Below are 65,329 nucleotides of genomic sequence, written 5' to 3' on the forward strand. Positions count from 1 at the left end.
GTGATTTTCCAGATTCTGGATTCTCCTCTCAATCCCCTGTCTCTCAGAGTTCAGTGTATTTGTAGATTCTCTCAGTTTCTCTTTTGTCCTCTCAGAGGCCACATCCAGAAGGTCCACCTGGTGCCATTTGTGGTCTCCAGCCACCCAGCAGGACATACAGATACAGGCACTGTCCTCTGTGCAGTAATATTTCAGGATCTCTTTGTGTGTGGAACATTTTCTGTCTTCAAATGATGTGGTGGGTTTGGTTAAAGTGTGATCTGCTGACTTGCTGTGGTTTTTGAGGTGCTTAGTGCAAAACGAGGCCTCACATAGCAGACACGTTTTAGTAGCTGGTGTAGGAGAATCGCAGTACGTACAGAAGTCCTCTGTGTCCTCTGGGTGAGCAGATCTGAAATTGTCCACAATGTTACACAGCTTTCTGTTCTTCTCCAGCGTAGGGCGCTTGGTATATCGCTCTCTGCACTCCGGACAGATATAAACACCAGACCCCTCCTGTTTATCCAGCACAGATGCTATACAGTCCCAGCAGTAGATATGTCCACATTTCAGTGATACGGGCTCCGTATAAAGGCTCAGGCAGATGGAACAGTTCAGCTCCTCTCTCAGGCTAGAAGTCATCATTCTATAAATTAAAATTCGAATCCGACTATCTATGGAGGAGCTGCTTAGATCTCGGCTGATCTATCCTTAAGGCAGAGACAAAGAGACGGAGACCAAGGACCAACGTGAAAGGATTCTGTGAGCAGAAAGTCAGATCTATTACGTGAAATTATATCCCCCCCCTCCGTTCACGTAGTCGTTCCTCTGCCCAAGACACAATCATTCAGCTCAAGACACAACCATTCAAGCACACAGGTCTCACATTGCATCGCCTTCTGCAGCTTTGCCTGCACAGAGCAGTTTTTCCATTTCTCACACACAATGTATAATCTGCATTTTTGGCTATAAAATTACTTAACACCCCCAGAACATAATATATTTTCTGAAAGTAAAGACCCTGCAGAATAAAAAAAGATGGTAGTTGCAATTGTTTTCAGTGCTGCATGATATTTGCGCAACTGTTTATCAATTCTGTATTTTCAGGAAACAAATACGCTATAATTACTTTTAATCAGTGGCGTCTCTAGGCAGGTGCTGGGGGTACGCGCCGCACCGGGTGATGCCTATCACTCAGAGCGACACGTGACACCGGACCCGCTCCACGATAAGGTACATTTTAAAACAAGCCGACGATCCCCACAGGATGGATCGGATCTGCGGATTGAGCACAATGGATCAGAGTCCGATCCATTATGCTCCCCAATCCGCAGATCCGATCCATCCTGCGGGGATCGTCGGCTTGCTTTAAAACTTAGGCTACGTTCACACTTGCTTTGTCAGCAGGCATCAGACAGGCATTTGGGAAGCGTTTTTAACGCTTCTCAAAAACCTATGAAATTTCAGCACATGGCAGCACAGAGTGCTCTTCACACTGAAGCGTTAAAGTCACGTTGCGGCAAAACTGACACCTCATGTGGAGTCAGGAGGAGTTGAAGTTGCATTTGCGGGGCGGTTGTGACGCGGTTGCGAGGTGTTTGCGGAGCGTTAATACCATTTAACTTCATTATAGGAGTTTGTGGTGCAGTTTTAACGCTTGGCAAATGCCTCCAAACCACACATAGGGCATTTGGGGAGCGTTAAAAACGCTTCCCAAACGCCTGTCTAACGCTATAGGGATGTTTGGCAAGAGTTAGAAATAAAGTCAAGTGTGAACGAGCTCTTACCTTTTTGTAGAGCTCATGGAGAGATCAGTTAACCCCGTATAGGTTGCAAGCAGACGATCCCCGCAGGATGGATCGGATCTGCGGATTGGAGAGCATAATGGATCGGACTCCTATCCATTATGCTCAATCTGCAGATCCGATCCATTCTGCGGGGATCATCGGAGAGGGTGACACCATGGGGTTTATTTACTAAAGCTGGAGAGTCCAAAATCATACTCCCTTCTGCATAGAAACCAATCAGCTTCTAACCTCAGCTTGTTCAATGAAGCTTTGGCAATGAAACGTGGAAGCTGATTGGTTTCTATGCAGAAGGGAGTTTGATTTTGGACTCTCCAGCTTTAGTAAATAAACCCCCAAGTGTTACCGCACCGGGTGACACCAACCCTAGGGACGCCCCTGCTTTTAATGCACACAAACACAATCTAATCCCCATTTTTTTGTACAAAAGAGAAGAGAGTAAATAGATACTAAGTGTGTCTAGCCTGAAAATCGCATGCACCTGTTAAATGGTGAAAAATCATGGTACCCAAAATGATCAATAGGTGACACTAAAAGCCTTTACAGCTCATCAGCGTTAGAGTAAACTATAAATGATGGGCCTAGCATGATTGTTCTCACTCTGACATTCGTGGTAATATGTTACATGTGCACCATTTACATACAAATGCGCAGCCTATGCTGCGCTTACCTTTGCATGCGTGCGTAGGGTGGCGAAGTTGCTTTACATTTTTTTTGCTTCATTTTTTTTTTAATGAGGTCTTTTTTGTTTGGTTTTTGAACATTTATGTTTTTTTAACAAACAAGCGCACAACTTGTGCGCAACAAACTACAAACAAATCAAAGGACATTGGTCATACAGTGATAAAACAGCAAACAGTAAGCAGCACATACAAAAGAAAAAAAAAGGGGGGTGGTAATTTTGTATACACCATATGAACATATATCCTGCAACAATAAAACTATTAAACCAGCACAAGTTGACTGAAGTCTGTTACTCCTTCCAATAGTATCCAGCTGCACGCGTCTTTCCACAAACTTGTAAATTCCGGCTGTTATACCATACAACAAAGGGCCACACATATTTATAGGGAGAATAATCTATTTGCTATCATATGAAGCGGAGCCAAACCAGGTGTTGCCAGCCGGGGGCCCCATATAATTTTACATTTCTGTCTCCGCCACCCCCCTCTGCCAATCCCTCCACTGGCTTCCGATTGCGCAACGGATCAAATTCAAAATCCTAACACTGACGTACAAAGCTGTCCACCATACTGCCCCGAACTACATCACTGACCTAATATCCAAGTACCGCCCAGCACGCACACTCCGCTCCTCACAAGACCTCCTTCTCTCTAGTTCCCTGGTCTCCTCCTCCCATGCCCGCCTCCAGGACTTCTCCAAGGTGTCACCCATCCTCTGGAACTCCCTGCCCCAACCCATCAGATTATCACCTACTCTCCTCTCCTTTACGCGCACCCTGAAAACCCATCTCTTCAGGGAAGCCTACCCCACCCCCTGCTAACTTGCCGACCTCCTCCACTCTTCCTACCACCCCATCCCCCACAGCTATCTCCTCCTGTACCACTATCCCATCCCTTCTAGATTGTAAGCTCCAAAGAGCAGGGCCCTCAATCCCCTCATGTTTTGCATTGTATTGGTATTGTTCTGTCACATGTTCTGTCCCCCTTTGTAATGTACAGCGCTGAGCGAACTATTGGCACTTTATAAATACTGTATAATAATAATAATAATAATACAGTTTCTGTATTGAAATATTGTTTTTTTTCTCTGGAGATTACATTGTTAACCCCTTCATGCCGGATCGTCCCAGGGTGAAGAGGAGTTCCTGCGCTGGGAGGTGGGCGGGACGGGGCTTAGTGTCATGTGGCCGCCGTGACATCACGTCACGCCCTGGTCACATGATCGGGAAAGGTCCCGATCGAAAGAGCGGACCGGGACCTTTCTGTGAGTACCTCACATGTGTGCTGGGAGCGCGCAGGGCGTGCGCTCTCAGCACATATGTTTTTTGTTACATGAATGCAAATGTGTGGCTGCTTGGCGTCTAGGCCCAGACGCTAGGTGTCCGCACATTTGCGTGGGGCCGACATGAAGGGGTCAACCTGAGTTTTTCACTCTGCTTGACTCCATGTACACAGGACACTTCTGAATGATGGAAACTGACTGCTGGAAAACGTAGGTTAAAAACCGTCTGTTTAGCCGCGTTTGCATACCGCGTTTATGCGCTGTGACAGTGTGGCGATCTGTCATGATATAAAAAGGATATTTCACCCGGGATTCTCAAGAAGGCAGGTTGAGGGGCTCCAGGGTACTTGTTTGATGCAGCGAAATGTGGCTTTTCACTTTCCTCATTTGTTTGTAAAGTCCAATTTGGGACCTGGAGCCTGGAGTTTTCAAAGTGATTTGGGAGGGATAAAAATCTCCAATCTTGGGACCAGGTTTTGGGAATGGCCAGGAGACTGATTGGTCAGGTGTGTGTGGGTCTCTTCTAGAGTCAGGACCGGGGTTCTGGGCTCCACCCTCCCGAGGAGTCTATGTGAGTGCAAAGGAGCAGCCCCAAGTGTGCATGGTGGCACAGAGAAGTCTGAGAGCAGACAGGGCCCAAGCCTGTGGGCTGGCGAAGCAGAAGTGCTGGGAAAGGGCGCTAACCCTGGTGCAGGGTGTTGCACATGAATGGTCAACAGGACCGAGGCATGAAGCCTGAGCAGCAGGGCTGCTAAAGAGTCAGGAGGCTGAATCTATGTTTTTGTTTGCCTTGATGGTGGAAACCCCTGCGTGGGAAAGATATTGTGTGGAACTTACCTTTAAATAAAATTGGGCTAAAACGGCCCTTAAAAAGAAGGAAGTGAGTGGTTGTGTGCTTTAAAAGACTCTACCCTTGAAGCTAGTTCTTACAGTGCGTTTATGTGCGTTTGCGTTTAGAAGCGTTTTTTAAAGATAACCTCAGGAGACCTTCCAAAATGCCCAGAATGCACTGAAAAATAGTAAAAAATTAACCATTTCAAACATTTTGAGAGAAATAGAGAGAGCATAAGCAGAGAGAGCAGTATGTGTTGAGACGACCTGTCTTTTCTGGTTGTATTCACTATGGATCCCATCATGAGCATAATGCGGCGCGTTCTACCATTTTTTCTATAACTAAACTATAGTATAAGCTTGAATTCCCCACATATACTTGGAACGTCCTGGATTTGAGATATGCAAGCATATGAAAGTGTCCAGAACTCAGTAAATCAGTTGAGGTCAAATGGAACCCAATGGAATCTAACTGAAGCATGTGCTAGAACAGGTACCTAAAATCTGTCAGCTTCCGTAGAAAGTTCTAATGGTCTGGTAGCTGGTATACAAATGACGTCACAATGTAGAGATGAGCTCCAGTCTTCACATTAAAGTGTGAAAAACAAAGCTTAAAGCCCAACTCCACTGTTTTGTGCCTCTCACGCTATTTCACCCTTCCACCACCCTGAAGCCCCCATTGGAATTTTTTACATTTTTTTTCTTTTAGTCTGCAGATCTGTCCACTGTTGTCATGGGTCATTTTACTTCTTCTTTGGTGGTGGATGAGCCTTCTTCCTAGACAGAGTAGGATGCTTGATAAAACAAAGGAAGCATACAGATTATCTATAAAAATCACCAACAGTACTGGAGAAATACTAACTAAATTCTGAAATATGAAATAAAGGAAACATATATACGGTCTTTTTTTTAAACAATAAAGTTTACTGCACTTTACCAGAGACACAGATCTGACACACGGCGGTACAGGACTCCACCATCATAATACAGAGAAAAAGATAAAGCAGACATTTATACCGATAAGATGATCATGGCTGAGCCCTTCAGGCACATCTGGTGTAACCCGTAAATATGTAATACCAGGGTGGATTTGATTTAAATCAAACTGATTTAAATCACGATTTAAATCACTAGTCAGTAAGGCTTGATTTAAATCCTAGTTTTCTACATAAAGACTAATTCTTGCTGGTATAACTTTAATATGCAAGTAGATCAGTGTTTCTCAACTCCAGTCCTCATGGACCCCCAACAGGTCATGTTTTCAGGATTTCCATTATTTTGCACAGGTGATTTGATCAGTTTCACTGCCTTAGTAATTACCACAGCTGTTTCATCTGAGGGAAATCCTGAAAACATGACCTGTTGGGGGTCCATGAGGACTGGAGTTGAGAAACACTGAAGTAGATGAAGATTTTTAGAATACCGTATTTTTCGCCGTATAAGACGCACTTTTTCTTCCCCAAAACTGGGGGGGAAAAGTTGGTGCGTCTTATACGACGAATAGAGAGAGAATCCGTCAGGCGCGGCCACGGCCGTAGGAAAGGCCGCGGCTTTGGCCTATCTCTGGAGCGGTCGGCCATCTTAGTACACCCGGCGGTGCGCGCTGACGTCATCACCCCCTCTGCTCATGGATCAGCCCTGAAGACCGGAACGGCGCGGGAACACGGCGAGAGGAACGCGCGGAGCAAAGGTAAGTGAATTGACACAATATGGGGAATGAATTACTATAGGGGGGATGAATTACTATGGGGGATGAATTACTATAGGGGGGATGAATTACTATGGGGGGGATGAATTACTATATGGGGGATGAATTACTATATGGGGGATGAATTACTATGGGGGGGATGAATTACTATGGGGGATGAATTACTATATGGGGGATGAATTACTATGGGGGGGGATGAATTACTATATGGGGGATGAATTACTATGGGGGATGAATTACTATAGGGGGGATGAATTACTATATGGGGGATGAATTACTATGGGGGATGAATTACTATATGGGGGATGAATTACTATATGGGGGATGAATTACTATGGGGGATGAATTACTATAGGGGGGATGAATTACTATATGGGGGATGAATTACTATGGGGGATGAATTACTATGGGGGATGAATTACTATATGGGGGATGAATTACTATGGGGGATGAATTACTATATGGGGGATGAATTACTATAGGGGGATGAATTACTATAGGGGGATGAATTACTATGGGGGATGAATTACTATATGGGGGATGAATTACTATATGGGGGATGAATTACTATAGGGGGGATGAATTACTATATGGGGGATGAATTACTATATGTATTGGGTTCAGAATCTTTTTTTTCTAGATTTTCCTCCTTTAAAATTGGGTGCGTCTTATATTCCGGAGCGTCTTATATGGCGAAAAATACGGTAACTTTTCATATTAGTTTTTTTATCCCCAGTTTAATAGGTTAATCATTCATATTTGGACAACTTTTCTGTTGTACTTAGGAAGGAGAAAAATAATCATTACCTTAATAATAACAATTTAAATAGATTTATTCAACTGAAACAACAACATTCCAGCATATGTGATTTGCTTAAACATCCATGTTTGTTAACTAATTTGGCTAAACAAAATCTATATATTTTAAGAAACGTAGCCTGTCAGCCCCTTCCTCCTCACACCTAGTTTCACTTTCTTCTTGTGCAGATCTATTCCACTCCAAACAATCAGAAAGATATTGTGTCTATTCTATTCACTGAACTTCTTGAAACTTAGCACTGAAGGGGTTGATTCTGTATTCATAGGTTTGTAGAAGTTAGGATTAAGGTCTTTTTCTTAACTCTGTTCATGTTATAACATTTTTGCTGTGAAGAAGAGGCATGTGATCTCCGCTGAGTCAAATTCAGTTTTGAGAACTGCAAAAGTAAACCGAGCATCTGTGATAATATCTTGTAGGCAGAGAAACTGCCCAATAATCTTACAGAAACCTCTGGAAGAGCATGACATTGTGAATGGATTCATGGAATTTATTTACCAAAAAAATTAAACATATACAGCCTTATTCTACATAATTAAAAAACTAATCTTTATTTCATGATGGAATAACCTTTGGATGGTAATATATTTTCCTCAAAAAGCATTTTATTAAAAAAAATCCGATTTAAATAAAAAAAATCTGATTTAAATAAAAAAAATCAGATTTGTTTGATTTTTTAAAAAAAATCATTGATTTTTATCCACCCTGACAATGACAAATTACCCCAGGCAGCTGGCACTTCAACAGCAGACGTTAGGCTGTGCCTATAGTGAGGACAGGATAGTACATGTCAAATAAAAGGTACTAAAAAGGAAGAATATCCTACTGCAGGCAGGTCCACCCTAGGGCACTACAGATTTGAGTGCTTTGCAAGGATGAAGAAGAGAAGGAAGAAAAAGAAAAGGCTAGAAGAAGGGAGAGAGAATAACACTAGAAAGAGGGAGTGCAGAGAAAAAGGAAAAAGGGAGGCCCACAATCCGGAGCCCAACAGATGCCCACCACAATTCCCCGATCACAAGAGGGAATCTCAAAGAAATAGCTGAAATTTTGAAGACACAAAGAAATAAATCCAAGAAAAAAATGGTTGCACGAATCATGAATACCGATCATGTAGACTTGCAATTAATTCTTCCTTTCTCATAATGTTCAGTTCAGTTCCTCTACCCACCCTTTAATGGAGGGGACGGGAGTTGTCTTCCAATGTCTAGGAATGAGTGTATGGGATGTGCCAATGAAGAAATGGAAGATATCCCTTTTATAGACCCAGGCATAACCGGAAACGAAAGATACCCCTTTTATAGACCCAGGCATAACCGGAAACTAAAGATACCCCTTTTATAGACCCAGGCAGAACCGGAAACTAAAGATACCCCTTTTATAGACCCAGGCATAACCGGAAACTAAAGATACCCCTTTTATAGACCCAGGCATGACCGTAAACTAAAGATACCCCTTTTATAGACCCAGGCATAGCCGGAAACTAAAGATACCCCTTTTATAGACCCAGGCATAACCGGAAACTAAAGATACCCCTTTTATAGACCCAGGTATAACCGGAAACTAAAGATATCCCTTTTATAGACCCAGGCATAACCGGAAACTAAAGATACCCTTTTTATAGACCCAGGTATAACCAGAAACTAAAGATACCCCTTTTATAGACCCAGGCAGAACCGGAAACTAAAGATACCCCTTTTATAGACCCAGGCATAACCGGAAACTAAAGATACCCCTTTTATAGACCCAGGTATAACCGGAAACTAAAGATATCCCTTTTATAGACCCAGGCATAACCGGAAACTAAAGATACCCTTTTTATAGACCCAGGTATAACCAGAAACTAAAGATACCCCTTTTATAGACCCAGGCATAACCCGAAACTAAAGATACCTCTTTTATAGACCCAGGCATAACCGGAAACTAAAGATACCCTTTTTATAGACCCAGGCATGACCGAAAACTAAAGATACCCATTTTATAGACCCAGGTATAACCGGAAACGAAAGATACTCCTTTTATAGACCCAGGCATAACCCGAAACTAAAGGTACCTCTTTTATAGACCCAGGCATAACCCGAAACTAAAGATATCCCTTTTATAGACCCAGGCATAACCGGAAACTAAACATACCTCTTTTATAGACCCAGGCATAACAGTAAACTAAAGATACCCCTTTTATAGACCCAGGCATAACCGGAAACTAAAGATACCCCTTTTATAGACCCAGGCATAACCGGAAACTACAGATACCCCTTTTATAGACCCAGGCATAACCGAAAGTAGTGCTACCTCTGGAGTCTCTTTCCAAAAATACCCTTTAATCATGTAGCCTAACTTAAAAATGGAGACCCAAAAGGGCCTGATGCATGAGTAGGACCACCACAAGTGTAGAAAAGAGTACCCTCCGCCTCACTGCATTGCCAGCAGTCATCCAGTATAGAGCGTGAGTTCTTGTTTAGAGCCACTAAGCACCTGTAGTGAGTAGCTGCATTCCTGTACATGACTGGCAATATATAGTATATGGTCTTATAGAGGTCCTGATCAATCGGTGAGTGTCTCATTTGTATAATAATGATTGTTAAAAATTAAGAAATCCAATTTTAAGCGATATACGCAAATACAAGAAGTGTATATTTTTTTATGTTGTTATAGTTATTTACGTTGTAATTCTTATTAAACGTTACTTAAAGGAAGCATACAGATCGTTTATAATATTCACCAACAGTAGTGAAGAAATACTAAGTGATTTTATAAAATATGGAGAGAAATATATATATAATCATTTGACAAGTATCTAATTTTTATAATAACAATAATTGTTAAAAATGGCGAAATTCAATTTTGACTGATATACGCAAATACAAAAACGTTATAGTTTTTTATGTTGTTATAGTTATTTACTTTATAATTTCTATTCAAAATGACTCAAAGAAAGCATACACATTATTTATAATAATCACCAACAGTACTGAAGAAAGGAAGGGAAGGAAAAATATATAATAATTTGGCAAGGACCTCATTTTTATAATAACAATAAATGTTAAATTGAAGAAACCAACTTTTTTTAGTGGTACATGCAAATGCAAGAAAAAAAGTATATCTAAAGGCAAAACTTTTTGGGGCTAGAGTACAGAAGGGATAAAACGTCTATCAGTCCTCATGCACACTTGATGTTTTTACATCGGCTGTTTTTGGCTTTTGATGTTTTTTCTACAGCTAGTAAATCTCCCAGCATGTTATCCTACGAATCCATACACACTCAGACTATAATCAACGTTTTTTGGCTGGAAAAAAAACACAGAACTAGTGGATTTTTTAGCTGTAAAAATGCTCTAACTCTGAAAGACGCTGAAAAATGCGGCAAAACATGGTAAAACACCACAAACCGACATTTTTGGACTTTTTGTGACCAAAAAAAAAAAATGATTGGTAAAAAAAAAACTGCTAAAATATGCAAAAAAACCACAAACCCGGAAAAACGCAGGAAAACGCTGCTAAACGTAGCAAAATGTTAATGTAAGAACGCTTAAAAAAGCTGAAAAACTCTGTTTTTTAACGTGACTTTACACAGCTAGCGTTACCAACATTATCAAAATGCCCCATGTGCATGAGGGCTTAGGTTTTTTTTTTCATCTCTGTCATTTTTTAGCAAAAGACAACAGAAAATGAGAGGCAATCCCCCCAAATTGAGGGGCAACCCCCTCTTAGATGGCTGCCACCTGAACAAGTGTCCCCATTAGAAGATTAATGATTTTTCTTGTTGCCACTATTTTTGCTGTGGTGACAGTTTCAAATTCTGAGATTTCTATAATTTGGAAACAGTCACCAAGACAAAAAGAAGGGTGTATCTCCCCAGTGGAGGCACAGACAGCAATAAAAAAAAAATCCCAAAAAGGATGTAATCCTTCCCTACTCTAATCAAAACTGAAAAGGTTTGAGTTTTAGAAATGCATTTTAAAAATGTGATTTTGCCTTTGAACTCTATTATGGTTTTTACTTTATAATTCTGATAGAACATTTTGGAAACACATAGAAAGCAGCATGGAGGGGTTCAGTGAAGTTGGCGGTGAAGGTGTGGAGGTGTCTGATGGGGTCACACAGCTGGTAGAAGGACAGGCGGCCAGCCTCATAATCCAAATATATTCCCACCGATTTCACTGGAGAATCTAAGCTTAGTGTGGTGAGTATTGCATTGTGCATAGCAGTGAAACGTGTGACAACAGCGAGACCCCATGACTGGCCGTTGTATCCTATAAAGGATTCATTTTCATTTTTCTTCCTCTGTATGCTGTGAGCTGCCACCCCTATCAGCCATTTCTCTGCTCCACTCACATCCACCTCCCAGTAATATTTTCCTGATGTGATGCTGTTTGTACTTAGTACCTGTTTGGATTCAAACCTTTCTGGACCCTCCGACCTGTTCTGACCTATGTCACTGTGAGAGGCTATCCTCAGATCCTCTGATATAACAATGTTATTATGAGCAGTGTTTATATCCAGTACAATGTCTGATTTATCCATCACTGAGAATTTTCTATTGATCTTCAAATCTATCAGACTGTCAGTAAAGTGGAGAAGTCCTCTGTGGAGCATCTGTGAGATCATTCCTTCATCCAGACATTCAGCATCTCTGACATCGTTGATAGTGTCATCTTTCTCAGGAATAATGTCATATCTATTAGGTGCCTTTGTTAGGACAGTTAATGGATCTTGGATGTTACATAGTTCTTCCATCTGATTGATCTTTTTGGACAGCTCATCCTTCTGCATCTCCAATGTCTCTATCAGATCACTGACTGACTGGGAGATCTTCTCCTCCTGCCTGGAGACCTCAGCCAGGACTCTCTTCTCTACATCATTCTGATGTTTCGTGATGTCTCTAAACAGCTCAGTGACTCTCCCGGTGACAACAACTGTTTTTTCTTTCTCTTCCGTCCTGTGATTTTCCAGATTCTGGATTCTCCTCTCAATCTCCTGTCTCTCAGAGACCCATGTATTTCTAGATTCGTTCAGTTTCTCTTTCTTCTTCTCAGAGGCTTTGTTCAGAAGGTCCACCTGGTGTCCTTTGTGGTCTCCAGCCACCCAGCAGGACATACAGATACAGGCACTGTCCTCTGTGCAGTAATATTTCAGGATCTCTTTGTGTGTGGAGCATTTTCTGTCTTCAAATGATATGGTGGGTTCAGTTAAAATGTGATCTGCTGACTTGCTGTGGCTTCTGAGGTGCCTATTGCAAAACGAGGCCTCACAGTGCAGACATGTTTTAGAAGCTGGTGCAGGAGGATCGCAGTACGTACAGAAGACCTCTGTGTCCTCCGGGTGAGCAGACCTAAAATTATCCACAACGTTACACAACTTTCTGTTCTTCTCCAGCGGAGGGCGCTCTGTATACTGCTCTCTGCACTCCGGACAGGAATAATTGGTAGACTTCTTCTTCTCTGTATCCAGAACAGTCACAAGACAGTCCCGGCAGAAGTTGTGGCCACATTTCAGTGATACGGGCTCCTTATAAAGGTTCAGGCAGATGGAGCAGCTCAGCTCCTCTCTCAGGCCAGAAGTCGCCATTCTGGGGAAAAAGATTTACAATTTTGATACGATTGTCTTGCTGGGATCGGCTGATCTCTCTTATGGATGAAAACAGGGAGACGAAGATGAAAGTGAAAGACTTTCTGTGATCAGGAAGTACACTAAAATGAGATCCACCCTGTTCATCTAACCCTTTCTTTGCTCAAGACACATAGGGGGATTATTTACTAAATCTAGAGAATGCAGCTGAGCACAGAAACCAATCAGCTTCCAGGTTTTATTCTCAAAGCTTAACCCCTTTGCTGCCAGAGCCGTTTTTGCTTTTGTTTGCACATGCTATGTGTTGATTTTTTGGTGACAGGTTCTCTTTATTAGGACACGCAGGGTCTAAAAGACCCTGCCTGTCTCCTCTGTGACCCATTAGATGTAGTTTTTTTATTAAGCATTTTTCAATAAACAAGTGCAATAACCTCTTTCCTTCTTTTGGAACATTAAATTCCAGTGTAACCATCAAATTTTTTTTCTCTGTATGCTTGGGTATACCATAAGGCATAGTGGACCGGAGTGAAATGGGTCTTTTCAGAGTACAAGGAGCGTTTTGGTAAAACAAATTTACATTAGTTACAATCTGAATGAGAATTTCTTTTCCCCTATTGTGGTGAAAAGAGGTCTAAACCAATCAGGCACAGTGGTCATATAAATAATACAGTGTAACTGAGGAGCGAGGGGGCACCCTACCCATGATAATAGTCCAGCACCTCACTTGGCATACTCAGCACACTGGGTGACAGGCTGGAAAAGGATTGCAGATGAATAGTCTACTTCGTAGGTTTGCGCACCCTATTGCATTAGGATGTGCACCCCAAAGCCTAAACAAACATGCAGAGTTAAGGCATACGTGATGTACAGGGTGCAGAGTCAAGGAGTGTGCTATGTACAGGGTGCAGAGTCAAGGAGTGTGCTATGTACAGGGTGCAGAGTTAAGGAGTGTGCTATGTACAGGGTGCAGAGTTAAGGAGTGTGCTATGTACAGGGTGCAGAGTCAAGGAGTGTGCTATGTACAGGGTGCAGAGTTAAGGAGTGTGCTATGTACAGGGTGCAGAGTTAGGGAGTGTGCTATGTACAGGGTGCAGAGTCAAGGAGTGTGCTATGTACAGGGTGCAGTTAAGGAGTGTGCTATGTACAGGGTGCAAAGTTAAGGAGTGTGCTATGTACAGGGTGCAGAGTTAAGGAGTGCGCTATGTACAGGGTGCAGAGTTAAGGAGTGTGCTATGTACAGGGTGCAGAGTTAAGGAGTGTGCTATGTACAGGGTGCAAAGTTAAGGAGTGTGCTATGTACTGGACACAGGGCTCAGGAGTGCACTATGTACTGGTTGCAGAGTTAAGGAGTGTGGTATTTACAGGGTGCAGTGCTCAGCGGTGTGCTATGTATATTTATTTCAGCTACTTATATAGCGCCATCAATTTACGTAGCACTTTACATATATATTGTACATTCACATCAGTCCCTAACCCTCAAGGGGTGTACAATCTAAGGTCCCTAACTTACATTCATACATACACATACTAGGGACAATTTAGACAGGATCCAATTAACCTACCAACATGTCTTTGGAGTGTGGGAGGAAACCAGAGTACCCGGAGGAAACCCACGCAGGCACAGGGAGAACATGCAAAGCTAAGGAGTGTGCTATGTACAGGATGCAGGGCTCATTAGTGCACTACATACAGATTTCACAGATTTCACAGTTATGGAGTGTGCTATTTACAGGGAGCAGGGCTCAGGGGTGTGCTATGTACAGGGTGCAGGGCTCAGGGGTGTGCTGTGCTAGTACGCTAGATACAAGGTTCAGAGTCAAGGAGTGTGCTATGTACAGGGAGTACTGCTCATAAGTATGCTATAGACAGGATGCAGAGTTAAGAAATGCATATCTCACAGGCCAGTTTAACAGGTCTCTCCCGTCAGCTTTACAGGGCGATTGCTGGGTGCCGGTGGGAAATCTCCAGCCGGGACCCAGTGATTGACATCCCTAGCCACCAATGGTGGCACGGGTAGGGTGGAGTGTGCACTCCCTACCCGTAAATGCAAATCACATATATATATACGTGATTTTGTGCAGCCCTGCCACCCTATAGCAGAATTTCTGCTATAGGGTGGTGGTCAACTGGTTAAAGGGGTTCTAAAGGCTCATGATTTTTCACCTTTATGCATTCTCAATACCAGGAGCAGACTGACAACTCATGGGGCCCCGGGCAATAAGGGATCATGGGGCCCCTGTGTCCTTGCCCAAACTAAAAAAAGCCTGTGAAAAAGGTACCAGGGTAATCTCATGGGGCCCTCTACTGACCCCGGGCCCTCGGGCAGTGCCTGAGTTTCCAAATGGTCAGTCCGCCCCTGCTCAATACTCACCTAAGCCTCACCTAAGCCTCACCTAAGCCTCCTCTCGATCCAGCGATGTGCACTGGAGTCTCAGCTATCCAGGGACTCCCTCTTCTCATTGACTGAGACAGAAGGGGGAGCCATTGGCTCCCACTGTTGTCAATCACAGCCAGTGAGCCAATGAGAAGAGAGAGGGGGCGGGGCTGAGCAAGTGTGAATGGACACACAGAGCAGCGGCTGCTCCCCATAGCAAGCCGCTTGCTGTGGGGGCACCCGACAGCAGGGAGGAACCAGGAGAGCCTGTTGGGGCCCCGAGAGGAGGATCCGGACTGTGCTGTGTAAAACCACTCACCGCATACAGCAGGGAAGTATAGACCTTTGTTATTTTTTCACTTTAAATGATGAGTCTTCACAGGACTGAGACTGAGCTCTGCAGTCACTTTTGCAGCGGTTGTTTTCTTATTCCGGGTCACAATCCTGCGTAACGTCCTTTTGTCTTTCGGTCAGCTGACCATGTAGACCGCACTTACGCTTATCAGGTGACATTTTCCCAGGAATTGTATACGCCGCCATAACCTCTGATCCTGGACCTGGACACAAATAAAATTGGCAACTTCAGTCACGGGGCACCAGCTAAGTAGCATCAACAATCTACCCTCTTTGAAGCTCAGTAAGCCCTGACATGACTCCTTATTACTAGCAGTGTACACAGTGAATGAGAAAAGTGAGGCTTCCCACCTGTTAGCTAGGTGTCTCATCACACAGCGGAAACAAAAGAATGTTACATCACTTCCTCTTTCACTGCCAAACATGTTGTCACTTTCACACCCACAAGTCATGGAGTGTTTCCATTTTTTTTCCCATCCCTTGTAATGCTAGAGAGTGTCCTCTGTGCACTAAATTTGAAGTATCCGAAGGCTCTCCCTACACCCCAACCACAGACACTCGCTGCCTGGGTATTATGTTGAGAGATTGAGAAACTGCTGTGTGCCTGGCTGCCGTGCACTCCATAGGGAATAGCAAGGCGGCTGTTAGAAACCACGGGGCCTCATACAGCCAACCTGACAGGGCCCCCCCCCCAAAGAAAAAAAAAACCATGCAGTTTATTATGCTTCAGATAAAAATGAACACAGTGAGTGATTGCTACAGATCACTCACTGTGTTCATTCAGGAGAGCAAGGGGCTAGTAAATGTGACATTCACCAGACCCTTTCACCACTTTCCATTCTGAAGGATCCTATTGTGTGCTTGCAGATGCTGGTGGAAAGGAGAGGAGGGAAGCTGGAAGCACTGTGGGGGTGGGAGCACACAGGGGCCCTGGGCAGCAGGGGGAAATGTATGGTGCTCAGGGAGGGTGATGGTTGCAGCGTGGGGGGGGGGGGGGGGGAATTCCTGGAACTGATCCCCTGTATGGCTCTCTCTGCAGCAGCTGAAAGCCAGCGGGAGGGAGAGGAGAAGAAGCCAACTTTCAGCTGCTGCAGAGAATCATACAGGGGATCGCTTTCAGTAATTGCCCCCCCCCCCATACTGTGTCGCTCACCCTCCATACCCACATCAGATTCACTCAGCTACCTGGGCCCCCCTGCTGACCTGGACCCCATACAGGAGGACTGGTGGTACCCCCTTATCCACAGCCCTGGGGAATAGAACTTGTGTGGACCCAAAAAAGGGGTCCTGCGTTATTTTGTTGTGGGTGTGGTGCGATTTGAGCCATACAAAATGTACGTCCGATCGCATCGCACACAAATCGCATGTGATTAGCACAGGAATGCTACACTGTTTTTTGTTTTTTCTTTAATTCCAGCTCAACTGGTTCCTTCTGGTATGTGCGGGGACAACACTGGAATGTATATATGAACACTTCACTTCATACAGATTCCTTCAGTGTAACAAATTATTTTCTGATTTAGCCCGGGTGCGGTTCCTGTGCGAATCACATGCAATATGCTGCACCGCACACGTGTGAACCCGGGCTAAATCAGAAAATTTGGATGGCTCAAATCGCACCGCATCCATACCAAAAATGTGCAGGACCCTTTTTTGGGTCCTCACTAGAATCGGATCGCATGGGTATTCACACCTATACGATCCGATTCTGCACATTGCACCGCGTTTTGCGGACCGTTTTTGGGTTGATGTTAACTTAACGTACACACCTGCATCGGTTCGCATGAACGGGGTGCGATTCTAATGCGGTGCAAAAATCGCACTGAAAATGCTGCAAATTCAGCACTGCATCAGTGTGAACCTGGGCTTAGTCCAGGTTCACACTTGTGCGGTGAAGCATATCATATGTGATTCACACAGGAACCGCACCGCATTCCTGTGCAAACCACATGTGATTTCTGTGCGTGGCAGTATCAGTGGTAGTAATAGTAACTCCCAGCATTGGTGTCAGTGGCAGTAAAAGAAACCCCAAGTGTTGGTGTCAGGAATAGAAACTCCCAGCGTTGGTGTCAGTAATAGAATCTCCCAGTATTGGTGTCAGTAATAGAAACTCCCAGTGTTGGTGTCAGTAATTGAAACTCCCAGCATTGGTGTCAGTGGCAGTAATAGAAACTCCCAGAGTTGGTGTAAGGAATAGAAACTCCCAGCGTTGGTGTCAGTAATAGAATCTCCCAGCGTTGGTGTCAGTAATAGAAACTCCCAGCGTTGGTGTCAGTAATAGAAACTCCCAGCATTGGTGTAAGTGGCAGTAATAGAAACTCCAAGTGTTGGTGTCAGTAATAGAAACTCCCATCGTTGGTGTCAGTAATAGAAACTCCCATCGTTGGTGTCAGTAATAGAAACTCCCATCGTTGGTGTCAGTATTAGAAACTCCCAGCGTTGGTGTCAATAATAGAAACTCCAAGTGTTGGTGTCAGTAATAGAATCTCCAAGCGTTGGTGTCAGTAATAGAAACTCCCAGCGTTGGTGTCAGTGGCAGTAATAGTAACTCCCAGCGTTGGTGTCAGTGGCAGTAATAGTAAGTCCAGCGTTGGTGTCAGTGGCAGTAATAGTAACTCCCAACGTTGGTGTCAGTGGCAGTAATAGTAAGTCCAGCGTTGGTGTCAGTGGCAGTAATAGTAACTTCCAGCGTTGGTGTCAGTGGCAGCAATAGTAACTTCCAGCATTGGTGTCAGTGGCAGCAATAGTAACTCCCAGCGTTGGTGTCAGTGGCAGTAATAGTAACTCCCAGCGTTGGTGTCAGTGGCAGTAATAGTAACTTCCAGCACTGGTGTCAGTGGCAGCAATAGTAACTCCCAGCGTTGGTGTCAGTGGCAGTAATAGTAACTCCCAGCGTTGGTGTCAGTGGCAGTAATAGTAACTCCCAGCGTTGGTGTCAGTGGCAGTAATAGTAACTCCCAGCGTTGGTGTCAGTGGCAGTAATAGTAACTCCCAGCGTTGGTGTCAGTGAACACACTAGTAACACCAAGTACTGGTGTCAAAGACTGCAATATTAACCCCCAGCATTGGTGTCAGTGACCCCAAGCTCAGTATCCAGGCAGACTCCATACATATATGTATCAATAAATCTGTGATTGGGATAAACAACCTCCAGAGCTGCTAACACTATCCATTGATACTCAGCACTAATAAATGTGTACAGAGTGTAGAGCTAATGCAGAAAAATAAATTGTGATACACTGATCCTGGGATCACACTGATGCGGTGCGGCATATCACAAGTGATTCGTACAGGAACCGCACTGCATTCCTGTACAAATCTCATGCGATTTCTGTGCGCTGCAATTTCAGCCATACATTTTTTATGACATAAATCGCACAGCATTTGCACCAAAAAGGTGCAGGACTCTTTTTTTTGTCCGCACCAGAATCGGATCACGTGGGTATTCACACCTATGCATTCTGATTCTGCACAACGCACTGCGTTTTGCCACCTAATTTCACGGTGTTGCTGACTAAAAGAATCAAGACCCGCAGCGGTTTGTATGAATCGGGTGCGATTATGATGTGGTGCAGAAATCGCAGAGAAACCAATGAGTATTCCGCATCACATCAGTGTGAACCCGGGCTCTAGGAGGAGATGAGCGGCTTTATAGAGATAGGAGAGGAAGGAGATGAGCAGCCATATAGAGATGGGAAGGGGAGGAGAGGAGTGGCACTGTAGAGATAGGAGGGGGAAGAGAGCAGTGGTACTACAGAGATAGGAGGGGGAGGAGAGCAGTGGTACTATAGAGATAGGAGGGGGGGGAGAGCAGTGGTACTATAGAGATAGGAGGGGGGGGAGAGCAGTGGTACTATAGAGATAGGAGGGGGAGGAGAGGAGTAGCACTATAGAGATAGGAGGGGGAGGAGAGGAGTAGCACTATAGAGATAGGAGGGGGAGGAGAGCAGTGGCACTATAGAGATAGGAGTGGGAGGAGAGGAGTGGCACTATAGAGATAGGAGGGGGAGGAGAGCAGTGGCACTATAGAGATAGGAGGGGGCGGAGAGGAGTAGCACTATAGAGATAGGAGGGGGAGGAGAGCAGTGGCACTATAGAGATAGGAGGGGGCGGAAAGGAGTAGCACTATAGAGATAGGAGGGGGAGGAGAGCAGTGGCACTATAGAGATAGGAGGGGGCGGAGAGGAGTGGCACTATAGAGATAGGAGGGGGAGGAGAGGAGTGGCACTATAGAGATAGGAGGGGGAGGAGAGGAGTGGCACTATAGAAATAGGAGGGGGAGGAGAGGAGTAGCACTATAGAGATAGGAGGGGGAGGAGAGCAGTGGTACTATAGAGATAGGAGGGGGAGGAGAGCAGTGGTACTATAGAGATAGGAGGGGGGGAGAGGAGTAGCACTATAGAGATAGGAGGGGGAGGAGAGCAGTGGCACTATAGAGATAGGAGGGGGGGGAGAGGAGTAGCACTATAGAGATAGGAGGGGGAGGAGAGCAGTGGCACTATAGAGATAGAAGGGGGCGGAGAGGAGTGGCACTATAGAGATAGGAGGGGGAGGAGAGCAGTGGTACTATAGAGATAGGAGGGGGCAGAGAGGAGTGGCACTATAGAGATAGGAGGGGGAGGAGAGCAGTGGTACTATAGAGATAGGAGGGGGCAGAGTGGAGTGGCACTATAGAGATAGGAGGGGGAGGAGAGCAGTGGCATTATAGAGATAGGAGGGGGCGGAGAGCAGTGGCACTATAGAGATAGGAGGGGGGGAGAGGAGTAGCACTATAGAGATAGGAGGGGGAGGAGAGCAGTGGTACTATAGAGATAGGAGGGGGGGGAGAGGAGTAGCACTATAGAGATAGGAGGGGGAGGAGAGCAGTGGTACTATAGAGATAGAAGGGGGCGGAGAGGAGTGGCACTATAGAGATAGGTGGGGGAGGAGAGCAGTGGTACTATAGAGATAGGAGGGGGCGGAGAGGAGTGGCACTATAGAGATAGGAGGGGGGAGGAGAGCAGTGGTACTATAGAGATAGGAGGGGGCAGAGTGGAGTGGCACTATAGAGATAGGAGGGGGAGGAGAGCAGTGGCACTATAGAGATAGGAGGGGGCGGAGAGCAGTGGCACTATAGAGATAGGAGGGGGCGGAGAGGAGTGGCACTATAGAGATTTCCTTCTCTTGTGGCGATATTCTGTACAGAGCGCAGCGATCGCTGACATTTCCAGTGCTAAGTACAAGGGCCTGGTTCGTCTTCAGAAATATATTCGTGCACCCTTGGAAGGTTCGTACAAAATGAAGGAATAAGATACAGGAGACACAGGTTACATTCTTTCAGCCGTTTTATTTATCTGTATGCCGGCGGGACAAAGAGACAAGTCATTCTAAGCAGCAAGTCATTGATCTTGTATGGATTGGACACATTTATACATTTCAAGAGCAGACACTATGCATTGAATAAATACCTATAGATTATACATGGGTCTTGTATATCAAAATATTTCTTTTACATGTGATCAGCCGCCCAATCATCACAATGAACCCTTTTCCTGCCGGCTGAATGCATATATCTGGTACAGGGGTGGACTGACCATTCCAAAACAGTGCCCGGGGTCATTAAGGGGCCCCATGAGATGCCCCTGGTACCTTTCATAGGCTTTTTTGGGTGTGGTTTGAGTGTGGGCGAGGACACAGGGGCCCCATGATCCCCTATTGTCCGCCCCATGAGTTGTCAGTCCGCCCATGATCTGGTAGATGGCCCTTATTCAGTGCTGCCACCTACAGTTAAGTCCATGTATATATGGACACAGGCACAAGTTTAGTTTTTTTCAGGTATTTACCAAAACATATTCAAGCTATAGTTCTATAACTGATATGGGCGGACAGTGCGCACTCTCAGGTTTATTTGAGGGTATGTGCATCCAAATTGGAGGAAGGGTTTAGGAATTACAGCTCTTAAGAGTAGCCATCCCCCCTTTTTCAAGGGACCAAAAGTAATTGGACAATTGAATCAAAAGCTGTTTTATGGCCAGGTGTGGGCTACTCCTTCATTATTTCTTCATCAATTAAGCAGGTAAACGGTCTGGAGTTGATTCTAAGTGTGGAATTTGCAGTTGGAATCCATTGCTGTGAACCTACATCATGCGTTCAAAGGAGCCGTCCATGCAAGTGAAACAGGCCATTGTATGGCTTCAAAAACTATACAAATCCATCAGAGACATAGCAGCAACATTAGGAGGCCAAATCAACAGTTTGGTACATTCTGAGGAAAGAAGAACACACTGGTGAGCTCAGCAATATTATGTGTTGCTACAAACAGCAAGACCCCATGATTTGTCATTGTATCCTATAAAGGATTTCCATCTCTTCTCCTCTCTATGCTGTAGCGGCCACCCCAGGAGCCATTCCTCTGCTCCGCTCACATCCACCTCCCAGTAAAGGGAGGCCCGGAGTAGAAGAAGACATGAACGAAGGGCCGACATGACAGGGGATTGGGAGAGGAGAGTCCTATTAGTTGATTATTTATTTAAGGTACTTATATAGCGCCAATTTACGCAGCACTTTACATATATATTGTACATTCACATCAGTCCCTGCCCTCAAGGGGCGTACAATCTAAGGTCCCTAACTCACATTCATACATACACATACTAGGGACAATTTAGACAGGAGCCAATTAACCTACCAGCATGTCTTTGGAATGTGGGAGAAAACTGGAGTCCCCGGAGGAAACCCATGCAGGCAGAACATGCAAACTCCAGGCAGGTGGCGCCATGGTTGGGATTTGAACCGGCGACCCTAGTACTGCCAGGCAGAAGTACTAACCACTTAGCCACTGTGCTGCCCAGTTGATGGGGGAGTTCTAAGTGGTTTTAAGGAGGGAGCGGGTGGAGCCACAAGGGGTGGTCTGACAGGGTGTGGCAGGGGGGCTTCAGTCAGAAGGAAGATTTGACAAGGAAAACTTCCCTCCTGCCCACCCGTTGTTTCATGGGTTGTTTTGGTGGTGGTTGTGCCGGTTGATGCTGACGGGCAGCCTGCGGGGTGCAAGTTTCTCGTAGGTTACTGTGGGCACAAGAAAAGTACTTTGTAAGGAGGTACGGCTTCCAGTTGTTTTGATGGGGGTATCTGCAGTGGTTGTCTCCTAGGGCGGAGCTTGATTGATGTGACGTCATTACGTTTTTGGCTGCCAGCTACTGCGCATGTGCTGAGTAGCCAGGCTCGTTTATGTGATTGCTGTTATGCTGTTGATGCTGGTGTCGGCTGGGACACCTCTTGAGTAAGTGCAATGAGTACCTAATAAAGGAATTGGTTTTTATAATATTGCACCATGAAGTCTTTCTGTTTCTCTCGAGTGCTTGGCATTTCCCCCCATGGACACGTTTGAAGGTGGTCCTTTATCTATTGGAGAAGTGGATTTTCGATTAACTACAAAGTTTTTCATCCTGTTATTTCGATCGATGAGGATCGGTGTGTTGCAGAGTTTCCGTTTCTGAAGATATATTTATGGATGATCTGCCATTATATTATCAAGGTTTTTTGGTGAAAATTTTTTTCATATTTAGACACTTTTTTTGCACAAAAGTTTTTTGCACTTAAAAGTTTTTTTATTTTTTTTGTGGTATTGGCATATATATATTTTTTTCTGGATATATTTTTTTCTGGACTTATGATTTGATGATTTCTTTTTATACACATTTACTAGCGCAAATTATTTATTTAGTGGTTGTCTCCTGCTCCAAAGCACCCCCCCGTGTTGAGGGCATGTGGCCTGGTATGGTTCCTGACCTGCTGGGCTGCATACAATCCACTGACATCCATTTTTCATCCATTCCGGGATTTTTTGCGGAAGAAAAATAGGGGTTTCTTCCTTTCAAAAAACACAGATGTTAACGGACGCGGACATTAATGGCTGTAAAAAAAATGATCATCCATTTACACCCGCAAGTCCATAGAAATACATGGGGGGCTGTTTTTCATCTGTAAACAGACAGATGAAAAACAGACATACAGAACACCCGTGTGAAAGAACCCTAAGTGCTTTATCTGCAAAGAACTGGCCTCAGAACCCGTGTAATTAATATGTGTTCAGTTTTAAAGGGATGAGGTGGCAATCCAACCTGAGAGACAAGCTGAGCTGCCCCATCTGCCTGAACCTTCATACGGGGCCCATATCTCTGAAATGTGGACACAACTTCTGCCGGGACTGTATACTGACTGTGCTGGATATACAGAAGAAGAAGTCTACCATTTATTCCTATCCGAGTGCAGAGAGCAATATACAGAGCGCTCTCCAATGGAGAAGAAAAGGAAGTTGTGTAACATTGTGGATTATTACAGATCTGCTCATCTAGACCAGCCTTTCTCAACCAGGGTGCCCAGGCACCTTGGGGTGCCTTGAGGTTTCTTCAGGGGTGCCTTGGCAAAATGTCTAAAAATTGCCCAAAACTTGTATACAAACCAGCGGGTGGAGCAAGCCTTCCTTTTAGTTACACAAAGCCAAAGGTTTTCATTGTGCACCATTACGACCTTCTAGCTGCCGGTGTCCTGACAACCAATGACATCATCAGTTGATAAGGAGGATGTCAGCTGCCTGCACAGCATCCTAGTTTGACCCTCCCCCGCCCCTCTCTGTCAGTGCTGCGGTCACATTAGCTCAGTGATGGAGAAAAACCGAGGGGAAAGAGAAACATTGGAATACTAGTCAGTACCAGTGTGCAAAAGTATGTTTGCTTTAGAAGAATAAATCACCTCTAATGTTGGGTGTCCTACATGTGTGGATGTTGCTGTTAGAGTAGTTTTTTACACTTTAGAATGGGGTGCCCTTTTAAAATTATGAACAGGCTTGAGGCACCTCATTTTAGAATGGGGTGCCTCAAGACTGTCCATAATTTTAAAGGGTGCCTCGGGACTGTCCAAAATTTTAAAGGGTGCCTTGACTGAAAAAAGGTTGAGAAACACTGATCTAGAGGACACAGAGGTCTTCTGTACGTACTGTGATTCTCCTCTACCAGCTATTAAAACGTGTCTGCTATGTGAGGCATCATTCTGCACTAAACACTTAAGTAATCACAGCAAGTCAGCAGATCACAAATTAACTGATCCAACCAAATCATTTGAGGACAGAAAATGCTCCACACACAAGGAGATCCTAATATATTACTGCACAGAGGAGGGTGCCTGTATCTGTATGTCCTGCTGGTGGCTGGAGACCACAGAGGACACCAAGTGGACCTTCTGAATGTTGCCTCTGAGAAGAAGAAGGAGAAACTGAGAGAATCTACAAATATACTGAACTCTCAGTCCAGAAGTCGCCATTCTGCGGATAAAAATAAACTTTTGCTACAACTCTGTACAGAAGAGAAGCTGGGAGCGGCTGATCTGTCCCGTACAAGGAGCGGAATCTGAAAGTATTTCTGGAAATGCTTCTCATAAGTTCAGTGGTGTCATATAAAATTAGATCCTCCCTGTTCACTTAACCCATTATTTCCTCTAGTGTAATGCAATGACAACATTAGTTGAGGAAGGTTTGTCTATTAAAGTATATCTAAACCTAACTAGCAAAAAAAAAAAAATAATATTATTATTATTACATCGAGTTTATATAGCACCAAAGGGTTTGCTCAGCGCTGTACAATAGAGGGGGGGACAATACATGAAACAGTACAGCAACAACAAACAGCACACGAGGGGTTAGAGGGCCCTACTCTTTCAAGCTTACAATCTAGGGGGGGAAGTGGCTGTGGGGGATGGAGTGGTAGGAGGAATGAAGGAGAGTGGCTGTTAGGTGAGAGTGGAGTAGGCTTCCCTGAAGAGGTGGGTTTTCAGGGAGTGCCTGAAGGTGAGGAGGGAAGGTGACAGTCTGATGGATTGGGGTAGTGAGTTCCAGAGGATGGGGGAGGACCTGGAGAAGTCTTGCAATCGTGCGTGGGAGGAGGAGACCAGGGAGCAAGATAGAAGGAGGTCCTGTGAAGAGCGAAGGGTACGGGTAGGGTAGGGTGGTACCTGGGAATCAGGTTGGTGAGGTAGTTAGGGGCAGTGTTATGAACAGCTTTGTAGGTCAGAGTGAGTAGTTTGAATTTGATGTGTTGGGCAATAGGGAGCCAGTGGAGGGATAGGCAGAGGGGGGTGGCAGAGGTGGAGCGGCTGGTGAGGTGGATGAGTCTGGCCGCTGAGTTCAGGATGGTCTGGAGCGGGGAGAGCTTGCACTGGGGTAGGCCGGTGAGGAGGGAGTTGCAGTAGTCGAGGTGTGAGATAATCAGGGAGTGTACGAGTAGTTTAGTGGTGTCTGGGGTAAGGAAGGAGCGTATCTTGGCGATGTTGCGAAGGCGGAGCCTGCATGTGTAAGTGATTTGACATGGGGTTGGAAGGAAAAGTTTGAACCCAGAAAGACGCCAAGGACATTGGCTTGCGGGGCGGGATTGATGGTGGTGTTGTTGGTAGTGATGGATAGAATGGGGGGGGGGCGTGGGGAAGGGGAAAGACGAGAAGCTCGGTTTTGGAGAGGTTAAGCTTGAGGAAATGGAGAGACATCCAGTCAGAGATGTCGTTTAGGAGGTGAGTGATGCGGGTGGAGAATGTGGGGGTGAGGTGAGGGGTGGAGAGGTAAATTTGAGTGTCATCAGCGTAGAGGTGGTAGTTGAAGTCGTGGGAGTGTATGAGTTTGCCAAGGGAGGAGGTGTAGATGGAGAAGAGAAGGGGTCCAAGGACAGAGCCCTGGGGGACCCCAACAGAGAGGGGGAGGGAAGGGGAGGTGGCACCGTTGTAGGAAACGCTGAAGGAGCATCAGGATAGGTAAGAGGAGAACCAGGAGAGAGCGGTGTCTCTGATGCCAAGGGAGAGTAGTTTATTAAGGAGGAGGGGGTGGTCAACTGTGTCGAAGGCCGCGGAGAGGTCCAGGAGAAGGAGGACAGAGTAGTCGCCTTTGGCTTTGGCGGTTAGTAGGTCGTTGGTGATTTTGAGGAGGGCGGTTTCGGTGGAGTGTAGGGGACTGAAGCCGGACTGTAGTGGATCATGGAGGTTGTTGTCAGTTAGGTGGGCGCTTAGGCGATCGTAGACTAAGCGCTCAAGGAGCTTGGAGGTGAGTGGCAGCAGGGAGATGGGTCTAAGGTTGTTTAGGTCAGTGGGGTCCAGGGATGGCTTTTTGAGCATGGGGGTGATGTGCGCATGCTTTAGGGGGAGGGGAATACGCCGGTAGAGAGGGAGAGATTGAAGATGTGGGTGAGGGAGTGGATGAGGGAAAAGGGGGGTGACCGGAGGAGTTGAGAGGGGATAGGGTCCAGGGGGTAGGTAGTGAGGCGGGCTTCTGAGAAGACTCTAATGACTTCCTCAGTGGTAGTAGGGCTGAAGGAGTGCAGTGCTGAGGGGGTTACGGTAAGCGGGGCCTTGAGTGTGGTGGGGGACAGTGCAGTTGCGAGGTCAGAGGAGGGGAGAGATGAGGGGGTGATGGGGGGGGGGGGGGGAGGCTAGGTGGGGAGGTAGATTGCGAGTTGACTATGTCCTTACGGATTGCGTCAATCTTGTTGTGGAAATGAGTGACAATCTCGTGGGTGGTAAGTGAGGTACTGAGTGGAGGAGGGGGGAGGGGGAAGCAGGGAGTTGAAGGGGGAGAAGAGTCGGCGAGGGCAGGTGGAGAGGGTGTTGATCAGGTTAACGAAGTAGGCCTGCTTGGCGGCATGGAGGGAGGAGGTGTAGATGAGGAAGGCAGATTTGTAGAGGGAGAACGCACGAGGGGACCTGGTTTTGCACCATAGTCTTTCCAGCGCGCGACTGCGACTTTTAAGGCATTTAGTATGGTCGTTCTGCCATGGTTGGAGCGGTCTAGGTTTGATGTTGCGTGTGGTTAGGGGTGCCCGAGAGTCTAGGGTAGCTGATAGTGAGTCGTTGTATGCGGTGGTGGCTAGGTCAGGACATGACAGTGGAAGGATGCTATTGTGTAAGCGGTCGGCAGCCGAGTGGAGGGGGGCCGGGTGTAGGTTGCGGAGGTTGCGGCTGGTGATGGTTTGGCGCTCTGGGGGGAGGGGAGTTAGGGGAGGGGGAGATGGAGAACGTGAGGAGGTGGTGGTCGGAGAGAGGGAAGGGGGTGTTAGTGAAATGGCTGAAGGTACAGAGGTGGGAGAAGACGAGGTCCAGGGTGTTCCCATTGATGTGGGTGGAGGATTGAGTGTACTGTGTGAGCGCGAAGGAGGAGGTTAGGTGGAGGAGTTGGGATGTAGCCGGGTTGTTGTCATTGATGGGGATATTGAAGTCCCCAAGGATGATGGTCGGTAGCTCAGAGGAGAGGAAGAAGGGAAGCCAGGCGGCGAAGTCATCCAGGAAGCAGGGTATGGATCTGGGGGGCCTGTAGATCACTGCGATCCTTAGGGGGGTGGGGGTGAAGAGCTGGATGCAGTGAGCCTCGAAGGAGGAGAAGGATAGGGAGGGGGGGTTAGGGAGGACCTGGAAGGTGCTCAGCAGTGATAGGAGCAAGCCAACACCACCACCTCTGTGACAGCTCAGTCTTGGTGAATGGGACCAGACGAGACCTCCATAGGAGAGTGCCGCAGGGGAGGTAGAGTCAGTGGCCTGTACCCAGGTTTCGGTGATGGCTAGGAGGTTGAGGGAGTGGGAGATAAAGAGGTCATGGATGGAGGTAAGCTTGTTGCAGACCGAGTGGGCGTTCAGGAGTGCAACCGAGAGAGGGGGGATGGATGCGGGGAGGAGGGGCACAGGTATGAGGTTGAGGGGGTTGCGGCGGCTGGCAGGAGCAGGGGGGTCCCTGGAGGGGGGGTGAGGTGGTGAGGGGCCAGGGTTCGGGGATATGTCCCCAGCAGATAGGAGAAGGAGAAGGGTGAGGAAGGTGGCATGGGAATGGGAAGTGCAGGAGCTTGTGGGTCTGACAGTGGTGGCACGTGGGTCGACGGGGGAGTGGAGTAGCAGGAGGAGGTGGTGAGTGCCGTAGTGGGGAGAGGGGAGAAGTGAAGGGGCAATGTAGAGCTGTTTTGAGGGGGTAGGCGGGTAGAGGGAGGCGATTTTTGGGATGGAGGAGAGGAAAACGAGGAGGAGGAGTGCAGGTGGCATGTTGGGGGGAGTGGAGTGCTGGTCGGGTCGTCGGAGGTGAAGGGATACAGGTCAGGGCAAGGGGATGTGGAGAATCTGTATCACCGTGGAGGAGTCCATATATATATATATATAACTTTGACTTTTATAGATTGCGACAGTATGAGTACTTTTCTATTCCTGTGCAGTGCAGGATTAACGCCTCAGTAATTTTTAATTTAAGACATAGAATTACAATAACTATTGAACACAATAAAAAAAACATTTTGCAGTAAACCATTTGGTAAAATTCTTACCCAAGACTTGCAGTTTCCAACTTTCAATATTGTTGGCTCTTGCTCCCTCATCGCAGCTTCTGTGAACTTCAGTTCTTTATATGAAAGAGGTCAAGTGTAATTAAACTGAAAAAAAATATTCACTGTCTCATTTCAGTGATGCGACAGTTAAATCCCTTGCTTGGCCACTGTCATCATCTTCCCAGCTATTTCCTGGTGCTGGGTTTTTGGCCACTGGCCACCACTGACTGGCCGGTGGTGGAATGACGTCATTTCCTGCATGCCCATGGGAGTCCCTCATTCTAGTACAGCCCATGTGTGCCAGGAATGCATGCTGAGCTGCGCATAGGCAGCTCAGTGTGCATTCATTAGAAGATTCTGAGCAGACAGGTAAAGCCGACCATACACGGGTCGAATTCCGAAAGAATTTTCTTTTGAAAATCTTTTTTAAGAACTTTTGTTTGAATTTCATACCATTACCCACATGGAAGAAAAATATATTTGAAGTATATTTTTTAAATATTCTTCCCAAATATATTGCCATATATTTGAAATACTACAATTTTGGTCATATTCAATATTAAAAAAAAAAAAAAAAATATATTATATATTATATATATATATATATATATATATATATACAGTTGCAAGAAAAAGTATGTGAACCCCTTGGGATTACGTGGAGTTTTGCATGAATTGGGCATAAAATGTGCTCTGAACGTCATCTAAGTCACAACAATAGAAGAACACAGTCTGCTGAACATAATACTACACAAACATTAGATGTTGCCATGGTTTAATTGCACAATACATGTAAACATTCACAGTGCAGGGAGGAAAAAGTATGTGAACCTTTGGACTTAATAATTGGTTGACCCTCCTTTGGCAACAATAACCTCAACCAAACGTTTCCTGTAGTTGCAGATCAGACCTGCACAACGATCTGGAGTAATTTTGGACCACTCCTCTTCACAAAACTGTTTCAGTGTAGCAATATTCTTGGGATGTCTGGTGTGAATCGCTCTCTTAAGTTCATGCCACAGCATTTCAATCGGGTTGAGGTCAGGACTCTGACTGGGCCACTCCAGAAGGCGTATTCTGTGCTGTTGCAGCCATTGTTTTGTTGAATTACTTGTATGCTTTGGGTCATTGTCCTGTTGCATCACCCATCCTCTGCGGAGCTTCAGTTGGCGGACAGATGGTCGTACGTTTTCCTGCAAAATGTCTTGATAAACTCTGGAATTCATTTTCTCATCAATGACAACAATCCGTCCAGGTCCTGAGGCAGCAAAGCAGCCCCAATCCATGATGCTCCCTCCGCCATGTTTTACAGTGGGGATGAGGTTTTGATGTTGGTGTGCTGGGCCTTTTTTTCTCCACACATAGTGTTGTGTGTTCTTCTCAAACAACTCAATCTTGGTTTCATCTGTCCACAGTATATTTTGCCAGTAGTGCTGTGGAACATCCAGGTGCTCTTTTGCAAACTTCAAATGTGCTGCAATATTCTTTTTGGACAGCAATGGCTTCCTCCGTGGTGTCCTCCCATGTACTCCATTCTTGTTTAATGTTTTCCTTATTGTAGATGTGTCAACAAAAATGTTAGCATGTGCCAGAGATTTCTGTAGGTCTTTAGCTGACACTCTGGGATTCTTCTTTACCTCATGCAGCATTCTGCGCTGTGCTCTTGCAGTCATTTTTACAGGACGACCACGCCTAGGGAGAGTAGCAACAGTGCTAAACTTTCTCCATTTGTAGACAGTCTGTCTTACCGTGGACACATGAACATCAAGGCTTTTAGAGATCCTTTTGTAACCCTTTCCAGCTTCATGCAAGTCAACAATTCTTGATCGTAGGTCTTCTGAGAGCTCTTTTCTGCGAGGCATGGTTCACATCAGACAGTGCTTCTTGAAACAAGTAAACCCAAAACAGGTGTGTGTTTTGTAAGGGCAGGACAGCTGTCAGCAACACATCCAATATCATCACACTGATTGGAGTCAAGGTTGGCTCCCTCCTGGCTCCAAATAGCTCTCGGAGAAGTCATTAAACTAGGGCCTCACATACTTTTTCTCCCTGCACTGTGAATGTTTACATGTTATGTGCAATTAAACCATGGCAACATCTAATGTTTGTGTAGTATTATGTTCAACAGACTGTGTTTTTCTATTGTTGTGACTTAGATGACGTTCAGAGCACATTTTATGCCCAATTCATGCAAAACTTCAAGTAATCCCAAGGGGTTCACATACTTTTTCTTGCAACTGTATATATATATATATATATATATATATATTGGGCTTAGCTCAGGTGGGGGATCTCCTTCCCTGGGACAAAGGTAGACCGCACAGCAGGCTTTCATCAAAATCTGACTGGTTGTCAGTTTTATTGAAAAGGTTTGCAAGAAATATCAAAATAAACAAAACATCAAAATAAACCCTTGCCATCCAGGCACTAACTAAACAGAAGATGATTCCTCTCTCAGAGGTGAAGGGCTTCTCCCTGTCACCAAAACAAAATAACAGCAAACCTTTTCTTGTAGGTATAGTCCATACACACAGCTCCCTCAGAATACCTCTCTGAGTCCCAGGCCAGGAGCGACTCCTTGCTCCAGCCCTGCCCTTTTTGTATCACCTGTTGGTGGTCATTAGTGGAGTTCAAACTCAGGTTCGGAACCACCTCTGCCATTGTGGCCCCGAAAACCCGGAGTGGACTCCACCTTACACCTCACAGTATGACCTCATGCGAGGTGACACATACCTTCCATCCATCACTTTGCCGTTCATACTGTCACAATATATATATACTGCATGTTGAAATACATTTTTATTACAAAATATATGAAAAGTATATTTAAAAATACATTTCAAATATACTGTATGTCTTTAAAAATACAAATCTACATTTTTAGAATGCATTTACAAATATATGTAAAAATATATGTTATTATTATTATACAGGATTTATGGCGCCAATAGTTTGCTCAGCACTTTACAATATAACGGGAGACAATACAGCAAACGATACAATTCAATACAAGAGGGATAGGAGGGCCTGATCCTTGGAGCTTACAATCTAAGAGTTAAAATGTCTTTTTTATATGTTAAAAAAAATCTGAAGAATATAATTTAAAAAAATATATTTTTAAAGTTATAATTTAAATATATTCATCAGATTTTTTTAACATATAAAAAAAGTAATTTTAACATATAGGCCTGCAGAGCCTCTTACCTCCTGAGGACAATTTGACCTTCCAGCTATTACACCCTTGCTGCTGCACAGCCTTTCTTTCTGACTATCAAGACTCTAGCTCCCCCTAGCTAAACTAGGAGGGTGCTACAAAAATAAAGTAAATTGTCCCCAGTGTACCTTTTAGAGATCATGTACACTGCAGCTGATAAACTGACATTCAGGAGCTTTTCTGCATTTTTTTTTAGCAGCCCCTGAACTCTCCCTAATGTTTCCCTATGTGTCCGTGTACACATCGTCGTTTACAGGCAGTTGAGTTTACAGTCTTTTTTTGAACGCACCAAAATTGCATTCAGGAGTAGATTTTATCAGCATTTCAAACGCCAAACACTTGTAAACGTGGCTAACAGCGTTTAGAAGCATTTTGTAACTGTTCCATATCCAAATGCTGTCCAGAGCCTTTTTTCATTATCAAAAATGCAAGCAACGCATTTTCCATGTATTCCATGTATGGACCCGGTACACCAGTGCAGTCAGTTCCAGGTTTCACATGAAGGAAAAAATGGTAGAACGCACCGCATTATGCTCATGATGGGATCCATAGTGAATACAACCAGAAATAACAGGTCATCTCCACACATACTGCTCTCTCTGCTTCTGCTCTTTCTATTTCTCTCAAAATGTCTGAAATTGTTAATTCTTTACTGTTTTTCAGTGCATTCTGGGCATTTGGGAAGGTCTCCTGAGGTTATCTTTAAAAAACACTTCTAAACGCAAACGCGCATAAGCACAGTATGAAAATGCGGCTAAACAGACTTTTTTTATACTACGTTTCCCAGCAGTCAGTTTCCATCATTCAGAAGTGTCCCGTGTACATGGAGCCTTAGAAGCAAGAAGCAACCCTTTGGGTCCTGAAGCAAGGTCATTTGTGCTCTTTGGGAGTGGAAATTTTGAAATGTTTTACGTCTCTTCACACGGGAGTTTAATCCTTGGACATTGTGGAAAAAAACAAATAGTAAGGGAGTTTTACCACTACTCATAATCAAGGTCAGAAAGTTCCAGCCCACCTCTGACCTCCACAGTGTAGTTTATTGTGTCTAACCGGTTGTAGATACAAACGTGAACAAAGGTGCAGGAAAAAACAAGAACGTTGGGTCAAGTGGGAAGGCATACAACCCATACTTGGCCTTTCTCAGCCACAATAACTATCAACATAGTCAAAAAATATATTTCAGTGGCGCATGCATCAATTATCTATATAACATTCCCAAAACAATGTCTAATTATAAATAATATTGATATTGATAATTTCAGTAATCTATATATTACATAGAAAAGTCCAAATACTTCAGTCCATCCAGTGATCAAATCATGAATGATTCATGAAGATAAATCATTCAGTTCATCCAATAATCACCACGTGAATACTTGTGCAAAAAAATTTATATAAATCTGTGTGGCGCTCCCCTCTCAGGTGTGCACTCACCAAACACTGTTGCCTCTCACTCTCATGGTTGGCACACTGAACTTTGGTAAATATCCTCCAAAGACCAGATGAAGTAATTCTCCCTTCAACCTGTAGTACTGGACTCCTAGGGTAACCGTTCCCGATCTCCAAGGCCAATAAATCTTCTTTCCAATACTCCAAAGGTTTTAGAAGTTGGAAGCTTGTGTCATTTGCCGCCAGATCAAGACCCTTCACCAAACCAACCAAAGATTTACCATCCTTCAGATGTCAGTAACACAGCTCCACTTCAAACACAACTTCCTCATATTTCCTGATTTAGCTTTGATCACAGTATATCAGCCATGTCCTATTGCTCATTGTCAACCAACTGAGGGTGGGTAGTCCACGGACAATCAGAGTGCACTCATAAAGATAACTAAACTACAGTGGCATAAATAAAGACCAGAACCAGTACAAAACAATAGCAGGAATCAGCCATTGTTCTCAAGGGAAGCCATAAACAGAACGAAGAGGGGAGCCTTTACAAAAAAGGTAAGGCAAAACGAGTCCCACGGGTTCCATCAACATAATTAAGGTAAAGTACAGATAGTTCCAAGATCATGGGTGAAGAGAATCTCTGATCCATTGAGATCATGGGTGAGGATAATCTCTGATCCATTGAGATCACGGGTGAGGATAATCTCTGATCCATTGAGATCACGGGTGAGGATAATCTCTGATCCATTGAGATCACGGGTGAGGAGAATCTCTGGTCCATTGAGATCACGGGTGAGGAGAATCTCTGTTCCATTGAGATCACGGGTGAGAAGAATCTCTGGTCCATTGAGATCACGGGTGAGGAGAATCTCTGATCCATTGAGATCATGGGTGAGGATAATCTCTGATCCATTGAGATCACGGGTGAGGAGAATCTCTGATCCAATGAGATCACAGGTGAGGAGAATCTCTGGTCCATTGAGATCATGAGTGAGGAGAATCTCTGATCCATTGAGATCATGAGTGAGGAGAATCTCTGGTCCATTGAGATCACGGGTGAGGAGAATCTCTGGTCCATTGAGATCACGGGTGAGGAGAATCTCTGGTCCATTGAGATCACGGGTGAGGAGAATCTCTGATCCATTGAGATCATGAGTGAGGAGAATCTCTGGTCCATTGAGATCACGGGTGAGGAGAACCTCTGGTCCATTGAGATCACGGGTGAGGAGAATCTCTGGTCCATTGAGATCACGGGTGAGGAGAATATCTGGCCCATTGAGATCACGAGTGAGGAGAATCTCTGGTCCTTTGAGATTTAGTTATCTGCCATACTGGAGAAAATGAACGAGGAGGAGAGGATCCACACCCTGGTGGTGAGGTGTTGGGTTCATGAGAAATGATGGCCAGTTGTAACAGTGATTGCCCTCCCTCCTCAAAAGAGGAGAATGAGTAGGTCTTGTGATTGAGGACAAAAGTAAGACGCACAGAGAAGGCCCACCGATATTTGATTTCTTTGTAGGAAAGTGCTTGTGGTAGGGGTTTAAGGGCCCTGTGCTTTTGGATGGGGTATGGTGAAATGTCTGCAAAAATCTGTACAGGGTGATCTTGTATGGACAAATGCAAGGCTTCTCTAGATGTTTTCGCCACATAGAAATGAGGTTTTATGAATATTTCCCTAGGCAGCCATGACATATGACCCCTGTCCAATTCCAAAATGTCTTCAGAAATGTCTGGCATAATTTCCTAAAGAATAAAAAGACTGCGGACATCTTTTATAGATTCAGGGAGTCCTCTGATCCTAAACTTGTAGCTTCTCAAGCAGTTCTCCAGATCATGAATTTTCGCTAGGACCATCTCCAACTGCTGCTTGTAACTCCTGCACCCCCCGTGTGTTTTGGTTGGTTCTATAGACTGTCATGTCTAATTTATTCTCAATAGCTTCAACATGGGTATACAAGTCTTTCAAGTCCACTTTAATATCAATAGTGATTACTGAAGCTCTTTTGGAGAGACCTTTGTCTAGGAGATCTGAAAATTCCCCTCCTTTGGGTTCTTCCTTATCCTCTGCAAAGTGCCAAATATATATATTCAATACAGTGGCTAAATGGTTAGCACTTCCACCTGGCAGTACTCGGGTCGTTGGTTCAAATCCCAACCATGGCACCACCTGCCTTGAGTTTGCATGTTCTCCCTGTGCTTGGGTGGGTTTCCTCTGGGTACTCCGGTTTCCTCCCACACTCCAAAGACATGCTGGTAGGTTAATTGGCTCCTGTCTGAATTGTCCCTAGTATGTGTATGTATGAATGTGAGTTAGGGACCTTAGATTGTATGCCCCTTGAGGGTTAGGGACTGATGTGAATGTACAATATATATGTAAAGTGCTGTGTACATTGATGGCGCTATATAAGTACCTGAAATAAATAACATATTTTTAAATATATTGAATATGGGCACAATTGTAGTATTTCAAATATATGTCAATATATTAGGGAAGATTTTTTTTTAAATATATTTTTCTTCCATGTGGGTATGCTGGACTGAGCACTTTTTCACTTTTTATATGGCTGGTATCACTTTTCATATGGCAGATGGCACTTATTTATTATAAAGTTGTGGTTTGTTAGCCTTTTTGTATGGAGAGGAGTTCACAAGCGTATATGGCATCGCTATAAATGTAGATATGCGCACCGAGTGTACGTTTAGATTGTTATAAAGTTATTATTCGCCTTTTTTTGGGAGCAGCACTCTTTTTGGTTTTTTTTTCACTAAGTACAGATAATCTTGTGAAAAGCCCCCTATAGTCAAAGTTTAACTGAACAAGCTGAAGTTAGAAGCAGATTGGCTACCATGCAGAGCTGCACCACATTTTGTAATATCCAGTTTTAGTAAACATAGTGTTGCACAACCTCCCGTCTGAATAGAAAAGTTTAATTTAAAAAAAAAAAAAAAAGAATGACACACACTGTTTAGCTGCATTCCAGTGGATTTCATTTACCAAGAAAGAGAAACAAACAAGACAGTAAATGACTGCATATTTTCTCATATTTCTCATATTTAGCAGTACATATTCACAGAAAAAAACACAAGAAATGTTTCTAAAATAATAATTAATATACAAGCAAGATCCTATTACGGGAACCACAAATTAACATATGTAAGCCTAACCACTACATTAAAAAGCAAATCTAAACTTTTTTCAAATGTAGAACCAGAAAAAGTAACTAGACTGGAGAAGAAATTATCGCCAGCAGCTCCCAATGCAGACTCTATAGGCACATTCCCACATTATTATTATCATTATACAGGAGTTATATGGCGCCAACAGTTTGCTCAGCGCCTTACAATATAACATGGAAGAAAAATATATTTGAAATATATTTAAAAAATATTCTTCCAAAATACATTGACATATATTTGAAAGGCTACAATTTTGGCCATATTCAATATATTTCAAAATATATATATATACTGTATATTGAAATGTGTTTTTATTACAAAATATATGAAAAGTATTTAAAAAAATACATTTCAAACATACTGTATGTCTTTAAAAATACAAATCTACATTTCTGGAATGCATTTACAAATATATGTAAAAATATATGTTAAAATTACTTTTTTATATGTTAAACAAATCTGAAGAATATACTTAAAAATATATATATAATCTCACAATACCTCATGGGACTTGTAGTTTGGCAAGAGCTGGAGGGCTGCCAGTTTGACACCCATGCTCTAGACCACGGATGTCAAACTGGTGGCCCTCCAGCTGCTGCCAAACTACAAGTCCCATGAGGCATTGCAAGATTGACAATTATAAGCATTACTCCCAAAAGCAGAGGTATGATGGGACTTGTAGTTTGGCAACAGCTGGAGGGCCACCAGTTTGACATCCGTGTACTAGAGCATGGGTGTCAAACTGGTCGGCCCTCCAGCTGTTGCCAAACTACAATTCCCATGAGGCATTGCAAGATTGACAATTATAAGCATGACTCCCAAAGACAGAGGCATGATGGGACTTGTAGTTTGGCAACAGCTGGAAGGCCACCAGTTTGACACCCATGCTCTAGACAAAAAGTGCAATTAACCCACAAAGTGCCGGTGTGGGGGGGATTAGATTGAAGGAAGGGGGGTTTGAAGTCAAGGGGTGGGTGCAGTAAGGTGCCAGTGTATGGGTATATTTTACACCAGCCTGGAGGGAAACATTCCAAGCTGTTTTATGTTACATATCCTTTGATACATTCATAGGTTAACATGTAAACATTTTAGAAACTAAGGAGGGCAAATGAGGTTTTTAATCCTAAATCAAATTAAATTAAAAAAACTAAATACATTCCAATTCCATCAAACCAAAAGGTGTGCAGAGTTCAGTTTGCTTCCCCCAAAAAGCAGACACAGCCTGAGCAGAAAAGCCTGTCCCCTGCCAGCCTTCCGCAGACAAGGACCCTTGCTCTGTGTGTGGAATCAGTGGTCCTTCTGCACAGGTCTGTCATACCCTCTGTCAGGGAGCGACTTAGAGCTTTCAGTTCAGCAAAGCAAATCCCTTACAATATCATCCAAATGATAACTTCACTTTCTTATTTATTGAAATACCTCCACCCCCGGCCCTGCTGTGTGTTTGCGCATGTGTGTGTGTGAATACATAGTCTAGTATTTTTTTTGTTGTTGTTATTTTACCACAACCTCTGGAAATACTGAACTAGATCTTGAAAAATGAAATATTTTTTCCATTAGTATTGGTTGTTTTAGTCCTGGGAATTAAAATGTAATAGCAGGCCAACCTGTAGAAGAAGATGAATACATTGACAGGTGGTGCCTGCTATCTTCACTACGGCTGCAAAAGTATCTTCAGTCTGGTCACACTCTCAGTATTGGGGTTCCATCTCACCAACCATGTCTTGTAGCAATGTAGGGGTCCACAGGTAGAACCACAGTGCTTGGCAGGGGACAAGGCTTCCGACTCTCCCAGACGGGTTTCAGATGTTGAGGACAAAGATAGGAGGCACCTATTAGTATTAGATTGGCCATACACCAGTAGAGTACCATATGAAAACCTTTATTTTCGGGAAGGTTTGATATTCTAACAAGGGAAAGTCTGAATACAGAGGATGGCAACTTTTTCTCAATTTTGTCTTGAATTATCGAAATTCTAATTGTGAATGTGGTTTCTTTTCAGGAAAAATCACACCTATTGAACTAAAACCTGTTTAATACGTAAGGGATTCCATTCAAATAGCAAGTCTGGATACAATTTTAAGGGCTTTCCAATGAGGCTTGTTTGCCAGATGATGGCAAGTAAAAGAGTTCTGACCAGAAAAATCTTACGAAATTCTCCTAATTTATGGAGAGCTTGGGCCCGGGTTCACATATATGCGGTGTGGTATATCCAAGGGTGAACTGACAACTCATGGGGCCCCCGGGCAATAGGAAATCATGGGGCCCCTGTGTCCTTACCCACACCCAAAAAAGCCTATGGAAGGTACCAGGGGCATCTCATGGGGCCCCCTACTGACCCCGGGCCCTCGGGCAGTGACCGAGTGCCTAAATGGTCAGTCCGCTCCTGGGTATATTGCATGTGATTCGCACAGGAACCGCACCACATTCCTGTAAAAAACCACATGCGATTTTTGTGCGGTGCGATTGGAGGCATACATTTTGGATGGCTCTGATCGAACCGCACCCACACCAAAATAGTGCAGGACCCTTTTTTTGGTTCGCACTAGAATCGGACATCATGGGTATTCACACCTATGCGATCTGATTCTGCACATCGCACCACATTTTGCAGGCCGCTTTCAGGGTGTTGTTAACTTAACATACACACCCGCAGTGGTTTGCATGAACGGGTGCAATCCTCATGCGGTGCAGAATTCGCACAGAAAACGCTGCGAATTCAGTGTGAACTCGGGCTTAATCCCCTTCTATGGCAGGTTGGCTTCCTGTTCCATTTTTAATTCCTGTGACCATTCCGAAATCATTTTGAGGGATAACCTTTCTGCAAAGGCATCATGGTGTTATGGATTTTAGTAGATAATTCTGAGAGAGGAATTGTTCTGTACAGAAAATGTGGCATGCAGGGGCTCAGTGAAGGTGGCGGTGAAGGTGTGTAAGTGTCTAATGGAGTCACTTAGATGATAGAAGGACAGACGACCAGAATCGTAATCCAGATAGATCCCAACAACCCTCACGGGAGTATGTAAAGTTAGCTCTTTATGCATATTTCTATGTGCCGCTGCAAATTTATCTGCTAAATATAGAGACCAAAACTTGTTGCTACAACAAACACCAGATTCAGTGTCTTCTTCTTTCCTCTCTATGCTTTGACCAACAACCCCGACCAGCCAATCATTCCTTCCACTCACATTCACCTCCCAGTAATGTTTCCCCGATGTGAAACTGCATGTACTTAGCACCTGAAGTGTTTCTGCGAACCTTTCTGGACCATCTGGTCTGTTCTGAGAGACATCAGTATGAGTGACCGACTTGAGATCCTGGGATATAATAAGAAAATTATTGGCTGTATTTATGTCAAGAAAGATGTCTGACGTCTCCATCACTGGGAATGTTCCCTTTAGCCCTGGTTCCATGACACTTTTAGTTAAGTGAAGAAGTCCTCTGTGTAACAACAGTGAGATAATCGCTTCATCCAGACTCCCAATGTCTTTCATATCACTGGTGAGGTCACCGCTGTTCTGTATGGAGTGGTCACTCCCTGGGTCTTTTCTAAGGACAGTTATTGGGTCTTGGATGTAACACAGGTCCTTCACCTGAGTGACCCTTCTGGACAGTTCATCCTTCTGTGTCTCCAGTTGCCGGATTAGAATAGCCCCTGACTGTGACATCTGCTCCACTTGTCTGGAAAGCTCAGTAAGGACGCCAGACTTTACATTATCAAATTTTCTTCCAATGACCCTAAACAACTCATGGAATCTCTCAGTGACAACAGCTGCTTTTCTTTTTTCTTTTGCCACATGAATTTGTAGATTCTGGATTCTTCTCTTAGTTTCTTCTCTCTCGGAGTTCAGTTTCTCAGCTATATTTCTCAAAATCTTTTTTTTCTTCTCAGATGCCTCTAATGGAAGCTCCACATGGTGTCCTCTGTGGTCTCCAGCCACCCAACAGGACATACAGATACAGGTACCATCCACCGTACAGTAATATTCCAGGATTTTTTTGTGTACAGAACATTTTCTGTTCACGGACGGAGCAGTGGGTTCAGTTAAAAGATGATCAACAGACTTGGATTTGACATGGGCCAAGAGATGTGCTTCACACATGGAGGTCTCGCATGGCACACATGTTTTAAATGCTGGTACAGAAGACTCGGTGCAGTAAGTACAGAATATATCTTGATTTTCTTGCTTGAGTTGAGTAGATTGGAAAATCTCAACAATGTTACACAGCTTCCTGCTCTTCTCCAACACAGGGCACTCTGAATACTCCTCTCTGCACTCCGGACAAGAATAAACACCAACCTCTTCCTGATTTCCCAGAGCACTCGCAATACAGAGCTGGCAGAAGATGTGCCCACATTTCAGAGATACGGGCTCCGTATATATGTTCAGGCAGATGGAACACTTCAGTTCCTCTTTGAGGTCAACAAACTCCATTCTGGGAAAGAAATTCAACTTCTGAAGAAGCTTAGTACAGAGGAAAAACAGTGAACGGCTGATCGGTCTTTTGCCCAGAGCTGAAAATGAAAGTACTTTTAGGAACGCTCAACAGGAAATGAGCTTAACTGCTTGTTTGCCTTCATATGACTACATAGAACTATTATTATTATACAGGATTTATATTGCGCCAACAGTTTGCTCAGCGCTTTACAATAAAACGGGAGACAATACAACAACAATACAGTTCAATACAAAAGGGTTAGGAGGGCCTGATCCTGAGAGCTTACAATCTAAGAGGAAGGGGCTGGTGGCACAAATGGTAGTAACTGTGGGGGATGGACTGGTAGGAGGAATAGAAGATTCTGTTATTAGCTGAAGGTAGAATAGGCTTCCCTGAAGAGATAGGTTTACAGAGATCTTTTACAGTTGCAAGAAAAGGTATGTGAACCCCTTGGGATTACGTGGAGTTTTGCATGAATTGGGCATAAAATGTGCTCTGAACATCATCTAAGTCACAACAATAGAAGAACACAGTCTGCTGAACATAATACTACACAAACATTAGATGTTGCCATGGTTTAATTGCACATAACATGTAAACATTCACAGTGCAGGGAGGAAAAAGTATGTTAGGCCCTAGCTTAATGACTTCTCCCAGAGCTAATTGAAGTCAGGAGTGAGCCAACCTTGACTCCAATCAGTGTGATGATATTGGATGTGTTGCTGACAGCTGTCCTGCCCTTAAAAAACACACACACAAAGTGGCTTCCTCCGTGGTGTCCTCCCATGTACTCCATTCTTGTTTAATGTTTTCCTTATTGTAGATGTGTCAACAAAAATGTTAGCATGTGCCAGAGATTTCTGTAGGTCTTTAGCTGACACTCTGGGATTCTTCTTTACCTCATGCAGCATTCTGCGCTGTGCTCTTGCAGTCATTTTTACAGGACGACCACGCCTAGGGAGAGTAGCAACAGTGCTAAACTTTCTCCATTTGTAGACAGTCTGTCTTACCGTGGACACATGAACATCAAGGCTTTTGGAGATACTTTTGTAACCCTTTCCAGCTTCATGCAAGTCAACAATTCTTGATCGTAGGTCTTCTGAGAGCTCTTTTCTGCGAGGCATGGTTCACATCAGACAGTGCTTCCTGAAACCAGTGGAGGGATTGGCAGAGAGGGATGGAGGACACTGAGTAGAAGCCAGTGGAGGGATTGGCAGAGAGAGATGGAGGACACTGAATGGGGGCCAGCGGAGGGTTTGTCAGAGAGGGACGGAGGACACTGAATGGGAGCCAGTAAAGGGATTGGCAGAGAGGGGTGGAGGACACTGAATGGAGGCCAGTGGAGGGATTGGTAGAGAGGGATGGAGGCCAGTGGAAAGATTGGCAGAGAGGGATGGAAAACACTGAATGGAGGCCAGTGGAGGGATTGGCAGAGAGGGATGGAGGACACTGAATGGAGGCCAGTGAAGGGATTGGCAGAGAGGGATGGAGGATGTGATGGTACGCGGCATCCGACCCCAGCCCCTCTCACAAACTGGTGACCGTTCTCACACCGCGCTGTCACTTGCGTAACAATGCCACTCTCAGCTGCGCCCTGCACAAAGATTTTCCAGCTCGCGGGACCACAATCTATGTGCCAGCAGCCTGAGAGCGATTGTTACTGGATCAGGTTAATAACACAATTAACCCTTCACACTGCCACCACCACCTTTTTACAGAGAAGGAGGAAACTCACAAATCTTAGCAGTAACACTATGATATTAATATAAGCACTGCACATACACACTGCCACCACAGACAGATGTATTCAGAGGATTATTACTTACAGTAGCACTCTGTCAAGGTCCTACCTTTTCCCAGAGGTTATGTTACTCCATGTGCTGGCATCCATCTTGGATTTCTGCTAAGCATGGTGGGAATCTTTTATGCCTTCAGGTCTCTGAGGTCCATCCCCCAGAGGGGTGTGGCTGAGTACATATAAGCCTGTGATCTGCACATGCTCTTTGCACTTGTGCCTTTGTGTTGCTACAGCTCTGTGTATACTCTCGTGACTCTTCTGGTATCTGACTCGGCTTGTGACTAAGACCATTCTCTGTGTTTTCCTTCGATCTGACCTTCCGTTGCTGAACCCGGCCCGTGGCCTGTGATTCTCTGTCTACTGTTCTGTACCGTTTTGTCCCGTTGTTGACCCGGCCTGCCTGACTACGCTATTGTCATTCTTACCAGCTACACGCCATTGGCGGAGGCCATTACCGCAGCCAGGGTGTCTCGGGGGCCGCGACCTGGTTCCTGGCTGCGTCAAGTCCATCCCCACCATCAGGGGCCCTGGTGAAGGGCAGCCTGGGACTTAGACTCTGCGCCCTGAGGGACTTCGGTCTCTTGGTGGTGGTTGTCGTCAGCCAGTGCGTTACCCTGCCACTAGGCCTACCTGTCCATTCCACAGCCCTGCCCTGACACACTCTTCCAGAGACAGGGATTCTTTAGTTTGCATTAAAAGCTTTACAGACAGTTCAACACTTTTCAGAAAATAAGATTTATTACTAAAAAGGGCAAAATGGTGCAATTAAAATATTTACAGAAAAAGATGTAGCAAAGATATAAAGAGAGAAATAGAACAACAGAGAAATAAAAGAGAGAAGTTCAGAAGGCAGAATAATTGCAAAAGTCCTTGGTTTGAGCAGAGTCCAATCGTCCGAGCAAAGGCTGATTGAGGTGTGTTATAGGAATCTGGAGAAAGGTAGGGACATTTTCTTATTTATACATGCAGTACAGTAATGCAGGCCATACATGGGTCGAATTCTGAACGATTTTTCATCCAAAAATCGAAAACGTCGTTCGCTCGGTAATTCGATAGTGCCATCAATGATTTCAAAAATCGGCTGACCAAGTCATAAAGTTCATCCCATATAACAGGCAAAACTTCTGTTACTTCCAGGTCACGGCTCATGCGCATATTCTTTTTGGAAAAATGATTGTACGATTTGACCATCATTGAGTCGCAAATCGGTAGTTTTTCACAAATTTTCCAACATGCCCGATCACCGAAAAGGGGAGGAACCCTGAAATCAGCCGGTGCCATTGACCCACTAACAGAGTGAAAATCAGCCGATTATTCTTAGGTCCGAATTTCGGACAAAAAAATCGGTCGAATTATGACCCATGTATGGCCGGCATAACAGAGGGATGATATAATGTAATAAAAGAACATGCCTGGAGAAATATTTGGTTTAAACTTACTTTATTTGCTTAAATTTGTAAATATAAGTCATTTAAATGCCAAAATATTACATGAATGAAAACAAGTTACACAAACTGCGATGTATTCAGTTTTGATTGCGTTGATCACATTTATTCTCAGAATGTTTCTTTCCTGGCCCCGGCACTAAGTATATATTCTGGAAGACCCAATTCAACAATCTTAATAATGTACAAATACTAGACAAAGATTTGGGTCATTACCTGGATTGTAATCGGTAAAATCTTTTTTTCCAGTGTTTCTATATTGATATGTATGGAATAAAGAAGAATTGTTTGTACGCCATGAAGATTGTTGAACAAATTCACTTATTGGCTCTTCCAGAATATATGTTTGGTGTCGGGACAAGGAAAGAAACATTGTGATATTGAATGTAGGATAGTCCGCCTATAGTGGGCTCTGGGTGACACCCCGTGTTATATTTGTACAGACAAATGTTTGGAACCACCAAAGCCCTGAAAATCGATAGGTTATGGCCAAGTTTGTTTGCATGTAGTATGAATCATTTTATATTACTAGTGGAAAGCCTTGGTACATTTCTAACCAATAGGAAGGTTCAGGAGTTAGTATAGTTGGGAATAAGCTCAGGGTTTGCAGGAAAAAGTCAAATATCATTTATACTTAACATATACTTATGTATTTTTTTTTATCATTTTCTTGACTTGACTTATCCACTCTTGTGAGGTTCACTTTAAGATTACTTGCTAATCCCTCCACTGGCCTCCACTCAGTGTCCTTCATCCCTCTCTGCCAATCCCTCCACTGACCTCCACTTAGTGTCCTCCATCCCTCTCTGCCAATCCTTCCACTGGCCTCCACTCAGTGTCCTCCATCCCTCTCTGCCAATCCTTTCACTGACCTCCACTCAGTATCCTCCATCCCTCGCTGCCAATCCCTCCACTGGTCTCCACTCAGTGTCCTCCATCCCTCGCTGCCAATCCCTCCACTGGCCTCCACTCAGTGTCCTTCATCCCTCTCTGCCAATCCCTCCACTGACCTCCACTTAGTGTCCTCCATCCCTCTCTGCCAATCCTTCCACTGGCCTCCACTGAGTGTCCTCCATCCCTCTCTGCCAATCCTTTCACTGACCTCCGCTCAGTATCCTCCATCCCTCGCTGCCAATCCCTCCACTGGTCTCCACTCAGTGTCCTCCATCCCTCTCTGTCAATCCCTCCACTGGCCTCCGCTCAGTGTCCTACATCTCTCTTTGCCAATCCTTCCACTGGCCTCCACTCAGTGTCCTCCATCCCTCTCTGCCAATCCTTCAACTGGCCTCCACTCAGTCTCCTCCATCCCTCTCTGCCAATCCTTCCACTGGCCTCCACTCAGTGTCCTTCATCCCTTTCTGCCAATCCCTCCACTGGCCTCCACTCAGTTTCCTTCATCCCTCTCTGCCAATCCTTCCACTGGCCTTCACTCAGTGCCCTCCACCCCTCTCTGCCAATACCTCCACTGGCTTTCACTCAGTGTCCTCCATCTCTCTCTGCCAATCCTTCCACTGGCCTCCACTCAGTGTCCTTCATCCCTCTCTGCCAATCCTTCCACTGGCCTCCACTCAGTGTCCTCCATCCCTATTTGCTAATCCCTCCACTGGCCTCCACTGAGTGTCCTCCATCCCTCTCTGCAAATCCCTCCCTGGGCTTCCCATTGCCCAACAGATAAAATTCAAAACATTAACAATTACATATAAAGCCATTTATAACTCTTCCCCAAATTACATCACCAATCTTGTCTCCAAATATCACCCAAACTGTCCACTTTGCTCCTCCCACGACCTCCTGCTCTCTAGCTCCCTTGTCCTCTCCTCCTCCCATGCTCGTCTCCAGGACTTCTCCAGAGCTTCCCCCATCCTCTGCAACTCTCTACCCCAATTTATCCAACTATCGCCTACTCTGCTCACTTTTAGGCGATCCCTGAAAACCTATCTCTTCAGGGAAGCCTATCCTGCCCTCAGCTAACAATGGAATCTTCTATTCCTCCTACCAGTCCATCCCCCACAGTTATTACCTTTTGTACCACTAGCCCCTCCCTCTTAGATTGTAAGCTCCCAGGATCAGGGCCCTCCTATCCCTCTTGTATTGAACTGTATCATTCCTGTATTGTCTCCCTTTATATTGTAAAGCGCTGAGCAAACTGTTGGCGCTATATAAATCCTGTATAATAATAATAATAACTTGCAAAGATCAATATTTTTAACATTGATTAAACAATTCTGTTTTGGGTTAAAAGGAAACAACTAAAGTCATTTAGCAAGTTTAGCAGAAAATCTTACTATAATCTATGGCTAACAATGGCACTAAAAACTACATTTACAAGATTATATCACTAAGCAATAATAAAAAAATATACTATATATCTATTTTTTTGCTTGTTTTTTTTTTTACTTTTTTGTTATTATGTCTCTGCATGCATGTTTTTTTTCCCAGACATGCATCTAAATTGTATGTTGGGGCAACATAAAAAAAATGCAGTACATCTCTGCAGTACATGCACATTTCCCCATGTTTTATCCCTTTAACCACTTCAATACCGGGCACTTTCACCCCCTTCCTGCCCAGGCCAATTTTCACATTTCAGCGCTGTCGCATTTTGAATGATAATTGTGCGATCATGCAACACTGTACCCATATGAAATTTTTATCACTTTTTCACACATAGAGATTTCTTTTGGTGGTATTTTATTACCACTGGGTTTTTTATTCTTTGCGCTGTAAATTAAAACAGACTGAAAATGTTAAAAAAAAAACTTGTTTCTCTTCATTTTGCAAATAAATAATATTTTATCAAAAATGTTGACAAAAATGGCCAAATTAGTGTATATTATTGAGTCAGTAGGAAAGTTACAGAGTTCACAAACTATGGTATATAGCTGAAAATCGATCAATCCTGAAGTACTGACGGCCAATCTAATTTCTTAAGGCCCAAAAATACCGGGACAGTACAAATATCCCCCAAATGACCCTTTGTGGAAAGTAGACAGTCTGAGGTATTTAATAAGAGGCATGGCGAGTTTTTTGAAGTTGTAATTTTTTGTTATAATTTTATGGAAAATGTGGAAGAAAGTAAAAAACAATTCACAATGCTGTCACAAATGCAGTACAGAATCATCATATAACTGGTGTGTCGGTGATCAGCGATGCTGACAGGTGACAGTATTTAAAAGAAAAAAATTTTAAAATTTAAAAAAAAATTGTATTACTTTTTTTTAATGATTTTTTTACTCCTGTGACCAGAGCAATATAATATTACCCTAGTAACATTGTACGACTCTGGGCAATGGATCAGGATTTTTCTTTTTTTACACATTATGATTGCTTATGCCAGTGAATTTCCATGGTATAAAAAACTATTGTTACCGAATGAAACTGATTCATTCAATAGTTATTGTGATTAGCTGTGATTGACCAATCACAGCTAGCAGCACAATGGTAAGCAATGATTGGCATGAAAGGAAGCCATTCATTATTTACAGCTGTCATGTGATCTGCTGTGATTGGTCACAGCAATCACATGGTACCGGCAGCAGGCCAAGACAGTGATCTGTCATTGGCCGTGTCTGGTGGACACAGCTGGTGACAGATCACGCCGGAGCACAGCCCGTGGGGTGCACAGTCCCTGTGGTGCAAGCGAAGTGTGATCCTGGGAGGATGTCATATGACAATAGGCTGGGCGGGATGGTGCTACAGTCCCTGCAAGTGGAGAAAAATACCTCTTGATCTGCCAGAAGGGCACTCAGCTCCTAAGTTTCTCTTTTGAGCTGACAACACGTGCCATTTATAGAGATCAGGTAGTGTCAGCCCAGCCAATTTGCTAAACCTCTCAATCGCTCCCACCTCTACAGCATAGACACTGATTACTCTGTAGTCTGAGCATAGAACTAGGAGGCAGGGGCGAACTGACCATTTGGAAACTCGGGTACTGCCCGAGGGCCCGGGGTCAGTAGGGGGCCCCATGAGATGCCCCTGGAACCTTTTCATAGGCTTTTTGAGTTTGGCCAAGGACAGAGGGGCCCCATGATCCCCTATTGCCCAGGGGCCCCATGATCCCCTATTGCCTGGGGGCCCCATGAATTGTCAGTCCGCCCCTGCTAGGAGGACTAATTAGACTCCCTGAAATGACACAAGGAACGTGCACAACTCTGAATTTCAATTATCAGCAACAGGTGTTTTTTGCAATTATCATACAAATATAACAAAATCTCCTAACAGTACATTTAACAGTCCCAAAGGTAGCAAGTAAGAGAAACGTATTGTTAGGTGTGACACCGACTTCAAAGAATCAAAAATATCAAATCAACTATTTAAAGCACTTTGCTAAATCTAATCACCAGAGTATAGAAATTCCCGTGCCAAAATCATTCATTTTATGGCCATTTTACAACAAATTCCCGTTTCTTGTGACACATGTTGGGGTTGTTTCATAAAACCCAACAAGGTGCAATTAGTGGCAAAGTGCAGCTACTGATAACAACCAGATAAGTGAGTTCTGATTGGCTCCTGTGATTCACTGCACCGTACACATCATCACTGCGGTCTGCACTATTAAATATGATGACAGGTGTTGGGCCAAACATTAAATCAGGTCATATTTTTAAGATTGTATATACAGGCGTACCTCGGTTTATGAATTCAATGCGTTCTGCGGGACTTTTCGTATTGTGAAAAATTTGTAAACCGAAACACGTTTTCCCATAGGAATGCATTGAAAACCAATTAATCCGTTCCGCAGGTCAGAAAAAAGTCAAAAAAAGTCTATCTGTTCAAAACTCTTTATAATGTGCACTTTAAAGGCATAAATACTGTACAGGGACATGATAAAAAAAAATTTGTAAATGCATTGAAAACCAATTAATCTGTTCCGGAGGTCAGAAGAAAGGAAAAAAAAAGTCTATCTGTTCAAAACGCTTTATAAAGTGCACTTTAAAGATATAAATACTGTACAGGGATATGATTAAAAAAAATTTGTAAATGCACTGACAACCAATTAATCCGTTCCGAAGGTCAGAAAAAAAGTTAAAAAAAAGTCTATCTGTTCAAAACTCTTTATAAAGTGTACTTTAAAGGCATAAATACTGTACAGGGACATGACAAAAAAAATTCATAAATGCATTGAAAACCAATTAATCCGTTCGTATTGCGAAAAAAATTTGTAAACCGAGCCATTATTTTCAATGGATTTTCATTTGTAAACAGAAAATTACGTTAACCGAGACGTTCGTAAACCAAAGTACGCCTGTAATTGAAACTGATCATTTTATCTCATCAATACTTTAAAAATATAATCAAAATACATATGGTTCCTGATACTGATATTTTGCATTTTTCGATCTAATTTTTCATGATTAAAGTGACATTTAAACGGTTTTAAAAAAAATTATATTCTACCCAAGTATGTATTCCTAACTCATAAAGTCCATTCTATTGCTTTCATCCTCCTCTAAATTCTTTTCTTTTTGCTGCTGTGATCCATCTTAATGTTAGAGCGTGGCTAGGGCCATTCTCCATAGTCCCTCTGTAATCAGTCACCCTCTCTTTGTCACTCCTGAGGTGGACTGTGGACTATGAGATTTGTAGTGTCCATAGAGCTGTGTACAAGACTGCAACTAACATGCACTGCTTGTTCCACACAAGGAGGGAGAAGGAGAGGTTTGGGAGCTCACGCAGGATGTTACAAGGAGGCAGGAAAACACAGTAAGAAACAATTTCATGAAGAATGCTGCAGATTACAGGACCTTTAAGGAGTGGATTTGTCTGGATTATTTTTTAAAAAAAATAAAGATATTGTTTAGTGTCTCGTTAATGTACGTTCCTCCTGTGAATTGAACACGTGATCTGACACTGGAGAGTCCAGCACAAAGGTGATATAGTTTTACTATGTTATTCTTATGGTGGAATCTACAAACACATGGAAAGCAGCATGGAGGGGTTCAGAGAAGGTGGCGGTGAAGGTGTGGAGGTGTCTGATGGGGTCACACAGCTGGTAGAAGGACAGAAGGCCAACATCATAATTCAGATAGATCCCCACAGTCTTCAGAGAAGATTTAGAGTCTATTGTTATATCTGAGTCGTTGTGCATTGTATAAAGAGAGTCTCTCTGGGTCAGACCCCATGACTTGTCATTATAACCTATAAATGATTCCTTTCCATCTATCTTCCTCTCTATGCTGTGACCGGCCACCCCTATCAGCCATTCCTTTGCTCCACTCACATCCACCTCCCAGTAATGTCTCCCGGATGAGAAGCTCTGTGTACTTAATACCTGTCTGGAATTAAACCTCTCTGGAACATCCGGTCTATTCTCTGGTTTACTGGTGTACGCAACTGATTTCAGATCCTGTGATATAATAATGTAATTATTGGCTGTTTTTATATCCAATAAGATGACTGATTTCTCCATCACTGAGAATTGTCTCTTTGTCTTCAGATCTATCAGACTGTCTGTAAAGTGGAGAAGTCCTCTGTGGAGCATCTGTGAGATCATTCCTTCATCCAGACATTCAGCATCTCTTACATCACCACTCCTAGGAGTGATGTCATCACTGATCATTTCTTTCTTTAGCACAGTTAATGGATCTGTGATGGTACATATGGCCCCCATTTCATCAATCTTCTTGGACAGCTCATTCTTCTGTTTCTCCAGCTTCTGGATCACATCACTGACTGACTGGGAGATCTTCTTCTCCTGTCTGTAGACCTCAGTCAGGATTCTCTTCTCTACATCATCCAGATGTTTCCTGATGTCTCTAAACAGCTCTGTGACTCTCCCAGTGACATCGTCTGCTTTTCTTTTCTCTCCTGTTCTATGATTTTCCAGATTCTGGATTCTCTTCTCAGTCTCTCTTCTGACATTGTTCAGTTTCTCAGTTACATCTTTCAGTTTCTGTTTCTTCTTCTCAGAAGCCACATTCAGAAGCTCCACCTGGTGTCCTTTGTGGTCTCCAGCCACCCAGCAGGACATACAGATACAGGCACTGTCCTCCGTGCAGTAATATTTCAGGATCTCTTTGTGTGTGGAGCATTTTCTGTCTTGAAATGATGTGGTGGGTTCAGTTAAAATGTGATCTGGTGACTTGCTGTGGATTCTTAAGTGTTTATCACAGAATGAGGCCTCACATAGTAGACATGTTTTAGAAGCTGGTGCAGGAGGATCGCAGTACGTACAGAAGACCTCTGTGTCCTCCAGGTGAGCAGATCTGAAATTATCCACAATGTTACACAGCTTTCTGTTCTTCTCCAGCGGAGGGCGCTCTGTATACTGCTCTCTGCACTCCGGACAGGAATAATTGGTAGACTTCTTCTGTGTATCCAGAACAGTCACAATACAATCCCGGCAGAAGTTGTGGCCACATTTCAGTGATACGGGCTCCTTATAAAGGGTCAGGCAGATGGAGCAGCTCAGCTCCTCTCTCAGGCCAGAAGTCGCCATTCTGGGGATAAAAATGGACTTTTGCTACAACTCTGTAGAGAAGAGAAGCTGGGAGCGGCTGATCTGTCCCGTACACCGAGGTGAATGTGAAAGTATTTCTGGGAATGCTTATCATAAGTTCAGTGGTGTCATATAAAATGAGATCCTCCCTGTTCACTTAACCCATTATTTGCTGTAGTTTGATACAACAACTCTAGGAAGTTTCCTATATTAAAGGATAAGTTCACTTTTTTGGGCAGAATTTCACTTTTCATGACAAATAGAAGCATTTTCCAATGCCATTTCCGGCCAGCCATCCCGATGTGCTTTTCTCTCACTTGCCTTATCCACAAGAGATTTAAAGTGGTTGTAAAGGCTGAAGGTTTTTCACCTTTGTACATTCTATGCATGAAAGTAAAAAACCTTCTGTGTGCAGCAGCCCCCCCAATACTTACCTGAGCCCCATCACGATCCAGCAATGTGCATAACAGCCTCGGCTGTCCCGGGTCTCTGCCTCCTCATTGGCTGAGCCATTGGCTCCCGCTGCTGTTAATCACAGCCAGTCAGCCAATGAGGAGAGAAAGGGGGCAGGCCAAGCTGCGACTACGTTTATGAATGGACACACAGAGCAGAGGGTGCCCCCATAGCAAGCTGCTTGCTCTGGGGGCACCCGACAGACAGAAGGAGCCAGGAGAGCCTGCGGGGGACCTGAGAAGAGGAGGATCCAGGCTGCTCTGTGCAAAACCACTTTACACAGCAGGGAAGTATAGACATGTTTGTTATTTTACAGAAAAAAAATGAACCTTTAGAATCGCTTTCATTTTTTTGTCAATTTCAGTGAGATTTTGAACAAATTTTTATATTCCATCATTTCCTATAGATGATATCTCAGCATTCACTATCTGTACGCCACCTCCCAGAAGCCTTCACTTCCTTGTTGCATCACAGAAAAGGGTGTGATAGGGCGTGTTCACCACTCTGGACCACACCTCCCTCATTACAATACTACCTTCCACCCATTTTCTATACAATCTCCTTTAGATCTCCCATTAGCTATGTAGTACAAGGGCCAGTCTGATTTGATACAAATTCAATAGATTGGTCAGATGTGTCCTCCTATTCTATAGTTCTGGTAAATCTAAAGGAAATTGTACAGAGATTGTACAATCAGATTGCATAGTGTATGTCCATCCTAATACAAGTACATAGGAGGGAGTGGACAGAGACACTCAGTTGTTAGGCCCCGTTCACACCACCACGTAGCGAAAAATCATATTCTCGCATGCGTTTGTTTTGGGTGTTTTGGTTTCACTCGTCATGCATAGGGCAGCTCATTCACTTGGACGGGCTGCCATACACACAACAATCTCCTTAGAAAATCTCCAGAACCTTTTTTGGAGCAGAACTCCAGTATTTGGTGTGTTTTCCGCACTCAAGTGGCCTTTAACCACTTGCCCTCCAGAGGATTTACCCCCATTCATGACCAGGCCATTTTTTGCGATACAGTGCTGAGTTAATTTAACTGACAATTGTGCGGTCATGCAACGCTGCACCCAAATTAAATTGACATCTTTTATTTCCCACAAATTGAGCTTTCTCTCGGTGGTATTTGATCGCCTGTGTGTTTTTATACTGACTGTATTAATGGCACTGGGCAGGAAGGGGTTAATGTGAGGGGCGATCAAAGGGTTAGCTGTGTGCTGGGAGTTTTTTACCAGGGGATGGGGGGGTGTTCTTCACTGTATGCACACTGATTGGGATGGCTGTACTGTGCACAGCCATCCCGAGCAGTGTGGACGAGCTGACAGGGAGGAAGATGGTTTGTAAACAAAATAATCTTCCTCCTCATCAGAGATGATCGGTAATCACTGAGAGCCGGCAGGTAATTACCGGCCGGGACCCGGTAATTGACACCCATGGCCGGAAATGGCAGCATGGGTAGGGCGTGCGAGCGGCTCGCTCACGCCCACTACCTGGAAATGCAGAATGTCGTATATATACGTGATCCAGTATATCTGCTATAGGGCGGTCCTAAAGCGGTTAACATGCAATGACAACACAAATACGATGCACATTTGCAGCATGTTTCTGAAACACATGGCAAAGCACACATTTTCCCTGCAGTCTGCCATGTGTACAGAAACACAGATGTGAATGGAGCCTGATTGTGTAAACAAACCAATTTCACTTTCAGGCCCCATTCACACCGAGAATAGCGGGAGCGCAGGCTTTTTTGCTCATTTTTCCAGTGACACACATAGATTTAGAATTTTCTGAGACACATATAATAATTCTTTAGTGTCTATAGGTGATTTCGGATAATTAAAGAGCCGGTGAAATAAAAATAAAGTGTGATTTTATTTTATCACACAATGGCTTAAAATAACAATGTATACCGTATCATGAATACCAGTCCAGTGCAGGTAAAGCAAAAATATAAAAACAGAAGTTATAAAGATGTGTCAACCTTATTGTCATGGCTGTCCTGCCATGTGCTTCTTGTCTGTTCAATATAGCATGAGTCTGAGCAAGAAGAAGGAAGTGACGTGATCTTAGGTCTCTAATGCAGGCCATAGACAGGGAGAAAACCGGCCATTTTTTTTTTAGAAAAACAAAAAATCGGTCATTCAATCAGCCGACGTTACCACTATTGGTAAAAAAAAGTCGGCTGATTTTCGTCCTGTCTACGGCCGGCAAATATAAGTGATAAATATGAAGTGTCCCTGCAGAGAGCTCCACTATTATATTTGACATTTAAAAGTATAGCAACAGTTGCAACATTGTATCTATTTGTATCCATTTTGGATACAGATGTTTATATTCAGATACAAATAGATACAATGTTGCAACTGTTGCTATACTTTTAAATGTCAAATATAATAGTGAAGCCCTCTGCAGGGACACTTCACTATTCTAGTTGACATTTAAAAGTACAGATGTTCTTCTTTTTCTTTTTGTCTTCATCTTCTTCTGTTTCTTCTTTTTCTTCTTCTTCTTGCAGGTCACGGCTCATGCGCATTTTTTTAATCGGTAAAAAGATCAGCCAATTTACTCATCTTTGCCACCAAAATCGGCCGATCGGCAAATTTAGCCAATTTTTTTCCAACTTTACCGATTAAAAAAATGTGTCAGAATCAAGAAAAACGGCCGACAAATTCACCCACTAACGATCTGAAAATCGGCTGATTATTCTTTCGGACGAATTTTCGGCTGATTTTCGACCCATCTATGGCCTGCATTAGAGAATGCATCTGTTTCAGCTTGTCAGTCTGTGAATAACCATACATGCCATGCTTGTGTGTGTGTCTGTATGTGTGTGAATGGATGGATGGATGGATGTGTTGTGTCCTTAACATCTCTAAGTATGTCTTTTTATGTTCCATGTAGACGTTATAATTCTTGTATGGCAAACAATTCTGCTTAGGAGAGCGATTTCATTGAAGGGAGGGGACACTACATACAGTAAATGGTCTTTTCATTGACAAGCCCATATGTAACACTCTTCTTGATCTGAAACAAGGCTTCAGAAGTTGACGATGTGGCATCAGCCTACTCATGTGACCAGAGTCTCTGTTTAAAGGATAGTATAACTAAGAATCTATCTTTACAACATAATATCTCAATAATGTTGTATAACCAAAAATCTACATATGTAACACATATTACCAACTTATAAAACATAAATTAAATACACACAGATACTATTATTAATATATATCTATTATTTCATACTAATTCTAGCTGGGTTCACTTCTGACTCCCATGACACCCTACACCAGAGATCTTCTAACCAGCTATGCCCATCTATAGAAATGTCCTAAATACTCGGCTTCCAGCTAGTTAGCTTACAGTGGAGTTCCACTCACGCTGTCAAAAAATAAAAGTCAGCAGCTACAAAAACTGTAGCTGCTGAATTAAAAAAAACAGCCACTTACCTGTCCCTCAGTCCCGTGGTGTGTCCCCCACAGCCCATTTCACCGGCCGTCCTGTATTCCAGGAGTCCGGCATCTTCAGTGTGCGCACCCGGCTGTGACAGCTTGCTGCGAGAAGCGCTGCGCTTCATGAATGGTCCTGTAGTCTTCTGGGACCTGTCACATGTTCCAAAGACTACAGGGGGGGGGGAGGACACCTTCCGTTTCTGATCGCTTAGGCGATCAGACCGGAAATGGGAGCGGATACCTGTCAAATTCGGGTACCCGCTCCCCTCCCCGCCCCCCAAAGATGCCAATCCTTAATCAGGAGCGGGGGAGCAGTCTTTAAAGCAGAACTTCCCCATTTGCTGCACTAAGACTGGGATGCCTCTAAAGTTCTCTCTCTTTATCTCCCTCTCTCTGATATCTCCCTCTCTTGCCCCTCTCTCTCATCTGTCTCTCTCTCCCTCTCTCTCGAGACCCTCTCTCTGATTTATCTCTCTGATCTCTCTCTCTGATCTCTCTCTCTCTCTCTGATCTCTCTCTCTCTCTGATCTCTCTCTCTCTCTCTGATCTCTCTCTATCTCTGATCTATCTCTCTGATCTCTCTCTCTTTATCTCTCCCTCTCTCTCGTTCTCTCTCTGTCACTGCTTCTCTTAACCCACAAATGGGAAAAGGTGATGACAAAGAAAACTAGCTGCAAAATGCACAGCAATATAACGCATGTAGACAAGTGCATTCTGCTTTCTCCACAGTAGGTGGCGCTCGACCTGCACGGTACATCCTGGAGAGGAAGTCAGGTGAAAGTTAGTTGCTCTATGGTTTGCTCTGTCTTCTGGAGCAGCATTTTGGTTGGCTACTCTGCATCCAGGTGACCCTGACAGCCATCTTGGGTCAAGCAGAGCCTTTGTAAGTCCCTGGCCCCGGGTTTTGGCGCACTTTTGTGCAGTGGCTAGGGTAGGGAGAGGTACTCCATCTGTCAGGGACAGCACTAGCAGTAGGGACAGCTTCCAAAGGAGTAAGGAAAGCTGTAGGGCCTACGCCTATACTTCCACATGCTCCCTCTTGGGTTAGACCAGTCATACCACATTCCACCTCGCGCTTACTATTGCTGACTTTCTGCTACATTAATTGTGAGTTTCCGGACGGGTGTTCTCCCTGCTTGGCTGCTGTGAATGTTCTGCAAGTTCTACAATAGAATATTTTCTGGATTTTGAGTCTCAGCGTCGTTACTGCCACTGCACCACACTGTACCGAGCCCATATGCACATAAAAATACGTGCCAACGCACATCAATGGAAGGCAATCAACATCCATTTTTTTCAAGTATTGTTATGCATTTTAATGCACATTTATGTGTGAACATGCACTAAAGATCATGCATTAGAAATTTTCCAGCATGCTGGGTATTTTTAGTACAGCTCTTTTGCCTGAATGTTTTCTTTCCACCTTCCTTCCTTTTCATTCTTTTACAAAGGTTGACTGTTATCTGGAGAATACAAGGCACCAACATGTTTTATTACTTACGTATCAAACACAAAGTCCATGTACTGTATGTGCTTTTTATTGGTGCAGAAGGAGCAAAAAAAGAAAACATCTTGTAAGATTGGTGGCCTAGCTAGGTTACACAAAAACAAGGACACTTACTTTCAGTTAAATCTTAGTTGTATTGCCACTCTGGTAATAAATGATTTTTAGTGCCGTAAACGTCTGGATACTGCACCTAGAAAGGTCAGTGGGAGTTTGTTTGAAAACTTATTTACTGCTTGCAAGAAATACTTTAAGCCCGGGTTCACACTGATGCGGAATTTGCAGCGTTTTCTGTGCGAAGTCCACACCGCATCAGAATCGCACCCCGTTCATGCGAACCGCTGTGGGTGTGTATGTTACGCTAACAACACCCCAGAATTGTAATAACATAATGTATGTCTAAAATCGCACCGCACACAATTCACATCTGATTTGCACCTGAATGCGGTGCGGTTCCTGTGTGAATCACATGCGACATGCCGCACCACATATGTGTGAACCCAGCCTGAGGGATAAGTTCACGTTTTAACAAAAAACATTACGGACATTAAGGATTAGGACAATTAGAGAGGGTGAATGTCCGCAATGGGGAAACAGACAGCAATAAAAACCTGACAGGTGCTCTAACCCCTAAATCTAAATTCTAAACACAAATAATAGTTTTTCTTTCGGTTATATTATCAGTAGAGATGAGCGAATTATTCAAAAATTCGGTTCGGCTGATTCGCCGAATTTGCCGAATAAATTTGCTTCGAGCCGAATATATTCGCTGTGAATTTAACTTATAAAAAGGGTGTTTCTAGGCTTCAGAGAGCCTTTATATTAGTGCAGAACACTGTACCTTTAATTTAAATGCCCTTGGAGTCTGCTGGGGAAGAGAAATAATACTGTCAGTCAGTATGACATGCAGATGAGTGCCGTCGATCTTAGAATCACCGCACACTTCACTCATTTGGGCAGTCACGGGGCCAAAACCAGAGTGTGGAGCCACAGTGTGGCGGTGGAGGCAGCAGCAATGGGAGGCCATACAGCACCCTATGACAAAATGGAACCCACCAGCAGTGTGAGGAGACCTGAAAGTGGCACATGGCAGAGTGTGGCGATGGAGACAGCAGCAATGGGAGGCCGTACAGGGACCCATGACACACTCTGGACCTGGCAGCAGCATGAGGAGGCGGTACAGGGGCCCATGACAGATTACGGGCCTGGCAGCAGCATGAGGAGTCGGTACGGGGGCCCATGGCAGATTACGGGCCTGGCAGCAGCATGAGGAGGCGGTACAGGGGCCCATGGCAGAGTGGCGGAGCGTAAGCAGCTAAAATTGAAGGCCATACACAGGCCTAGGTTAAAAAGTCCCCCCAGCAGCAGTGTGGGGAGACGACTATCAAGAGTCCAATGGCTGAGTGGCGATCCGGGAAGTCAGCGTTGTGATTGCAGATGCAATGCAGAGATTCTATGAGGTGATGCCGTGGGTGCGAAGAAGATCATATACCTTTATATGTATATATATATTTATATATACTTTCTGGCCACATAGTCGACATACGGCTACGTTTACTTCCTCGGGCGGCTTGACGAAAAATTGCCACACCGCCGAGTAGGAAACTTTGCCCCCACTACTCCTCACTGGCTGACTGCTACTTCCTCCGTGCACACCGGCACCACTACTGGCCGTGGTGGTAGGCTGCAGTGGAGCTGGTGCTCTACTCCGTGGCCGTTTGCCTCCACTGACACTGCTGCGACCCTGCTGCCTCCTGGGCAACCCACCGACTGTTTTGCTCGCTGGCAAGCTGGCACCCTCTTCTCCTGATGATGCGGAAGCAATAGCCTGATGACGACGAGGCTGCCAAGTGTGATCAGCCTCACCATCATCAATTAGGGTCTCCTAATAACTACTAGCCCCCTCAGCTGCGTGTGGGTCAGGAGACAGACCTGTCTCTAGACCGGCTACCGAGCCACTCTCCTCGCCAGTACTTCTTCGCCTGGCTGCTGAAGAGGCGGATGTCTCCCCCCGTTCCTGACCGCCCTCTGTTAGCTCTTCCTCACTGTACAGTGGGGCTGAGCCCACAGCATGCGATACTTCGCTTGGTGAGGGAACACCAAAGGACAGGGGCAGGTCGAGGACACGTGATTTCAGTGGGCTTGCTCCCGGGCCATGCCAACTAACGGTTGTGTCTGACGTACCCACCGACCGTTGGCTGTAGGTGTCAGAGGTGACCTGGGAAGAGGAAGACGACCGAGTCAACCAGTCAACCAATCGATGACGGCAGGGTTGTCGGTGGAGACACGACCGCTGGATGACACCGGGAGCACTGGTCTCTGGCTGCGACTAGTGCTGCCTCGACCCCTTCCTCTGCTGCCACGTCTGCTCGCTCCTGAAACATTGCCTCCTCTGCCACTCCTCTGCGTGTTGTCTGACATACTCTTTAATTCAATAAGCACCCCAAAAATAAAACCGGATTTAACTCTTTGAACGTACAATAGTGGTTGTGAAGCAGAAAGTCAGTTTATTTAGCACAATCGGTCAATTGCAGCTTGCCGTTGGCTGTAAACTGTACGTTTATGTCACTGGAATGCACTAATCACCCAAAAAATATTACCGCCAGCCGGCGTGTAAATGGATTTAACTCTTTGAATGTACAATAGTGGTTGTGAAGCAGAAAGTCAGTTTATTGTACACAATCGGTCAATTGCAGCTTGCCGTTGGCTGGAAACTGTACGTTTATGTCACTGGAATGCACTAATCACCCAAAAAATATTACCGCCAACCGGCGTGTAAATGGATTTAACTCTTTGAACGTACAATAGTGGTTGTGAAGCAGAAAGTCAGTTTATTTAGCACAATCGGTCAATTGCAGCTTGCCGTTGGCTGGAAACTGTACGTTTATGTCACTGGAATGCACTAATCACCCAAAAAATATTACCGCCACCCGGCGTGTATATGGATTTAACACTTTGAACGTACAATAGTGGTTGTGAAGCAGAAAGTCAGTTTATTTAGCACAATCGGTCAATTGCAGCTTGCCGTTGGCTGGAAACTGTACGTTTATGTCACTGGAATGCACTAATCACCCAAAAAATATTACCGCCAGCCGGCGTGTAAATGGATTTAACTCTTTGAACGTACAATAGTGGTTGTGAAGCAGAAAGTCAGTTTATTGTACACAATCGGTCAATTGCAGCTTGCCGTTGGCTGGAAACTGTACGTTTATGTCACTGGAATGCACTAATCACCCAAAAAATATTACCGCCAGCCGGCGTGTAAATGGATTTAACTCTTTGAACGTACAATAGTGGTTGTGAAGCAGAAAGTCAGTTTATTTAGCACAATCGGTCAATTGCAGCTTGCTGTTGGCTGGAAACTGTACGTTTATGTCACTGGAATGCACTAATCACCCAAAAAATATTACCGCCAGCCGGCGTGTAAATGGATTTAACTCTTTGAACGTACAATAGTGGTTGTGAAGCAGAAAGTCAGTTTATTTAGCACAATCGGTCAATTGCAGCTTGCCGTTGGCTGGAAACTGTACGTTTATGTCACTGGAATGCACTAATCACCCAAAAAATATTACCGCCACTCGGCGTGTATATGGATTTAACTCTTTGAACGTACAATAGTGGTTGTGAAGCAGAAAGTCAGTTTATTGTACACAATCGGTCAATTTCAGCTTGCCGTTGGCTGGAAACTGTACGTTTATGTCACTGGAATGCACTAATCACCCAAAAAATATTACCGCCAGCCGTCGTGTAAATGGATTTAACTCTTTGAACGTACAATAGTGGTGGTGAAGCAGAAAGTCAGTTTATTTAGCACAATCGGTCAATTGCAGCTTGCCGTTGGCTGGAAACTGTACGTTTATGTCACTGGAATGCACTAATCACCCAAAAAATATTACCGCCACCCGGCGTGTATATGGATTTAACTCTTTGAACGTACAATAGTGGTTGTGAAGCAGAAATCAGTTTATTTAGCACAATCGGTCAATTGCAGCTTGCCGTTGGCTGGAAACTGTACGTTTATGTCACTGGAATGCACTAATCACCCAAAAAATATTACCGCCACCCGGCGTGTAAATGGATCTAACTCTTTGAACGTACAATAGTGGTTGTGAAGCAGAAAGTCAGTTTATTTTGCACAATCGGCAAACTGCAGCACCAACTGTGCACGACAGCCACCAAAAAAAAAAAGGGTGTATGTCACTTTAAATTTTCGATTCTTTGATAGCTGTGGCCCTAAGTAACGATTCTGTGTCCCTGAGTAACGATTCTGTGTCCCTGAGTAACGATTCTGTGTCCCTGAGTAACGATTCTGTGGCCCTAAAGTCTCTGTGGCCCTAACTCTGTCCCTTAATACACACAGGTCTGTCTCTCTTGAATGACCGGAGGCTAATGGAGAATTCTAAGATGGCCGCGATTTATAGCTCCACCATTACACAGTGCTGGCTGGCTGCTGATTGGCTAATGCGATCACATGTCATGAATGCATTATGGGTCAGCGCGCCTTGTCTGCGCGCCTTCCCAGAGATCCCCACCCCATCTTCTCTGTCCATTTTCTCCGTCGCCACACATGTCGCCGCCATTTTTGGGAAAATTCGATTCGTGCATCCGAAGTTTGCTAATCTTCGGATTCGCCGCGAATAGAATTTTTCCAAATCTTCGGAACGAATTCCACTTCGTCATGTTCGATTCGCTCATCTATAATTATCAGTTCTAAGTTGTCGATTTTATACCATCTTACAAATTGGTTCATCCACACCCCTCAACAATTCCACTCCCAGGGACGGTCAGACCATGGCATCCCGAAACCCTGCATAAAACAAAAACAGAAGAACCAGAAAAGAAAAGAAAACAAGGAAAGAAAAGGAGACGAAGACACAAGGAGTATGTACAATAGCACAGTGGTATCACACCAATGGTGAAGTGCATCCTACACTTGAAGGATACCAGTCGGGGGTGGCTCTATCACCGGACACATGGCTGCAAATCAATACATCAAAAGCATAAACCCCCAGGGGGCAAAAAGGCAATAAACACAACATAATGGGGTCCCAGAGTAATAGAGGTATGAGTCCCCAGAAGCGGGTACATCTCTGGAACCCTCCCCACTGGAAACCCAACTTAGCTGGGGGGCCCAACCCCCACCAGGTGGACAACTACAGGCCGCCGTGGTACCCAAACAACGCAGTCCAGGTAGTCCCCAACCCAACTTCCCAGCAGGACCGACAGCTTGGCACCCAACTAGGGCCTACCTGAGAAAACCTCCCTCCCTGGAGCCTGTTTACACAGTCACAGCCATTCTCAACCAAAGTTCTGTGGGATCATAGGGTACCTCCAGAGTTTGTTAGGGGTTCCTTGAGCTGTGGCTGATTTACCTGCCATTTGATGGTAACAGCATAGTTCCAGGACTAACACCACTTCATAAAGCCAGAAGCATGACACCAATTATCTTCTGTCTGTAGGGTGACATTCTGAGCACCACTGCAAGGGTTGTATTCTTCCTACTGAAAACCAATATGAAAGGCAGCTTTACCATTGACCTTTGATGAATTGGTTTTAGTAAGGGTTTTCTGAGAATTAAAATATATTTTATGGGTTCCTCTGGGGCAAAAGGGTTGGAAAAAGCTGTCCTAGAGAGTGCATCATCATTCAGGGGCTTCTTCATCAGGGAAAGTCATTTATTGCAGAAGATTGAGGTGTTCTATAGGAATCTAGAGAAAGGTAGGGACATTTTCTTATTCACACATGCAGTGCAGTAATGCAGGCCATACATGGGTCGAATCCCAAAAGATTTTTCATCCGAAAATCAAAAACGTTGTTCATTGGATAATCCAATGGTGCCATCCATGATTTCGAAAATTGGCTGACCAAGTCATAAAGTTCATCCCATATAACAGGCGAAACTTCTGTTCCTTGCAGGTCACAGCTCATGCGCATATTCTTTGCCGAAAAATGATCGTATGATTTGACCATCGTTGAGTCAAAAATCGGTTGTTTTTCATGAATTTTCCAACATGCCCGATCACCGAAAAAGAGGAGTAACCACGAAAATCGCCTGGTGCCATTGACCCACTAACAGAGCGAAAATCGGCCGATTATTCTTAGGTTTGATTTTCGGATTAAAAATCGGTCGAATTATGACCCATGTATGGCCGGCATAACAGAGGGATGATATAATGTAATAAAAGAACATGTCTGGAGAAATATTTGGTTTAAACTTACTTTATTTACTTAAATTTGTAAATATAAGTCATTTAAATGGCAAAATATTACATGAATGAAAACAGGTTACACAAACTGCGATGTATTCAGTTATGATTGCGTTGATCACATTTATTCTCAGAATGTTTCTTTCCTGGCCCCGGCACTAAGTATATATTCTGGAAGACCCAATTCAACAATCTTAATAATGTACAAATACTAGACAAAGATTTGGGTCATTACCTGGATTGTAATCGGTAAAATCTTTTTTTCCAGTGTTTCTATATTGATATGTATTGAATAAAGAAGAATTGTTTGTACGCCATTAAGATTGTTGAACAAATTCACTTATTGGCTCTTCCAGAATATATGTTTGGTGTCGGGACAAGGAAAGAAACATTGTGATATTGAATGTAGGATAGTCCGCCTATAGTGGGCTCTGGGTGACACCCCGTGTTATATTTGTACAGACAAATGTTTGGAACCACCAAAGCCCTGAAAATCGATAGGTTATGGCCAAGTTTGTTTGCATGTAATATGAATCATTTTATATTACTAGTGGAAAGCCTTGGTACATTCTAACCAATAGGAAGGTTCAGGAGTTAGTATAGTCGGGAATAAGCTCAGGGTTTGCAGGAAAAAGTCAAATATCATTTATACTTAACATATACTTATGTATTTTTTTTTATAATTTTCTTGACTTGACTTATCCACTGTTGTGAGGTTCACTTTAAGATTACTTGCTAATCCCTCCACTGGCCTCCACTCAGTGTCCTCCATCCCTCTCTGCCAATCCCTCCACTGGCCTCCACTCAGTGTCCTTCATCCCTCTCTGCCAATCCCTCCACTGGCCTCCACTTAGTGTCCTCCATCCCTCTCTGCCAATCCCTCCACTGGCCTCCACTTAGTGTCCTCCATCCCTCTCTGCCAATCCCTCCACTGGCCTCCACTCAGCATCCTTCATCCCTCTCTGCCAATCCCTCCACTAGCCTCCACTCAGTGTCCTTCATCCCTCTCTGCCAATCCCTCCACTGGCCTCCATTCAGTGTCCTCCATTCCTCTCTGCCAATCCATCCACTAGCCTCCACTCAGCATCCTTCATCCTTCTCTGCAATCCCTCCACTGGCATCCACTCAGTGTCCTTCAACCCTCACTGCCAATCCTTCCACTGGCCTCCACTCAGTGCCCTCCATCCCTCTCTGCCAATCCCTCCACTGGCCTCTACTCAGTGTCCTCCATCACTCTCTGCCAATCCTTCCACTGGCCTCTGCTCAGTGTCCTTCATCCCTCTCTGCCAATCCCTCCACTGGCCTCCGCTCAGTGTCCTCCATCCCTCTCTGTCAATCCTTCCACTGGCCTCCACTCAGTGTCCTCCATCCCTCTCTGCCAATCCTTCCACTGGCCTCCACCCAGTGTCCTCCATCCCTCTTTGCCAATCCTTCCACTGGCCTCAACTCAGTGTTCTCCATCCCTCTCTGACAATCCCTCCACTGGTCTCCACTCAGTGTCCTCCATCCCTCCCTACCAATCCCTCCACTGGCCTCCACTCAGTGTCCTCCATCCCTCTCTGCCAATCCTTCCACTGGCTTTCACTCAGTGCCCTCCACCCCTCTCTGCCAATCCTTCCACTGGCCTCCACTCAGTGTCCACCATCCCTCTCTGCCAATCCTTCCACTGGCCTCCACTCAGTGTCCTCCATCCCTATTTGCTAATCCCTCCACTCAGTGTCCTCCATCCCTATTTGCTAATCCCTCCACTCAGTGTCCTCCATCCCTCTCTGCCAATCCTTCCACTAGCCTCCAATCAGTGTGTCCTTCATCCCTCTCTGCCAATCCCTCCACTGACCTCCACTCAGTGTCCTCCACCCCTCTCTGCCAATCCCTCCACTGGCTTCCCATTGCCCAATGGATAAAATTCAAAACATTAACAATACCATATAAAGCCATTTATAACTCTTCCCCAAATTACATCACCAATCTTGTCTCCAAATATCACCCAAACTGTCCACTTTGCTCCTCCCACGACCTCCTGCTTGCTAGCTCTCTTGTCTCCTCCTCCCATGCTCGTCTCCAGGACTTCTCCAGAGCTTCCCCCATCC

The 65,329-nt window shown here is 44.4% G+C and overlaps 4 protein-coding genes and 1 pseudogene across 4 annotated transcripts in view; all 5 read right to left on the reverse strand.

The window, feature by feature from the left end:
• Positions 1-786, reverse strand: part of LOC149431494 (E3 ubiquitin/ISG15 ligase TRIM25-like) — a 2,239-nt pseudogene extending 1,453 nt beyond the window's left edge.
• Positions 787-7,574: 6,788 nt separating this feature from the next.
• LOC149431495 (E3 ubiquitin/ISG15 ligase TRIM25-like) lies at positions 7,575-12,750 on the reverse strand. Its single transcript, XM_089665535.1, has one exon. It carries the CDS (start codon positions 12,668-12,670, stop codon positions 11,099-11,101), a length of 1,572 nt encoding a protein of 523 aa, XP_089521661.1. The 5' UTR covers positions 12,671-12,750; the 3' UTR covers positions 7,575-11,098.
• Positions 12,751-37,281: 24,531 nt separating this feature from the next.
• On the reverse strand, positions 37,282-40,995 carry LOC149431496 (E3 ubiquitin-protein ligase TRIM21-like). Its single transcript, XM_089665540.1, has one exon. It carries the CDS (start codon positions 40,925-40,927, stop codon positions 39,341-39,343), a length of 1,587 nt encoding a protein of 528 aa, XP_089521666.1. The 5' UTR covers positions 40,928-40,995; the 3' UTR covers positions 37,282-39,340.
• A 3,157-nt stretch (positions 40,996-44,152) lies between these two features.
• Positions 44,153-51,676, reverse strand: LOC149431497 (E3 ubiquitin/ISG15 ligase TRIM25-like). The gene has a single exon (XM_089665533.1). It carries the CDS (start codon positions 51,610-51,612, stop codon positions 50,059-50,061), a length of 1,554 nt encoding a protein of 517 aa, XP_089521659.1. The 5' UTR covers positions 51,613-51,676; the 3' UTR covers positions 44,153-50,058.
• Positions 51,677-63,236: 11,560 nt separating this feature from the next.
• LOC149431498 (E3 ubiquitin/ISG15 ligase TRIM25-like) overlaps positions 63,237-65,329 on the reverse strand; it is a 7,705-nt gene continuing 5,612 nt past the window's right edge. The window contains exon 1 of the mRNA XM_089665534.1: positions 63,237-65,329. This exon is cut by the window's right edge and continues 5,612 nt beyond it. The gene's annotated coding sequence lies outside the window, so the exon portion shown is untranslated.

Source organism: Staurois parvus, unplaced genomic scaffold (genome assembly GCF_062004578.1).
Source record: "Staurois parvus isolate SC_StPar_1 unplaced genomic scaffold, SC_StPar_1.0 ptg002232l, whole genome shotgun sequence".
In the NCBI taxonomy this organism is placed as follows: Eukaryota; Metazoa; Chordata; class Amphibia; order Anura; family Ranidae; genus Staurois; species Staurois parvus.

Excerpts from the sequence above, each read along its gene's own strand:
- LOC149431496 (XM_089665540.1), bottom strand. The coding sequence starts at position 40,927 with ATGGAGTTTGTTGACCTCAAAGAGGAACTGAAGTGTTCCATCTGCCTG.
- LOC149431497 (XM_089665533.1), bottom strand. The coding sequence starts at position 51,612 with ATGGCGACTTCTGGCCTGAGAGAGGAGCTGAGCTGCTCCATCTGCCTG.
- LOC149431495 (XM_089665535.1), bottom strand. The coding sequence starts at position 12,670 with ATGGCGACTTCTGGCCTGAGAGAGGAGCTGAGCTGCTCCATCTGCCTG.